Raw genomic sequence first — 69,102 nt, 5'->3', positions numbered from 1 at the left:
TGACCTAGAACTCAGGTGTGGAGCCCAGGCTGGCTTTAAACTTGCAGCAATCCTGCTGCAGTCTCCCAAGTATAAATACATAGCACCACACCAGGCTGAATAGTATACTTTATATGAATGAATGTCATGGTAATAGAATCATCTCTCTTTTTTTTTTTCCTTTGGGGGTGTTGTTTGTTGAGACAGGGTCTGGCTATGTGCTGTGTACTAGCCTGGGCTTGCTATGTGCTATGTGCTAGCCTGGGCTTGCTATGTGCTGTGTACTAGCCTGGAGCTGGCTATGTGCTGTGTGCTGGCCTAGGCTTGCTATGTGCTGTGTACTAGCTTGGGCTTGCTATGTGCTGTGTACTAGCCTGGAGCTGCCTATGTGCTGTGTACTAGCCAGACACTTACTATGCAAGTCAGGCCTTGACTTTTGGAACTCTTGCTTCAGCCTTCCCAGTGCTGGCATTATAGACATGTGTAACCACACCCAGCTAGAATTATATCTCAATGAAACTGTTTTCATGTCACATTAAAAATAAATTAGAAACAAGGACAGCCAGGACTGTTAGAGAGACCCTGTCTCAAAACGATAAAATAACATAAATTGAATTAGGGATAGTGAGATGATTCAACAGGTACAAATACTTGCAATCAACCCTAATAACCTAAGTCCAATTTCCAGGATCCATATTGTGGAAGGAAAAAGCAGATTCCTGCAGGTTATCCTCTCTCTCTCTCTCTCTCTCTCTCTCTCTCTCTCTCTCTCTCTCTCTCTCTCCCTCTCTCTCTCTGTCTCTCTCCCTCTCTCTCTCTATCTCTCTCTCTCACACATACACACACACACACACACACACACACACACACACACACACACACACCTGTAGACAGACGTTTCTGTCTTACCAGCAACTCCCAATACTCAGCAGCTGTTTCCCAAATAATTGACTTGGAGGCTTAATATTACTTATAAATGCTCAGCCAGTAGCTCAGGCTTATTACTAACTAGCTCTTACACTTAAATTAACCCATAATTCTTATCTATGTTTAGACATGTGGCTTGATGCCTTTATCAGTATGACATTCTCATCTTGCTTCTTCTGCATCTGGCTGGCGACTCCTGGCTCTACTCTGCCTCTTCCCAGCATTCTTAGTTTGGTTGCCCTGCATATACTTCCTGCCTGGCTACTGGCCAATCAGGATTTTATTAAACCAATTCAAGTGATAAATCTGTACACTGTACAATAGAATTATTCCACAGCACACATCCAAAAAAAAAACCCACAAATAAATAAATATTTTTTAAAAGGGGTTGGAGAGATGACTCTCCATTAAGAGTGTCCGCTGCCTGGGCATAGTGTTGCACACCTTTAATCCCAGCACTCAGGAGGTAGGCAGATCTCTGAGTTCAAGGCCAGCCTGGTCTACAGAATGAGTTGCAGGACAGCCAGAGTTACACAATGAGACCCTGTCTCAAAGCAAAAGAAGAGTGTGTGCAGTTCTTGAAAAGGATTTGAGTTCCAGTACCCACACCAGGTAATTAATAACCTGTAACTCCAGCTCTAGGGGGATCTGATAGCTGTGTCCTCAGCATTAGCATGTGTCCATAGACCACACACAAACACATTCTTAAAATTAAATCTTTTGAAAAAGAATAAAAACAAATTACACGTGCAGCTGTACATGCAGTGGTCATTAAAGCCATCTCTAGGGACAGGCAGCTGTGTGACTTGGGCACAACATTTAACCTTTCCAACACATTTTCGTGTCCCAAAATGGGGTAATGAGTCTCTTTGGAAGGCTGTATGTGGAAGCTGCCTTCACTTGCCCCTTCCTCTGGCCCAGCATTCTAAACTCTAAAGGGAATGAATGGTCATCTAAATGGTTACCATGTAACTGCCAGGGCTGCCTAGATATGACTAGATGGTTATGAGCACCTGGTTGCTCTGCCAAAGGACCTGATTCTCTTCCAGAGCACATGAATTCAATTCCCAGCACCCATGTGGTGGCTCACAACCATCTGGAGTGACTCCAGTCCCAGGGGAACTGCTGTGCTCTTCTGGCTTCCTTGGTTAATGCACACACATGTGAACAAAATACCCAGACACATAAAATAAACCCAATCTTAAAAAACAGAAGATGCAACTGCTAATTAATCTTCTTTTGGATATAGCAATAAGAATCCAGAATACCTGATGACCTTTGTGACACGTCCTTAAGCCTTTAGTTCTGTCTGAAGAGAACCATAAGAAGTAGCTGAAGAAGGCTGGGATCCATTACCATAGCCATTTCCTGCCACAGTAAAAGTAGGCCACAGGCTGAGCGTTGGTGGCGCACGCCTTTAATCCCAGCACTCGGGAGGCAGAGGCAGGCGGATCTCTGTGAGTTTGAGGCCAGCCTGGGCTACCAAGTGAGCTCCAGGAAAGGCACAAAACTACGCAGAGAAACCCTGTCTCGAAAAACTAAAAAAAAAAAAAAAAAAAAAGAAGACTGAATCTTTAAAATGTGTAATTAATCTTTTGCAGCTTTTAAGCTTAGTAAAAGTTTTAAATAGCAAAGTCAAATGTATTGGTACACACTTGTAATCTCAACACTTGGGAGGTGGAGACAAGCAGATCAGGAGTTCAAAGTCAGGCTGGGCTGTGGTGGCATATGCCTTTAATCCCAGCACTCAGGAGGCAGAGACAGGCGGTCTCTGTGAGTTCAAGGCCAGCCTGGTCTACAAAGCGAGGTCCAGGACAGCCAGGGCTACACAAAGAAACCCTGTCTTGGGGGGAAAAAAAGTTCAAAGTCATCCTAGGTTAAACAGTTGAAGCCAGCCTGAACTATATGAGACCCTATTTCAAACAAACTGCACAAAAACTTTAAATAGCAATATAAAATTAGGCAGAATGGTATCGCTTTTCAAAAAAGAACAAATACCAAAGACCATTTTGTAATACATATTGGTAGCAGGAAGTGCCCACAGGAAATAGCACTTGCCACTCCCTCCCCCCCCAAAAAAATCTTTTCTTTTTTATTTTTTGGGGGTGGGTTTTTTGAGACAGGGTTTCTCTACATAGCCCTGGTTGTTCTAGAACTCACTCCTGTAGCCCAGGCTAGCCTCAAACTCAAGCAATTCACCTGCCTCTGCCTCCTGAAAGCTAGAATTAAAAGGGCTAGGCTGGAAATGTAGTTCAGTTGCTACAAATGAAAGAATTCCTGGATCCAATTTCCTGTACCACATAGACCAGGTATGGTGATGCTTAGTCTGTAATCCCAGTACTCAGGTGGATAAGAAATATCCAAGGTTCAAGGTCATCCCCAGTAACATATGGAATTAAGGACAGCCTGGAACACTTGAGACCTTGTCATTTAAAAAAAGAATACATTTTTGGAAATTATTCTACATCAATGCACATAGGTAGGAGGCTGGGGAAATGACTCAGTGGGTAAGAGCACCTGCTATACAAACATGAGACCTGAATTTGAATCTCCAGCAACCAAGTGAAATATCTGGGCATGAATAAACTGTAACCCCTGGTGCCGGTGTTACCAGGGGTTGGGATCTAGGCCTGGGTATTTCCATGTTCCTGGTCTCTGATTCAAAGGATTAAAATAAAGGCTCACACAGATTCCAAAATAGCAAAAATTGTTTATTCATAGTAAAGCGATAGGGCATTCAGATATACTGTCAAGAGTGACAGACGACAATACAAGTCAGGGTGACTGGTTAGTGTTTAAGGCTTCTTTTTACAGGGCTCAAGAAAAAGAGCTTAGTTAATCAAAGTGCAGTTCGGATGGTTCTCTATTTTGACTGACAGATTAAATTACATAACCATTTCTCTATTGCATATGTCCCTTCCCATAATGTATCTGATTTTAATCATATGCATGACCAATTATGTATACACATAAGATGGTAAATACACGATTTCCCCCTAAAAATTTACTAAAGGGAATAGTTTGCCTGATTGCACATGCCCCCCAAATTAGTTCGAGCCAGATCATCTCTCCTACCTTTGTGTGATTGAGTAGAATCTAAGTTTGATGGTTGTTATGGAAAGGAGAAACTTATTCCATTTTGTTGGAGTGGGGTGTGAATGCAGCTTGGTGCAGACGGCAGGCCCTAGGTCGATAGCAGGTTGGGAGGTGTATTGTCTAGAGAGGACTGTGTGGTCATAGTACATGCAGGTAAGGGTCTGGTACTGCCAATGTTAAGAGAGGTTTGTGCTGTTCCCTGAGCTTGCCAACCTCAATTATTTGGGAGGGCGGGATAGAAACAGGAGGACTGCTGGGGCTTGCAAGCCAGACAGCCTAGACAAAACCTCTGTGCTCCAGATGCAGTGAGAGACCCTGCATCAAGGAAATAATCCACAAAGTAAGGGAGCAGATACCCTCATGTCCTTTGTACTCCAAATGTAAGTGTATGGGTGCATGGAAGGACAGGGACACACACACACACACACACACACACACACACACACACAACCACATAAAGAAAGGTCTCAAGGCTGGGTTATGTGACATGTGCCTGTAATTTCAACACCAGGGCAGCTGAAGCAGGAGGATCACTGACACTCAAGACTTGTCCCACCTAGGGAAATGGTTCAGCAATTAGGAGTACTGTCTGCTATTGAGAAGGCCTGCGCTCCAGACACAGCACGCATCAGGCAATTCACAATTGTCTGTCACTACAGTTCCAGAGGATCTGACACCTCCTAGCTTCCACAGGCACTGCATGTAGTACATATGCATGTGGGCAAACATATATATATATATATATATATATATAGAATACGCAAAAAACAAAACAAAACAAAAAACTAGCCTCACATTCAAAAAGAGAAAGTCTGAAGTTCTCAAAGGATTCTGGAGTTGTTGGAGCTTGGTGAGGACAGGCAGGAAAAAGCTGAGCAAAGACAGAAGCATAAGATCTCAGAATCAATGTGCTTTATGCAACTAGCAGAGGAAAAAGGGGATAATTCGAAGATTAAGGAAGCAAGCAAGTCAGGAACTGTTGAATGAGATGGATGGTGGCACACGCCTTTTATCCCAGCATTTGTGAGGCAACAGCAGACCAACCTTTGTGAGTTTCAGACCAGTCAGGGACCATGGCAACTCTTACAAAGGGAAACATTTCATTGGCTGGCTTACAGTTGCAGAGGTTCAGTCCATCATCGTCATGGCAGGACATGGCAGCCTGCAGGCAGACATGCTGGAGAAAGGAGCCAAGAGTGGAGAAGGAGCTACACCTTGATCCCACAGGAAGTGGTCTGAGACACTGGGCGTGGATTGAGCATGTATGAGACCTCGAAGTGCACCCTCACAGTGACACACTTCCTCCAACAAGGCCACACCTAATCCAACAGCCACACCTCCTAATAATGCCACTCCCTTTTGAGTTTATGGGGACCAATTACATTCAAACTACCACACATAGTGAGACCCTACCTCAAAAAATAAATGTTTAATGAATAGATTCAGAGATTCAGGAGCAGTGAAGATCTAGGATGATGCTGAGATTTTCCATTTTGCTATTGTGTAGGGGTGACAGAGTAGCTTTAAGGGGAAAAACCAAACATTTACTCTGAGAAATGTTTATTTTAGCTGTTATGAATGGTGAAGTGATGGTAGGAAATGAAAGAAGTGCTCAGAGCTGAGAAGTCATGTGATGAACATGTGGGGGGGTAGGAAGAAAACATTGCAGAGTTGTCTCTTGAGAAGAGAAGGGAAATCAAAGGACTCCATTTGAACGTCTATGGCAGTTCTGTGGATTCTTTCAGGGTTTATCTTCTCCCAAATGCCTTCCTTCATTTTCACTCTTAACATTGCCCAACGATTTTCATCAAACACAAACCAGGGGCTGGGGAGATGGTTCCCTTGGTGAAGTGCTTGTGCAAGTATAAGGAACTGAGTTCATCCCCAGCATCCACTTAAAAACGCCTGATGTGCCATGGTGGTGTGTGCTCACAATTCCAGCACCATGGAATTATGGTTATTGGTGAAATTATTAAGGCCACTCCACGTAGTTAAAAGGGAGGTTTATTTAATGGTGTAACTTACAAATGAAGGGATAGGTAGGTTACAGGGTCTGGGAAAGACATAGCGCAGTGCGGTGGTGTTCTCTGGAGAACTCTGCTCAGTCTACCTCCAGCGTCCAGGGTCCAGGAACCAAGAGAGCTGGTGCATCCAGATCTCGGGTCTTCAGGGTCCTCTCTTGGGCCCACCTTGTAGGCGTGACAGTTACCGAAGCCTCAATGGGGGTTGGAACTTCCAGATCAAGGTTAGAATGGCTACCCACTACATCTCCCCCTTTTGTCTAAATAAGATTTCTAACCTAATACAAGACTACATACAAAGGAATGGTTATCAAATATTGTCCAGGAATGATGAGGGATAGTGACCTAGATAAGATGGAACTACAACCAATGCGGACAATATCAAGCAAGAAACACATACTAAAATCCAGAGAAGTCTAGAACGTAGATAAATGGCATGTTACAAAGATCATTCCAAAAGGTGTCCTATCCTAAAGAACCTGAATCTAATACTTAATATGTTCTAAGATATTATATATATATATACTAAGTTGTAACTATAACTGCTAGTCTTCAATCCCATCAAAGACCTGAGAAGAAATATAATGGTACCTGAGAAATGGTAGGGGGCTTGGTGGGACCTGGAGAGAAGCTCTCCAGCACCATGGGTGGGCGTAAAAACATGACCTCTGGGCTTACTAGCCACCCAGGTTGGCCTATGAAGTAAGGTGATTGGGCTGCTGGTTCTAGCAGACGGCCCACACAGTAGCTCTGTCTGCAGAGCTGCTACTGTAGCTGGCCCGAACACCCACAGCAGCTCCACAGCCTGGTAGAAGCAGCTGAAAGAGCAACCTCAAAGGGAAACTATTCAGAGAAGAAAGGTCCCCCACTCCCGTTTTTGTTTTGTTTTCATGCAGCCCACACTGGTCTCAAGGTTTTCTATTTATTAAAGATTCTGGCAGTAGAAATGAAACTGGTCCTTGAAGAGGGAGGAAGCTGTGCATTTGGTGGGCAATGCTAGGGCCTTTTGTTGGTGTAGATCCCAGGTGTCTTCCTGGACTCCTTCTAACCAAAATGTTCCTACCTGCAGATAACTACTCCGTTGTGCTCATGAGTAGACCTTGTTGGTTGTAATGTGGTGGTGGCGCTGTGTTATTCATTCATTAAGCGGTGCTGTCACCGTGCATGAGGCATGACAAACTCACTCTCAGTTTTATTAGGAGGAAGGAGAGATAGGACAGAATGTGGTCTGTTGGAAAGACATGTGTGGAGGAGGCAGAGATGGGGGAGGAGAAGAGAGCAGAGAGAGGGGAGGAGTCTGTGACCGGCTTTTTAAGGATTCCCCTGCATATGCACATATAGGCTTATGGAGCGACGCCACACATGTGTGATCACGCTGCATGCAAATTACAAGATCACAAAGCATACCGATTACGCAGCACATAAGGCCCCTGGGCTACTGAACTGCTCATGTTCGGTCATGTAAATGGAGGAGTGGCCAGGAATCCCAACAGACCTCATCTGAGAAGGAATTTGGGGCTGAGGCCCTACTTGGCTGCTAGAGAACAATGTGACCTTGAAAGGGACTTTTAAAGCTGTGAGCAGTGGCACAAGTCTAAGGAGGTGAAGGCAGGAGGTCTGGAGTTTGAGATCATCTTCTGTATAGCAAACTTGAGATCATTCAGTGGGTGTGGTGGCTTGAATAACAGATGTTCCCCACAGTCTCAGGTATTTGAATACTTGACCTTAGTTGGTGGTACGGTTAGGGGAAGCTGAGGAGATGTGGCCTTGTTGGAGGAAAAATGTCATTTTGAGGTAGGCTTTGTGTCATTTCAGGTTGGCTCTCTCTGTTCAGATGTGAATGCTCAGCTGTTCTGTCACAGTGCGTGTTGGGGTGACAGAGGCTAACCGCTCTGAAACTGCCTTGTCATGAAGCTTCTTCACAGCAACAGAGAAATAACTGGTAAAGTGGGTCAAGGCACTTGCTGGACAAGCCTGACAAACCGAGTTTGATTCCCGGGACCCATGTAATGGGATGGAGAGAACGCTACAAAACTGTCTTCTGACCTCCACAGGTCACACACACACACACAGGTGGTGGTGGTGGCGGTGGCGGTGGTGGTAAAAGTCATATAAAAAAGAGGTGCTGGGGCTGAGGAGATGGCTCAGTTGGTAAAGTGTTTGTTATTCATGTGTTAGGACCTGATTTGTAATCCCCAACACCCATGGAGAAAAAGCCTGGTTTAGCAGTTTCCACCTGTAATCTTAGTACTAACATTGGGAAGGTGGAGACCAGAGGATCGGTCAGTGGGACTTACTAGACAGCCAATGTAGCCCAACTGATAGACTCCTTGTCTCAAAAAACAAGATGGTTGTGAGGCATGATGGCACACACCTTTAGTCCTCGAATTTGGTAGGCAGAAGCACGTGGATCTCTGTGAGTTCAGAGCCATTCAGGGCTACAGAGACATTCCATGTCTCAGAGAAAAAAACAAAAACAAAACAGAATGGCTCAGTAGTTGATGGTCCTGCTGTGCAAGTCTGGCAACTTGGGTTCCATGCCTGGAACCACATAAAGGCAGAAGGAGAAAACTTGGTCCCAGAAATTGTCCTCTGACCTCCATACACACAACATGGCACATGCACACCCCATACACACATCAGGCACATACACATACATACACAGTACAATAGATATACACCAGAACTGTAGGACTGAAGAGGCCCTGGTGAAGTGAAGGGATGTTGCGGGGTATTTGATTACACTGTGAACTCCGAATTATTTACCAGAAAAACCTGCTTCTAGCTGCAATGTGGTTCAGCCACAGCACACACCTTTAATCCAAGACCTTTCTGCTTGAATACTGTAAACAAGATTAAATAAAAATCAACCATGGGTCAAGAGCAAGCAACCAGTTGATAGAAAAAAACCATAGTGACTAAGAGGAAGTCAGAAGGACCAGGAGAGAGACGCACAGGAAATAGAAGGGCGGGACATCTGTCAAAGGAGTTTTTGAGGCGGTGTAGGAGAAAGTTCTCTTTCTGGGACGTCAGCAGAAGAGGAAGCAGCTGGGTGCTTTCTCTGCCTAAGCTAGCAGGGTTTTCACCCAGCATCTGGCTCTGATAAAATAGAATGATACTTAGTTTAAAACAACAAAGGAGTTCAAGAGAACCACCAGGAAAGGAATTACAACTTCTCCCCAACATGCCAAAACCCCAAGAACACACAGCACCATATGGAGCCTCCTAGAACCAGAGGAGAACTGAGAATTTCACCTTTCAAATCTGCGCAAATGTGCCAGCAATTCACTCAATAAGTATTCTCTTTCTTATTTTCTGTTCATTATAATCTCAGCCTGCATGTTTGTCTCTCGGGGCTTTGCCTTTGTTTGTATGTTGCTCAGTTTAGTCTTAGGGCTGCCGTGTGTGTCTCACAGCCAGTTTGCTGTAAGGATTCCTTCCAGACTGTGCTCACCAGGCACCTCTCAGATGCTGCCCTCTCCTTCCTGTGCCATTTCTTCCTTTTCTCATCCTTATCCCCTCCTCTTTTTACTAACTAGCTATAACCTTCCACGGCTTTAAAAAGCTCAAAAGCCTGTGGACCTCAGCGGGACCCATTTTCCCATCCTAACTACTTTACCCACTCTTTTGTACATTTTTAAAGTCAGTCAATCTAGTTTTTAATCCTTCTTCTTCTTTTTTGGGGGTTTGTTGTTGTTGTTGTTGTTTTTGTTTTTTTGGTTTTTTGGTTTTTGAGACAGGGTTTCTCTGTGTAGCTTTGCGCCTTTCCTGGAACTCACTTGGTAGCCCAGGCTGGCCTCGAACTCACAGAGATCCGCCTGCCTCTGCCTCCCGAGTGCTGGTTAGGCGTGCGCCGCCGCCTGGCTAATCCTTCTTCTTAACTACTGTTCTAGTTAGTCAACTTGGCACAAGTCAGGGCCATCTAAGAAGAGGAAGCTTCAACTGAAAAAATGCCTCATTAGATTAGGCTGTAGACAAGTCTGTGGCGACAATTTCTTGATTAGTTATTGGTGTGAAAGGGCCCAACTCACAGCACAGTGCCACCCTGGACAAGTGGTCCTGAGGTGTGTAAGAGCAATTCAGCAGGCCAGTAAGCAGCACTCCTCCATAGCTTCTGCTTCAGTTTCCACCTCCAGGTTTGGGCCCTGCTGGAGCTCCTTCAACAATGGACTGGGATGTAGAACTGCAAGCTGAAATGAACCTTTTCCTCACCAATTTGCTTTTGGTCTTGGTGTTTTTATCACAGCAATGGGAACTTTCACTAAGAAACCTGCCCCACTTCCTCCCACTCCTGATAGTAACTAACCTCTGAGGCTACTCTGTACTGTCCTTAGTTGTTGATCTTCCAACAGTTACTGAGACCAAAGTAACCACTGTTGTACATAATATTAAAATAAATAAATCTTCAAAACAAATGACATCAAATACTGGCAAGGATATGGGGAAAGAAGAAATGTTATTCACTGCTGATGGGGGTGTATGTCAGTGCAGTCACTATGGAAGTCGGTGTGGAGCTAAAATTAAGAGCTGAAGAGATATCTCAGTGGTTAAGAGCACTGACTGCTCTTCCAAAGGATCCAGGTTCAATTCCCAGCACCCACATGGCAGCTTACAACTTTCTGTAACTCCAGTTCCAGGGGATTCAAGACCCTCACACAGGCATACAAGCAAGCAAAATACCAATGCACATGAAATGTAAAAAAGTTGTCTTCTAACATATATGTGTGTGTGTGTGTGTGTAAATGTGTGTATATATGTATATATGTCCATATGTGTATGTATATATTTTTTACTATATAACACACACACACATATGTATATATAGTAACAATAAACCTACCGTGTTTGGTTATACCATTCCTCAGAATATACCCAAAAGACCCCACATTTACAGAGAAATCTGCACATCTGTGTTTATCACTGATCTATTCACAATACCTAGGAAATAGAACCATCCTAGGATCCTAGGTTATCAACTGCTGAATGGATAATGAAAACAGGGGATATATATATATAGTGGAATTTTATTCAGCTTTAAAGAAAAATGAAATTTCCAGGGAAATTGATGAAACTAGAAAATATTTTACTAATTGGGTTAACAAAAAGTGTGCTGATTGAGTTTTGTCAACTCGGCACAAACCTAGACATATCTGAAGAGAATCTTCACTGAAAAAATGGCTCCATGTTGTTGCTCGAGTCCTAAGTGGTCTTATAATAAAAACCCGGAACCAGATATTGGGGTAAATGCTGAAAGATCAGAAAGACAAAGGAACAAACACAGCCACTTCTCACCTCACCAAGTCCTCAACCGATCTCCAGGAATCCTCAGACTGAATGCCTCTGAGTCCTCAGCAAAAAGGTCTCTAGTTCCTGTCTCCTCACACCTTATATGTCTTTCTCTGCCCAGCCATTCCACTTCCTATCTCAACCTTCCTAGTGCTGGGATTAATGGTGTGTATGCTTCCCACATACTGGGGTTAAAGATGTGTGCCACCACTGCTGGCTCTTGTTTTCTCTCCTAGACTGAGTCAATCTCATGTAGTCCAGGGCGGTTTTGAACTCAAAGAGATCCAGATGGAGCTCTGCCTCATGAGTGCTAGGACTAAAGGTGTGTTTAATCCTAGCCTCTGTTTAATCTAGTGGCTGGCTCTGTCCTCTGATCTTCAGGCAAATTTTATTAGAGTACAACAATATCAACAATGTCTAGGAAGAAATAGAGAAAATGCCTCCATAAGATTGACCCCTACAAATCTGCAAGGCGTTTTCTGATTAATAGTCAATGTGGGAGGGCCCAACTCACAGGGGATGATGTCATTCCTGGACAAGGCGGTTCTGAAAGCTATAAGAAAACAGGCTGAGAGCTGGGTGTGGTGTCACACATCTTTAATGTCAGCACTCAGCAGACAGAGGCAGATGTATCTCTGAGTTTAAGGCCACCCTGGTCTATATTGTCATTGTTCTTGGTTGTCCAGAAGTAGGTGGCAAGACCCTATTGCTGAGAACACAACACACTTTGCTTGATGGACAAAGAAATCAACTGAACCTGACCTAAAAATTCCCTTCCGCTGACTAGCTTTCACAGTGCCAGAGGTGCTCTGCAGGCTGCTGGGAGAAAAAGCCATCCGAGGCATCCCTGCAGCTAACACTGCATGTTGTAGGCCAACCTGCCAAGATATGCCCACAGGTGCCATAGTAGTTCATACAGTAACCAAGTGCTTTGGGATCGGATTGAAGGCCTGCTCCCTAGGGAGGAATTCAGGACTGGTGTGGTGAACCTGGAGAAAACCCTGGCTCAGGAAATCACAGCCTCTGGGAGGAACTTATTATTGTTGTTTTCCTTAAATGGTATGTTTGTCAAGCCACATTCTTGACAGGGTTTCTCTGTGTAGTTTTGGTGCCTGTCCTGGATCTCGCTCTGTAGACCAGGCTGGCCTGGAACTCACAGAGATCCACCTGACTCTGCCTCCCAAGTGCTGGGATTAAAGACATGTGCCACTGCCTCCGGCCACATTCTAAATATTTATGTGTATGCCCATGGATCATTGCTTCCCTCAACCTGGCCAGAAAAGCTTCTCTTTGCATCAGTCAACAGTTAATGCAGAAACTAATAACTGGTCAAACTACAGAGAATAAGTGATGCTGAGTGGTCAGTCTTTTTTATTTTTTATTAATTTATTTGGTTCGTTTGGTTTGGTTTGGGTTTTTGAGACAGGATCTCACTATGTAGCCCTGGCTGTCCTGGAACTCTATGTAGACCAGGCTGGCCTCAAACTTACAGAGATCCGCCTGCCTCTGCCTCCTGAGTGCTGGGATAAAAGGTGTGCGTGACCACACCTAGCAGAGTGCTCAGCCTTTAATGAGACTTCTGTATCAGCAACCACCAGGTCTAGGGAACACTGAGGTAGAGGAGGAGAAGGAATGTAAGAACTGGAGGAGGAAGCGCTGTGAAATGAGGTCTTTGGACGTGACATGGCCGCTCACTCACGAACTCACTGCCACATGTTTACCTGCACAAGGTCAAGCCAACAAAACCAGGCAACAATCCAGCAGACCGGACTAACTCAAGAGAGAAGAGGAGGAAGAGGATGAGGAAGAAGAGGAGTGTGAGGATAGGGTTTGGTTGAGTATGACCAAGATACATTGTATGCACGTAAGAAATTGTCAAAGAATAAATAAGACATTCTTAAAAAAATGAATAAGTTCAAGTGTCTTAGTTAGGGTTTCTATTGCTGTGCAGAGACACCATGACCACAGCAACTCTTATAAAGAAAACATTTAATTGAGGAGACTTACACTTTCAGAGGTTTAGTCCGTTATCATCATGGCAGGAAACATGGCAGCGTACAGGCAGACGTGGTGCTAGAGAAGGAACTGAGAGTTCTACATCTTGATCTGAAGGCAGCAGCAGAAGACTGTGTACCACACTGGGCATAGCTTGAGCATGTGAGACCTCAAAGCCCACCTCCCCACACACAGTGACATATTCCTCTCAAAAAAAAAAAAAAAAAAAAAAAGCCACTCCCTATGGGCCAACCATTCAAACACATGAGTCTATGGGGGTCATTCCTATTCAAACCACCACAAAAGCAATAGTAGTCACCAGACATCAATCTGCACAGGTACATGCACACATATGCATACATTGAATACACACACAAATATACAAAAATATCTTGTGCTTGCATCAGCAGCACATATACTAAAATTGAAAACAAAAACAGATTAGCACAGCCCTAAACAAGAATGAAATGTAAATTTGTGAAGTGTTCCATTAAAAAAAAAAATACTTGGGGAAGGTTGACTAGAGATGGATCAGAAGTTAAAAGCACTAGCTGCTCTTCTGAAGGACCTGGGTTTGATTCCCAGCACCCTCATGCCTGCTCATAACTGTCTGTAACTCAAGTTCCAGGGGATCTGACACTCTCTTCTGGCTTCTGTGGGCTCTGGGCACTCTTACGGTGCAGATATGCATGCAGGCAGAACACCCACGCTAACAAAATTAAAAAGAAAATAACTGGGGGGCTGGAGAGATGGCTCAGCAGTTAAGAGCACTGACTGCTCTTCCCGAGGACCTGGGTTCAATTCCCGGCACCCATATGGCAGCTCACAGCTGTCTGTAACTCCAAGATCTGACACCCTCACACAAACATACATGCAGGCAAAACACCAATGCACATAAAACAATAAATAAAAAGACCCTTTAAAAAAAAAAGAAAAAGAAAAGAACTGTTAAACCCCTTAGTAACCTTCCTCTGCCTACCCAAGAGAGACACCCTCAACTCTTGTTCAATGACCTCCTAGAAAGGGACAAGTCTCCCTCACTTGGAAAAGAGCAGAGAGGCCTAGTATCATCCAAAGGTACGTGGTAGGATGAATCTGGCCAGCAGTGGACAAAGCAGGCTAACCTCTGCCTGGCATGTCACTCCCTCTTTTGAGAGGCAGGCAGTTTAGCTTGGCTGGGGACGTTTCTCATTCCTGAAACGAGAAACCTGAATTAGGGTTCCTGAGTCACAAGGTGTCGGTCTAGACAGAGGGTAAGTGAGCCAATGGGTCCCCATCAGACCCAGCCCTCTCCATGAACCCTAGGTCCAAATAAAAGTAATAAAGCTGCCGGTGTCTGTATCTTTACTGTCCCCAAGACACTCCACACAGCCCTGAACCCCCACTGTTGGCACAAGAAGCCAGAACCCTAAACCCCCGGGGCCTTTTTTAACTGTGAGTGTGTGTGTGTGTGTGTGTGTGTGTGTGTGTGTGTGTGTGTGTGTGTTCACAGACAATTTTTTTTTGAGTCAGCTTTCTTGAAGCCCTGTGGGTTTGGAGGCTCAAACTCAGGTTGTCAGTTCTAGTAACAAGCACCTTTACCTGCCGAGCCATCTTTCCAACCCGGGGACTTTCTTTTAGGACCTAGAAAGACTAAGGAAGCCCCTTTTCCTCTGGGGCAGGGACTGAAGCCCAGTAGCCACAGTTCTCCCTTCTCTCATTCCTAAGCTCTAAGTCGCCTGGGACCCAGCACTGGCTCTACCCTGGGTGTGGTAAGTGAGCTGTGTCCTTAAGAGCAGGTGGGGAGGGCTGGCTACAGGAGCATAAGAGGTAGGACTAGTTCCCTCCAGACTGCTGGTGTGTGGCCCAGGGCGGAGCCCCTTGGTTTAAAGAGCAGAACCCATCCAGCTGTCCTCAGACTTGCTCTCTGCATCCCGTACCACTAACCTAGCTTGGGTGAGCTTCAGGGTGAGTAGATATTTGCTAGGACTTGGAAGGGGGTGGCCAAGAGACCATTGAAGAAGGTGGTGGATGCTGATCCCAGGACTCTGAGAAGTAAGCAATTGTTTTGGGGGTTGAAGGTGGTGGATACTGATATCAGGACTCTGAGAAGTAAGCAATTGTTTGGGGGTTGTGAGGACAGAGATGGCCTTCCGGGAACTGGAGACTTCTGACTTTGTGACTGTGTAGCAGAGGATTCAGGGTTAGAGGAAGTAAGAGCCAACCTTTAGCAGAAGTACGTGTGAAATGGAAATGAGACATAATGCAGGAGCTGTGGGTTGAGGGAAGGGACAGGAGAAACTGACGAAAGGGAGAAAACCAGCTTCAGAAACTGGCTGGAGCATAAACTCTCATGTCCATGAGTTTTCAGCCAGTTTTCCATCTTAGAGCAAAAGGTCCTGTAGTTTTCATATATTGTAGAAGGTTTTCAGTGCTGGGCTTATTTTTTGTAGGACTGACATAGCTCACTTAAACTCATCTGCATAATTTACAAGGTTGATAGTATTTATAGACACTGAAAACACATATATGATACCAACTAAATCACAGCTGGCAAGTAAATGAGAGGAGACTGGGCCCAGCCAGTTGGTGTTGGATCTGTGCTTTCATTAGGCCAGAGCTAGGTATAGGAGATAGTAATAGTGGCTTCAGAACTGAACCCTTGACACTAGCCTATAGCTACCATCACAGAGAAGGGGAGGAGGATTTTTCTCTGAAATTCAGCTCAACAAGGTGTGTCACATACAACGTGTAAATCGGGCTCTGGGTAGGACCTACTCATAGGAGAAAGGAGCTATGTTTCACACGCCAGCAGGCATTTTTAGCAGGTGCCCATGCTCTGAGTGCAATCTGGGACTGCCTGGAACAGAGTCCCTAGCTCCAAGAGAGGAGGCCTGGAAATGCGCCTTCCAGCCCTGGCGCTGGAGTTTTAGACAATCTATTAATTCAGCCTGGCTACCCAAGGCCCAGATCTTTTCAAACAGAATAGCCAGGGCCTGGACACCTGGTTAGGAAAGCCTCGCTCCTGCTGACTTGGGAAAGCCATTTGACTTCAGTAGGTTTCTCTTCCTGAATCCCCTTCTGTCGCCATCTCTTATGACACAGATGACAGTATCATTGTAAAGCTCTTCATAAAGCCCTCTGTGGTCACTGCAGGGTGTTCAGTTTTGAACACTTAACCAGAATTAACCAGTCCACAAATTAACCAGTCCACATACCAAGGCTGTCACTTGTGCCCTCCATAGATGTGAGAGTAGAAAGCAGTCATTTTCGTAAGTGCTTGCCTCTTAATTCTCACACAAGTTCTGATCTTAATGGAGTGAGCTGTGGCGGGTCAGGTCAGACCAGACCAGAGCCAGAGCCAATCCCACCTACCTCTACTCTGCATCTCCCCTGCAGCCTGCAGCCTGCAGCCTTACCCTGTATCCTGACATGAAGAGAGTAACCCGTGCCTTTCTCCTGGTGCTAGCAGGTGAGTTCTTAATCACTCCACCCAAGACACTGGACACCAGACAGCCTCTCCCCAGAGGATGACTGCTGCCCAATTAATGTGTTTACATTTAAAATGTCAGCGGCATGAAACATTTGTACAGGTGGAATGAGAACACTGAAAAAAAAACTGCTTAGTTGCTATTGAGACAGTGGACTGTGGAAAATGGACAATGCACATTAAGGTGTGCTGTTTCTTCAAGAGGCAAAGGTTCTATCCAAACCTTTGGCTCTATCCAAAGCTTCTGGAGCAAGGTTAAAAATGAATCTAGCATCCTGTTCAGAGCACAAGAAGGAACAGCAGGGCAGGAAATAGGAAGGGCTGTGAATGGGAGACATGGGCTTCAATATGAGTTGCAAAAGCCAAGGCCTGCTTGGGACTGAAAATATGAGAAAGGCACCTGACAGGCCCAGAGTCACTTCCCAGACCCCTCTAGATAGCTGTCATTTTAGACACCAGAGTGAGACAAACACCCGCTTCTTCCACTTCTCCCACCCAGCTCTGCCTCCCTTGGAAGCCAATGAACCAACTGGTGAGTAACCACCACTGCACCCTGGCAAATGACATCTGCCACATGCCTGCATTTCCCCTCTAAGACACCATATCCTGTTTCCTAATCCTGGTGTTCATTTTATTTACTATTTTTCATTTACTGTAGATGAAGGTGGTCCCTTCTATTATGGTAAGAGCTGGTGCCAACCCCCACCCCTACTCGCCCATCCCATTCAATCCTTGTCTACTTTGGGCCTCTTTGCCAGGACAGCTGAGGAGGGTGGTACATAACTCAATACAAAGTGGGGTGGGACATCGAACCTGTTCTTTGTGAGAGCTCAATGCAGTGAGGAAAGAGGGTGCCCTGGGGCATGGAGCTGGGGTTGGAAACCTGGGACTGAGCTCAATGAACCTTGTCCTCCTCTCTCAAGGTTCTTCCACTTTGCCTCTCATGGCACTTGTCCCCATGAAACAATATTACATGATGTACCTATTGGTCTCTTTTTCACTGCCTGGGATCTAAGTGCCATGTGGGCAAACACTTATTTATAGGGCCAGTGAGTGCTTGTAAAGGCCTCCCACAAAACCACACCCCCAACCCCATAAATACCTTTTGAATGAATGTGTAAGGGTACTGTGAGATATTGTCTCCTCTTTGCACACCTCCTCCCCCAAGACTGGGAGAGCCTACAACTGGGTGGATTGATCTTTGGAGGGCTCCTGTGCATCGCTGGAATAGCCATGGCCCTGAGTAAGTACAGGGATTGGCAAGGTCGGGAAAGGAAGGCTCAAACTCAGTCTGGCTGACTATGTTCTTCCTCTCCCAGGTGGCAAGTGCAAATGTAGGCGAAGTCACGAGCCCAGGTAAGACAGTGACCCAGTTGTATGTACTTTTGGCTGAGCACACCTATGTGGTGATAAACGTTCTAAGACCTACAGAATGACTGACAGCCTGCCTATTCATTGGACTTTAAGTAGGATTTGTTTGAAGATAATAAACCCTCAATGGCCTCAATTCAGGAAAAACCCATTGAAGAAGAGTATTAAGGTGTGCCCCCAAGTGGGCATGGCAGTGCACACCTATATTCCCAGAACTTGGTAAAAGTAGATTAGGTCAAGGTCATTTTTGGTTACATACCAAATTCAAGACTAGCCTGAGCTACATGAGACCCTATCTCAAAAGCTCAAATATATGCCATCTCTTTGTAAGGACAACAGATCTTGATGCTAATCTGAGTGCTTCCTTTCTCTAGTTCCTTACCTGGGAAAGGCACCCCACTCATCACTCCAGGTGAGCTGGACCCCTTCAAGATGCAGGGATGGAGACTGATGGGGTAGCAGAGGGAATAGGTGACTGAAACTGACCCAACTCACCACAGGCTCTGCAGGTACCTGCTGAATTGAACAGCGGACAAACTTGGAAGCTGCTCTTGCCAGTCTCCTGTTCCTACTCTCTGAAGACCTCCCCTTCCACGATGGCCTCTCTAGCGCATACTGCTAAGTCTTCTGTGATAGGGAAGGGTGACCCAAGCTTATTTTGTATTAAATTGGTCTTGCTGCTCCTTTTGTGGTCTTGTGAACCCTCTGTGGATGTGGTGGGGAGGACAGGGGTGTGGAATTGTCTGGGGAGTTGTCTAGGTCCTCTATCTTTTTATCTGGAAGCCCACTCCCAGCAAGACCCTACTAATTGTGTGCCACAAATGTTCAATCCAGTCTAGCAAGACCCACAGAAATAAATGTACCATGGAAGGTGCACAATGTTTTATCCAAAGACTATTCTTCACTCTGTGCCTAGAGAACCCAGCAGTCCTGACACAATCTAGAATGTTCCTCAGTGGCTCAGCTGCTCTAAAACCGCATCCCATTCATCAGGGCTCCATTAACCCATCTGCCCTGGTAAAATCTTGTATAGCCCTCAGACCAGCACATGAGGGAATTTCCAATGTCCTAGGGCACGAGTGTATCCAGTCTCATGACAGTAAGAACAGTTAAATGGCAAAAGCCAGAACCCAAAGGACCTCTTGGTAGCATCCCACCTCTTGACTAGGGTAGAATGCTAGGTGTTTGGAGCAGGAAGTGGGCAGGTAATGCTGGTGGTCCAGAATCAGGTCCAGAAGTACCTGAACTGCGCCCTCAGAGGTAAAAAGTTAGAAAAATTTGCTGCAGAATCGTCCTGAATGAGGAAACGGGGCATGCAAATGTCCAGGGGGGCAAAATGACCTGGGCTGTGCCTCTGTGTGACTGTAATGCAGGTATGATCCAGAGAGGCAGCAGCTTCAGGGGCACCAAAAGAACTTGAGAACGAAACCTGCCGGCGCCCCCTTGAGGCACTTCGCAGTGCTCTTCAGCTCTGGTGGAGGCCTGCTCAAAACCTCCAGTGACAGGTTGAGCTTTTTGTCTCACAAGCTAAGACTTAGGAAGCTCTGCTATACACAACTCTATTGGAGTGAAACTGGCTCTTGCCTAATACACCTTTGATTGGAGATGTAGATCACTTTCCAGCCACACATCTGGGAGAAGCTACCAGACAGATCCCACCTATTTTCAGCTGCTTTTCCTATGTATGCTGCATGGTAGCAGAACTCTCAAGTACTTCCTTTTGCTTTCTGGCTGCCAAACACTGCACTAGCTTGTGACTTGAACTAGCTAGCCTTGAACTTTCTATGAAACACAAGTTCAAATTGAAGCTCTGTTCTGTTCCTCTTGCCTTCATCAACTACAAGGAAATTTAATTGTGGACCATCACATTGGTTTATGTGGTGCTGGGACACAAACCCAGGGCTTCATGAATGGTAGGAAAGGGCTCTGCCAACTGAGCAATATCCCCAGCTTTAAAATGTTTCTCAAAATTTAGATCCCGTCCCCATTAGCAACCATTCCGAGGTTCAAGGCTTCAGTGTCCTGTCTGTGGCTTGTGAGTACCAAATCACAAGCTTATTCTGCAGGAAAAAAATAAGGAAACATGGGATGCTGGCTTTGTAATGGGGGCAAGAGAGAAGAGTAAGCTATGAGCTCCAGAGAGATGTACAAGGTCTGAACAGCAAAATCTCTAGGGAAAAGGCTTTCTTTTCCCCCGAGAAGTGGTTCAGATTAAAAATTGCCTCTCTCCAAGTTTTTCTGTGTAGTTACTGGAAGCACTTCTGAGCACCCGATCACTAGACTATTATGTCTTGGAAGGAGACAAGTTCACAACTCCTTCCCATCCTGTCCACTCAGCTTAATAGCCTAGGAGCTGGGGGTTCTACTATCCCAGCAGTTCTCAACCTGTGGCTTTCAACCCTTTGGGCGTCAACCATCCCTTTCATAGGGGATGCCTAAGACCATCAGGGGAGAAAATATTTGCAGTATGGCTCGTAATAGCAGCCAAGTAAATTATGAAGTAGCAATGAAATAATGTAATGATAGGGGGTCACATGAGAACCTATTAAAGGCTTGCAGCATTAGAGATTAAAAAACACTGTACTTACTACTCTCTGAGGTACACAAAAGTTATCACATGGTGTCAAGTCCACAGCCTCAAAATCAGGAATTCCTCCTGTTCCTGAAGAACCTTGTTTTCTATCCAGACAGCCCAGTGGCTAGGCCTACTTTGATTGTGTCCCTCCTGCTTATCTGCCATATTGAAGATTATCTAGTTTTTGTCTGTTTGTTTTTGAGGCAGGGTCTCATGTAGCCTACCTTGACCTTGAACTGCTAATCTTCCATCTTTGAGACTGCTGAGATTAGTCAGAGACATTGTATCTGGTTTTACTGTTCTGGGCATGAAACTCAACCATGTACATGATGTGCAGGTATTCTACAACTTAAGATATACCCCTATCATTTGAGCATGCTGTTCAGGTATTCTGTAAGATATACCCCTACCTGATACTTAAAACTAGAATAACATAGAACAAATTAATACAAGTATGATGGGCAAGCGTCTTTAATTTCAGGACCTGGGAAGTAGACAATCACAGCAAGTTTGAGACTAGTGTGGCCTAGTGAGTTTCAGGTCTGCCAGAACTCCACATAAGATATTCCCAAAAACAAGAGGCTGGGAGAAATGGCTCATTTGGTAATGACAAGAGTTTGGATCTTATCTAAAAGCCAGGCACAGCAATGCATACCTGTAACCCTATGGAAGGATGTGGGGTTGAGTAGGTGGATCCTTACAGCTCATTGGCTGGTCAGCCTAGCTGAACTGATGAGCTCCAGGTTCTGCTCCCAAAAAATTAGGTATAAAGTGACCAAAAGACACCAACTTCTGATATACATGTGAACATGCATGCACCTGTCCTCACATGTACACCACACACACACACAATGTACTGGGCAGAAGAAATGTCTCAGCAAGATGCCACCAAGTTTGCCATAATTTTTTGATCTCCAGGACCAAAGGGTATAAGGGAAATATGACCTCAAGCTGTTATCTGACCATAACTGTAACAAGGCCTAGTAAGGATCTGAGTTTGATAGGAGTATCAAGAGCTGCATAGCAACTCTTAGAAACACCCCCTCCAAGAAGGTACAGGCTCAGGAGAGAAAACTAACTTCACATGAATGGAAAAGCTGAAAAGCGCTCTGCAGGGTTATAGACAAGTAAACAACTGCTGGGGAGATTCACCAGCCAAATTCTCCACCAACCTGCAGGTCATGCAGGGACTCCAGGTTTCAAATCCTTCATGGAGTCATTACCCAAGCTGGGGTGGGTTGCATTGGAGTCATCCCTATTCCTAGGTAACCCCCAACTTGTACTTAAGAAAAGGATCACGAACTTTGCCTGGTAGTGGCTTCCTTATCTGGGGTAAAGAGATATTTTGTACGTGTCTTTCCTCTGCCCGAGTCCTGGTCCAAAGCTGACAAGCCAACTCTCATTGGCTCATCATTGGTACAAAGGACTCATTGGTACAAAGGACTCATCATTTGGTTTACTAAACCTCCAATCTTCATTATTTCTAGATAATGGGTCAGACACATTAAACCATTATGGAACTCTTCGTAGGAACTGCTCACATAAAACCCTTGTAAGCCTTCTAGTAACTCAGTCTTATTTCTAAGTGTAAAATCAGCTTTCCCCAAAACTCAATATATGATAGAATAAACTTACGTGAAGAGCTGTACAATCAGTGTTTTTTCCTCAGTTCGAGATGAACACAGGACCTCATACATATACGTCAAGCACACATGCAGTATTTTTAGCTCTATACCTTGAAAAATACCCATTGTGTTCTGACCACAGACTGACGTATTTCCATCAGACAACCACGATTTTAGGTTTTTGTTGAGCAAATGCTGTGCTACACTACTAAGCTCCCTGCTTTTGTGACAGAAGTAACTGTGGCCAATGAATGACCATGGGTATTTGAATAGAATTACAAACAGGGCAGGATGCCAGATGAGACACTACCAACTCCTCTCCACGCTACAGAATGGACTTTCTTGTCTAACAGATCTGTTTGTTCCGGCGGAGGAATCCTTACTTCCTCCCTAAATCCAGTCAATCCATCAATAACAGTACACCTTGTGCCGAGTGTAAAATATTTGAATGCATCTGCCAAGGATCTTGAGTTGAATGATTTGGACATTGAAGACATACTTCAGCTTCTCCTTTCCCCTCCTTATACCACCTCCCTGCTTGCTGTGTCAGGGATCTCTTTGGGCAACATGCTCTTACCCTTTAGTAGTTCTTCCTAGCTCCAAGAGGAAACACTCATAGTGGATCTTCTGAAAGCAAGGGCCAAGTATCTTTAAGCAGTACTGAAGCCCTGGATAATGAATGAATTGTTTCATGCCCACATTGTAGACACCTCTCCAGTTGGTGAGACTGTTCAGGAGGCAAACATTTATTACCAACCAAAGTTGTTCAGTACTTGGGACCCAACAAATAGATCCAACTTGTGTCCCTCTACACTTGCAACCAGACACACATGAGCCCACAAACAGAAATATAAATGAAGGGGCTAGAGAGTTAGCTCAGTGTTTAAGAGCACTTCTTGAAAATGGACAAAGTTGAGTCCACGCACCCACATGGAGGGTCACCACTTCCTCAGGCTATGCAGACATACACGAATGACCATACATGCCAAAAAACTTTTTTCAGAATTTAAACACACACACACACACACAAAATTTAAACACGGGGGGCTAGATATATGGCTCAGCCGTTTAGAGCACTCACTGGCTGTTCTGCTAGAGGTCCAGAGTTCAATTCCCAGCAACCACATGGTGGCGCACAACCATCTGTAATGAGACCTGGCGCCCTCTTGGGGCCCGCAGGCATACGTGCAGACAGAACATTAAAGAAACCTTATTTAAAAAAAAAAAAAAAAACAATGAAATGCATGTAATTTTAAGGGTTAATATGCTATACTTAGGAGATAATTCAGATTTGCGTCTACAAGGTACATATAGCTTCCTCAAGAAATGAGCTATTTATACCAATAATTAGGAATATCAACAAGACTTCAAAATGTAGTCTTGGCTAGCCTTAGGTATCTGCCTGCCCTGTCTCCAGGTTTACCACAGCCAGCATCTTTTACGTTTTTCTGGTGTCGGCTTCTTCTTTCCCCGAGTACATACAGGTTGCTTTCTGCCTCTACACACAGCCTTGCCTTAACTCGGTTTACAAACAAGTAACTTCGTGATTTCCCATCTTGGCAGACAGTGGACTAAGATAGTGGGTTTCCCATTACTGCAGCTCAGACCACAAATGAGGGACCCACAGCCATTAAAACATGGTTAAATGTATTATGCATACCTTGAGACCACTGGTAAACTCAACCCAGGTAACTCTCCTCCCTAGTTGAAACTCCAGGCTAGCACAAAGGGAACCAGGGCACTACGAGTCCCATTACATCCATCTCAATGGAGACTCGCTCTAACCAATTTGTATAGTCTGGTATTCAGACTGCCAGGATTCCTCCACAATACTCGGCTTCAGGTTAGAGAACTGGTTCTTTTCTAAAAACAGAACAAGACTATGACCTCTAAAATAGGATACACCATTCAGTAGAGATTATGCTCAACACCCAAGATGTCTGCCAAGGATTTGGGTTCCTGTGTCCATTCCTCTTTGGCTAGTTTTTTTGTGTTGTAGACACCCAATAGCTGTACTTTCTCATAACCCCTAAAACCAGTAGCCTACCAGTAGCCTTTGCCAGTAACTGGCCAATCACTTCAGACGGGCCAAAAGGGGGGGGAAAAAAACTTTTACACTGAACATTTAAATTGTTGAGACTCCAGCAAAGTCAACTGCTTTAAAAAAAAAAAAAAAAAAGGTAAATATGATGGCTCGACTTTCAAGAGCACTTACGACTCTTACACTCTGAGAACTCAGGAGTGGTCCCAGTAACTACATGGCACTGCAGTTCTGGGGGTCTAATGCCCTCTTCTGGCCATTTCAGACACCAGGCATGCATGCAGTCCATTTACACATGGAGGCAGAACACACAAACATGCCAAAAATAGTACATAACACATGTAATCACAGGTGGCAGGGCCTATTGCTTCCTTATGTATATTGGACTGCTTATAGTCATTGTCTCTACAACACACACACCACTTTTCATCTTAAAAGACAGTGCTGAACTATGTCTCTCTGCCCTGCCTTACACTATTCAAGCAAGATGGTCTTGAGCTCATGGCAATCTGCATGATTGGACTCCTAAGTGCTAAGATTATAGGCCTGAGACACCCCACCCAGCTAACACCACTATTTTCAAATTCCCTCTGGAAATTAAGGGGTTACAAATCCTTTTTCAACCACCCAGTTTGCTGCCTTTTGCTGAGTAGATAAGCTGTGCCAGTCATTGTGAAAAAGTCTTTATTTTAAGAAAAAAATTTAGTTAACAAAAAATTTAACAAGTTTCACTTAGCAAAATACACCCAAAAGGAAATCACAGTACAAAGAAAGCTTTAAGTCAAGGCCTCACCAATTCCTACAGTATTAGTATTGTGTCTCAATTCTCAAAACTAACTTTTAAAAAGCTTAAACTTAACCTAAAGATTTAAATGAAAATATAAACTAGAATGAACATGAGAAATGCTTCTCTTTGCATCAGGGATCTAGCACCTTTGAGTTCTCCAGAAAAGTACATGTCCCCAGTGTGTTCACTGTGGTGTGCTTTAAGATCCACTCAACATACTTAAAACTACTCAACTCAGATAACATCACTCCTTAAGTATACTACCAAAAATGTTAATTGAGAAAAGCGGAAGAAAATAGTTTTAGTTTACTCAATATTACATGCTAGAAGAAAAGTTTGCATGAGAAACACTGAAGAGGTAATTTTTTAATCCAGATTTCACAAACTCATGGTGCAATGTGGGTCCCCCAGCTTCCTCTAGAGTTATAAACTGCTCTTGACTGCTTATTGGCTGCCTGTGAAATTTTGATTGAAATAACTCAAATGCTCCTACAATACTAGTCATATCCACCCATGCTGTTTTGACCGCTGTAGCCGGCCCCATAACAGCCACTCACTGACTGGCTCTCCAGGCCACTGTAAGTCGCCTGGGCAGCTGACACTCCCATGCCCTGCATCACCTGGCTGCTATAAGCCCCATTGCTAGCCCCTGTTGTTGAATTCAGGAAGAGTTCTATGTATCTGTGCTGCATGTTGGCCCTGTCCTTCGACATAGCTGCCACTGCTTCTTCATGGGTGGCAAACTCAACATCAGCTTCTCCCGTCACTCTTCCATCAGGACCAATCTCAATATGAACTCTCACGGGGTTGAGTGGAGAGAAGAAGTTGTAAATGTCGTTCTCCGTTGCTTTGTAGGGCAGCCCTCTCATGTGGACGCAGTGGCCGGTGGTGCTCTGCACTGTGAACTCGCTGTCTCCGTATCTGTGGTCATACATTCCTGAGAGACAGTAGCTGAGGTCTCTCCCGAACAGATCAGTGGTGAAGCCATAGCCATCACTGAGGCCACTGTATTCTTCATAGCCCCCATAGCCTGCACTATAGGCACCAGACCTCATCCTATCCAAGCCTGCCTGTTTCACAATGCCAATGTACCTCCGGGCTGTGCCAGGCCGGTCATAGGGCCCAGGCCTCTGCACAGACATAAACTTCAGAGGTGGATCTGAGTATGACCTAACTTCCTCCTGGCTGCTCTTGAACACTTCGATATACCTGTGTCCTATTCTCTCCTTGTGCTTCCCCAGAGCTTTCTCAGCTAACTCTTGTGAGGCAAACTGAACGAAGGCCTCCCCTGTAATCTTGCCCTCCGGGTCCACAGGTAATGTGATCCCGTTTGGCACAATTTCCAACCCTGAGAAGAACTGAACAATTTCTTCCTTTGTGCATCCAAACGGGAGTCCCCGAAGCCTCACAAAGCCATCATTGGCACTGTCAGCGCTGTTTGGACCACTGTGCTTCAACACCCAATCCATCTCGGTTCTGTGTGACTTGAACACCTCAATATATCGGTGTCCCATGCTTTCCCTGTCTTTTTTCAGAGCCAATTTTACATCATCTTCTGACTCAAGTTCAACAAAAGCCTCACCACTCTGCCTGCCTTCTCTAGTATAAATGAAATGAACACCTGCGACCCCATCATGAATTGTGCAGTCGGAGAGGAAGTTTTGTACGTCCTCAATTGAGCAGGACCAGGGTAGGCCACGGAGTTTGACCACATAGCCTTCACCTCCCTCAGGGCCCAGCATCATGGACACTTGACAAGGCTGATGTCACACAAGCTTGGGCAATTTTTTGTAGCTGAAAAGGAAAAAAAAAAAACCTACTTTATACAACTTTCACTTAATAAGCATAGTAAGATATTCATTAAATGCTATTTTCCCCATTTCACAGATGGAAGGTAAGAATGAGTGAAAATAAAATAGCTGGTTACCAGCCATGGTAGTGTTCTGGGTTCCAGGTCAGTCTGGTTTACATAACAAGACTCCCATCCAAAAACAAAACTGGACCAGGATTCTGCATTCTAAGCCAGATTGGGCTGGTCTAAGTCCCCATCTTTAAAAAATAAACTCCAAAGGTGACCTGTTTGATGTACAGGGTAGGCCCTAGAACATTAAAAAGAGAAAACAAAAAGTACCCCTACCCCACAAGACACAGTTATCCCTTTTGTGTTATCAATGATTATAGAGATACCCGGGTGGCGGTGGCCTATGCCTTTTAATCCCAGCACTCAAGAGGCAGAGCCAGGCAGATCTCTGTAGACTAGGCAGATGCCAGCCTACTCGTCTACAGAACAGATCCAGGACAGGCACCAAAACTACAGAGAAACCCTGTCTGGGGAGTGGGGTGTGGTGATGGAATTAGAGATAAAGCAAGTCAACAAAAGACCAAGCATAGCTCTGTAAGCCCTTGGCTAGATATAGATGTCAGGTTTAACTCAAAGACCCATCACCAAAGTCAAGCTCTTGGTATGGAGAAATCAAAAGATTGATAAGTAGTTCCAGGTCATCTTCAACTATTAAATTACATGCCTACATGAGACTGTCTCAAAAATAAAACTAAGGGACATTAAGATGATAGTGTATAAATTCCTTGCCACCAAACCTGATCACCTGGAGTTGATCCCTGAGATGCCCCCCCTCAACAGTGGAAAGATTTGCTTCTTCTTCTCACCTCCACATACATACTCACTTACACACTTGCAAATATAACACATTGAAGAAGTAAGTAAATAAATGGATAAGTAAGAGAGCCAGGCTCAGGGTGACAGCACACAAGTCGATCTCTATATAGCCAATCCCAGGCCACCCAGGGTTACATAGCCATACCCTGTCTCCAAACAAGGCAAGGTAGTACACATCTGTAACCAACATTTAAAGTGGAGACAAGGAAGATCTATTTCATGGTCACCTCTGGCTACCTAGTTATGAGCAACCTAGACTACAGAAACATCTCATTTTTTAATAAGAAAAATTTTAGCATCACACATACTCAAATGTGAGTTAATAAGGAAACATGACACCATTTTGACCCATTTTATCATTTAACTTTAAAATACTGACAAAAATTCTACTTACCTGTGTCTACAGCAGATTCGAGATGACAAGAATGCCATCCTGTCTCAACAGTTTAGTGGTACTAATGGCACTACTACTACATTGGGAAAATTTACTAATATAGTCACTTTGCCTATGGCATAAAGATGAAGACAGGGCAAGCTCAAAGGGAGAACTAAGTGGGGAATAGCCTATATATTCCTCATATGCATAATTATATATAAAATAAACATGCAAGTTGAATAAAGTTGCAGGCACCTGTAAGTTACCACACCCTAAGCTTGACCTAAATACCTGCAGCAATATAACTAATCTCGTTGTAGTGTGCTATAAATGAAGTTCTAGCAGACTTTCCTTGTTCACTAAGAATCATGTGTGTATTTTGGAGTAACTAATTCAATTTCCAAAGCCAGGACAAATATCCTGTCATCAGGGACCCACACCTGGTCATACTATTATGGAAGATTGTGTTGTTCCCAGATTTAGGTTTTCACCCTCCCTACTGGAGTAGATCCATGCACCTACTATTTGCTCTTTGATTCCGTGATTTCCCAATGACTTCCAATGCCATCCCTAGACCCTACTGCTACCAATAACTTATAAATACCAAAGTGAAATTTCACACTGTGGAAATCCCAAATCCCCTCCTGCAGACCGGAGTTTCCTTCTCTTCATTCCACATAACCCAGCTTCGATTCTGTTATCATTTTAGCCCCTTCCAATAAACAATTTACATAGTTCTTTACTACACAGCTCTATTGATTCTACTGTACTGTACCTTAGCTGTGGTGAGTGGTTCACTCAGCTACAAAGACAAAAAAAGTGTCTTTAGACTATTTTCTTATGGACGTCAGACATTTTGAACCAGTCCATTTATTTTCAAAACCTGACCTGTGCCTTGTATATTTGGCTGCAACCCTAGTCTCTACCCACTAGAGGGCAGGAGCACTCCTCAATCCACCACCTTCCTTAATCTACCAGCCAGTCTCTGTAGTAAAACTGCCCCCAGGTTATCCATCAGGCCTCAAATACTATCTAAACAGTCTGAATTGGTGGCGTAGTGCCTGTGATATAACCCAGAGTCTAGGACAGGAAGACCCCAAATTCAATGTCAGTTCATGTGAGATGATTTAACTTAGGGAAACTCAGCCTCTTCATGGGGGAGGGCTCTCTAGGAGTCCAATGCCTATAATCCCAGAATATGGGGAGGAGTTGGATGAGAAGCTCCAAGCCCAGCTTTATCTACACTAAACTAGGCTGTCTCAAAACCGGAAAAAGAAAAAATTAGGTATGGAAAACCACATCTACAAAACTACTCTACCTGCCTGCTCTTGAGACAACTCTTCAGATACGTGGGCAGCTTCAGACTCTTCTCTACTTCTCTAGGGACCATGAAATCAACTGAAGCAAAACCACAAATAACTTATAATCAAGGAACTGTCTCTAATTATAACAGCTCTGCTTGGGGTCCAACCTAGAGAAGGTCCTTTATATTCACTTAGCACCATTTCCTTGCAACCAATGTTAATAGTACTAAGCCATCATCATATAATAAGGTCTTCTCTGGCTCACTTTGCCTCTAGCTACTTGCTGATTTCCCCTTTTCTTTCTGTAGACTCATAAGAGGCTTCCTCAACTGTCTCTTCTCCTCCCAGCCATTAAAATAGCTGGGTTCTTACCAGGCCAAGCCTACCTCTAAAACAAATGTCCTATCTTCATCTCCACAAAATGTAACCATTCCTTCCTAGAAATCCTCTTTAGGTGTTCTAATCAGCTCCCCTCGTATTCATGTCACACATGGCTGGGCTCATTGATCTTTAAATGGCCTTTCATTCTACAGCTCCAAGGCATGAATTTCTACAGACTAAAAAGAAACAAATCTTTATATAAAGATATTCTCAGATCCAATCAGCTATCTTGAGTACCCAATTCTCACACAGGACCCCTGCCCTCAACCTTAAATCCTATTCTTGTTTTCAGACAAGTTTTCTAGGATCTTACACCCAACTCAGGCTAACCTTCTCACCTCTGCTTAAGACTCCCAAGTGGTAAGTATAGTAAGTTCACTGTGCTCGACCCTATCCTTTGATCAAGTATACAGATGACCTTATAAAAATATTTACATTCAGGGCTGGAGAGATGGCTCAGTGGTCAAGAGCACTGGTGGCTCTTCCAGGCCCCAGGTTCAATTCCAATCAACCATCAGGCACCTCACAACTGTCTATAACTCCTGTTCCAGGGGACCTGTCACCCTCACAGGGACATACATGCAGGAAAACACCAATGCACATAAAATACAAATAAAATAAATTTAGCTAGGCAGCAGTGGCACACGCCTTTAGTCCCCAGCATTCGGGAGACAAAGTCAGGTGGATCTCTTTAAGTTCGAGGGCAGCCTGGTCTACAGAGCGAGATCCAGACAGGCACCAAAACTACAGAGAAATCCTGTCTCGAAAGAAAAAAAAAACAGAAAAATAGATAAAATTTTAAAATGTTTACATTCTAGTAAGCCTACTAAAAACTGAAACTATCTGAAGCAAAATATTCATAGATATACAACCTAGAAGGGTGCACATCTTTAATCTCACCACTTGGGAGATAAGAGATTTTTGTATCTTGGAGTTCCAAGACCAGCCTGATCTTCAGAACTAGTTCCAGGATAGCCAGGGCTGAAACCCCATCTCCCCCCTCACCAAAAAAAAAAGATAGAGAGAGAAAAAAGAAAACTGCACAACCTACCCAAAATCATAGCCTGGACTAGGGTCTCTTAAATGTGATCAGAACATTTCCATTAGCTACAGTTGGGCAAAGTCATAATAAAGCTTTCTTATGAGGAGCTAAATGGGTGCCTTTTCACATCATAAAGCTAAAAAATACTAAATTTAATCATAGTTAACCTTGAGTACCTGTCCAAAAGTTTGCCATAGCTCTATACTCAAAGTGTTTCCTTTTCTGTGGTATTGGTGACTGAACCAGGGTCTTTGCACAATAAGCAAATACCCAACTACTGAGCTATACCTATCTCCAAACTCTTTTAAACCTTTCAAATTTGAGACAATGTCTAAGTTGTCCAGGCTGACCATAAATTTACAGTCCTTTCTTTTGCCTCACACCCCCCCCCCAGTAGCTGGAATTATAGTCCTGTACGATCACAACATGGCCTGGTTCAAACATGTTGTCTTGCTGCATTCTTCTCAAACACATCAACAAATTCCCATATTCCTAGTTCCTCATAACTCTAATAAGTACCCATTTTCTGCTACCCTAACACAATTCTTAAATTTCTCTAAGCACAACTGCAACCCAATTATGTCAATGCCCCACTTCTAAGCCCTATTTCCCAATGGTTACTAGAACAAAGATTATGAACTAATGGAATCTTCGGGTCCTACAGACATTCAGAGCTACATTCTTACCTAGCTTGTATCATTTCTTTTTTCCTTCTTGGTACCTATAATTTCCCCACTCTGTTCCTTGGATGATTTGACACACATAGTAATTAATTCTCCCTCCAAATATCCTCTGCCCAACCTTGTCTAGCTAAATCCCGATAATCCTCCGAGGTCTAAGCTCCAATACCTTTCCAAACATCTTCCTATTCTCCACAACCTATCTAATTGGTCCTACCCTTTCCTAACACCCTTTACAGTGGCATAAAAGGTGTCTTCAAAACAACAGGGGACCCCACTTAGGCTAGACTTTTTGTAGCCAGGTGTCCTCATCCTTAGCAGACTGCACAAACCACAGCAGGCCAAAGATTAGCAAGGGATTAACAGGCCAATTGGGGTCAACACTCTCCTTCAGACTATAGCAGCTTAGCCAAGGCTGAAGACATGCAGGAAGCAGGAAGCAACAAGAACCCCACAGAAGAATTTCTTTAGATGCCTGTAACTTTTTAAGTAGTTTAGGCCCAAATCATTCTTCCCTAGAAACCCCTAACTACACCTACTCCTTTCTTTTACTCAGAAAATTTTCTTCTCTATCACTTCTTTTCCAAGTCAAGGTTTCTCTGTATAGCCCTGGCTGGCCTGGAACTCAGATCTCAAGAGATCTCCCCTGGCTCTGGCTCCCAATTACTGGGATTAAAGGTGATAAAACTCACTAGATTTAAATCGATTATGACTTACATTGACTTAATAGCTTACCTTAAAGAACCACCACAGGTGCCTTCTGTAGGAAACACTTATGGAAGGTACAAGTTTTCCTTTAAAAAACAAAACAAAAACACAAAACCCAAGATTGGTCTCATGGCCTCAGAATCCATGCATTATCATTATAGAGGGGAGCTCCTGGAGCTGGGTACAGAGCAAGCTAATCATCACAAACCCAAGACGACATTTATTATAGTCCCAGGACCACAAGATTTCCTTGTTACTGTTTTCTCTTTTCATGGGGAGAGGACATCAGCAAACAACCCATTTGCTTAGCAGAGAACTAGTTATACATTATCTGCAGAATTTAAATGTAGGGAGAGAACTCTGTGGGGAAGGCAGCAAACATCTTTGCCAGCAGCCCTTGCACCCAGGCAAGGCTGTTGGATTGGACTCGTTTGAGAATTTCTTCTGGGGGCAGTTTGAGACACCCCAAGACCCTCCTTAATAGTATTGATAAATTTACATCAACTATATTTGATGTCTAATCTACTTATTGTGATGGAAAATATGTAATAATGTGCTCTTGACATAACACCCATCTGACAAAGTTGTCCCCAAAAGATAAAGACATGAGCTGAATCCCATAATGTCTTTTTCTTTCTTTTTTTTTTTTGTTGTTTTTTGTTTTTTTTTTTTGTATTCTAATTTTTTCCAGACAGGGTTTCTCTGTAGCTTTGGAGCCTGTCCTGGACTAGCTCTGTAGACCAGGCTGGCCTCGAACTCACAGAGATCCACCTGCCTCTTCCTCCCAAGTGCTGGGATTACAGGCTTGGGCCACCACCGCCCGGCTCATAAAATGTCTTATAACTAAGCTGCATCTTTTATTTTGGAAATGTGGTAGTTCATCTTGCCTGTTGTCTTCAATTAGAGGCTATTACAATCACCTCCTCATACTTCCTGTGATTATAACCTCAGACACTGGGGATAACTGTTAGAAACTTATTTAAAAGCAATAGCTTTCAACACTCTAAAACTAAGTTTTCATTTCATTTCATCCATATTCCTTTCCGTGAAATCTTAGACTGTACAACCTTCTTCCACCATTTTACTCCAATCTTCTGATACTTGAGGCCTCCGCAGAAACATCATAGGGCAAGAAGCTGGCAGCCTACATTAACCCATTGGCACAAGACTGTGAATATGTGAACTGCGGAGACATGCCCAGTGAAAAGTGCTGTGCACTCACCCAGAGATTCAGATGTAATTGTAGGACACACTACTGGAACCGTTTGCACTGTTCCAGGTGACTAGCTCGTAGTACGGTGGCCAGCAAAGGCTTACTTTCGCTCTTAAACATACTTCGCAACTTGAGAACTAGTGAAAACGCACTCCTAAGTTTAAATATCCAGGCTGAGACTCTGCTTTTCTTTTCTAACAAGCTACCCACTCGGTGATACTGGTTAGACTGGATTTCCACTGCCTTCAGGTAGATCCAGGGAAGATAAATGAGGTGCGCCCTTTGAATCCTGGACTAGTTAAGTTTATCGGCCGAACAAACAGGGCGGTTCAAGCACCACCCACCTAGTTCTTTTGTTCAGGGCCCGCTTGGTGGGAGCCCTGCTGCACCCTCCTCCTTACGCATCTTTGTGTTCCAGGAAGTCGCCGAGTTTTCACTGCGAGCCCGCCCTCACCCTCCCTCCATTTTGTAAATGAGTTTTAACCTCCGGAACGCCGGGAGAGCGTCCTGGCAGGTTCTAACTCAAAGTTCTACTCTTAAGACCACGAGAGTCGCGGCTAAAGTACCACGCTGCTGCCTTTTCTGCTCTAAAACTTACCACCGAGGCAGAAGTGACTTCTACTTTCAATAAGCAACGCGGCTTACGAACCCCAACTCCACCCGACGCTTTAAAAACGCAGAGAGCTCCGGGGAAAGTCCAGGTGCATCTTCTTTTTGTTCTCAACCTGAAATGGAAGTTCAAGTGACCAGGGGCAAGCGCTTTCTGCCGAAGCGGAGCCCCTAGAGACGCGGTTTTGGCGGGAAGCAGGGCCGAGGGCAAGGTGACGCTGCTCCGCGGCCTGTACCCGGTAGTCGACCGCGCCGCGCTGAGAGCGCCGGCCGGGCAGGAAGGTCCGCCCCGGGGCCTGCGCGGGCTCGGGCGGGAGCTTCCGGGCGGGGGCGGGGGGATGGGAGGCACCCGAGCCTCCGGGGGTGGGGTGGGTGGGGGAGGGGAAGGAGGCTGAAGCAGGAACTCGCGCAGGCCCAGGAATGGAGAGGCTGGAAGCGGGAAAAGTTCCAGGTGGCCAGGCCGAGTAAGCGACCGGGAATGTGAAGGCTCGGGCGCCGAGCGGGCTCACCACGCCGAGGACGGGAGCTCAGGTCCGGAGTCCGGGAAGCAGAAACCGCGTGATCTACAGCGGCAGTCGGACTCGGGTCACGGGGTGCAGAGAAGGAAGTGCCCTGCCGGCCCGCCAATATGTCACCAATGAGGAAAGCGTGCCTGCAGGTGTGGCCCGCGAACCGTGCGATTGGCCAGCGCCGGAAATGGGGGAAGGAGGGAAAGGGAAGGGGAAGACTTCTCGCCGAGTTCTCGGTAAAGGAGAGAAGGAGCCACCTGGGCAAAGTCCATATTACCCGCGGGGGGGGGGAGAAGACGCAACCAAGTAAAACCGAATCACCTCGGAGTGGGATACAGAATGGAAACCTGCCGACACACAATACTTTGTTTTGTTCACTTGACCAAGAAAACTCATGGTTATTTTCCATGCTGAACCATAACTTTGAAAACCAATTCCCGCTGGGCGGTGGTGGCGCATGCCTTTAATCCCAGCACTGGTGAGGCAAAGGCAGGCGGATCTCTGGGAGCCTGGTCTACAGAGTAAGTTCCGCCACAGCCAGGGATACACAGAAACCGTATCATCGCCCCCTCCCCCAAGTGCCCTTGCACCTAGAGGCTGACATCTCAAGTTTGAGTCCCCAGTACTCACATGTTTGTCCCTTGAATCTTAGTGCACAATTTTTAAAAATCAATTCCTAAAACCTGTACCCAACAAGCAATCACAAAATGCATTCTAATTCAAAGCAACTGGATTCAGCAATGACTGGATATTTCAAGGGCTTTTTTTCCCCCTGAGATAGGGTTTCTCTGTAACAGCCATGGCTGTCCTGGAACTCGCTCTGTAGATCAGGCTGGCCTGGATCTCTCTGGCCTGCTAGGATTAAAGGAGTGTGCCACCACGACCCAGCGGCCATATATTTGAGAGCCCAGTGAGATGGAGAAAGTACTACTAGCCTTCCAAGCCTGACACCTGAGTTCCATCCACAGGACCCATGTCATACAGTAAAAGGAGAAAGGAATTGAAGTTGTCATCTGACCTACCCTTAGCGTCAACCCCTCCAATTGCATACACACAAATAATACGCTTTAAAATGCTATTACTACCAAGATTATTTCTTGTGGAGACTGGAGAAACTTACAGAAATGTTCCAAAAGGAAAGAGAAACATGAAACAAGGAGGGCCATTATTAACTGAAGCTGGTGATGGCTGCAAATTCTTATGCTTTTTTTTTTACTCTTGATAACTTGAATTAACTTTTTTATTTTTATTTTCCCCCGAGACAGGGTTTCTCTGTGTAGCTTGGTGCCTTTCCTGGAACTCAGTCTGTAGCCCAGGCTGGCCTTGAACTCAGAGATCCGCCTGCCTCTGCCTCCTGAGTGCTGGGATTAAAGGTGTGGAATTTACAGAAGAAAGTTTTACAGAAATACCACAGTTCAAGACTAAAAGGACAAGGTACAATAAGAAATCTTTCTGCCAGCCTGGGCTACAGAGTGAGTTTCAGGAAAGGTGCAAAGCCACACCGAGAAACCCTGTCTCAAAAAAAAAAAAAAATTTAAAAAATCTGTAACAGCTCCAATAAAAACTAAGTAAGACTTTAAAAAATGTGTGGATGGGGGCATATTTGATTGATTGGGGGGGGGGGGAGACTGGACTCTTCATGCAGAAGAGACTTCCAACGCAACATGGGGCTTAAGCTCAATTTGAACTTCAGATTTTTTTGCTGAGCTTTTGGGCAATCGTCCTGCCCCAGCCTCTTCAATGCTGGGATTACATGGTCCACCATGACTAGTTTTATGGGATGCTGTTCATTAACTCCATGACTGCATGCTAAGTGCCAGATCAACTCAGCTAATTTCTCCCACCTCCAGTTTTGATTCGTGATACAAATGAACACTGACCACGAATTTCTATTAATATGTATCTGGATGCTCCAAAATAAGAATTGGGGTCATAGGTGGTAGCACTGCATATACCTGTTACCCCAACATTTGGGCAGCTGAGGAAAAATGATTTTTATGGAAACTCCAAGTCAGCTGGGGGACCCTGTCTCAAAGACCCCCCCAAAAAAAATCCCATATCCACCTTCCTGTTCTTCCAGAAGGCTGGGTGGGGTTTGGCTCCTATACACAGGTCAGGCAGCTTTTCTGGTCTCTGTGGGCACTGACAAAACATTTCATACATTGAAACATCACACATGAATAAATAAGCAGTTGTTTTCAACAGACAACCAAAAATATTTGTAAATGAGATGGTAAGACACTAGGGTTTTGTCTGGAAATTACCTACAATGTAGGAAAAAATGTCTATCATTCTATTCAGTTCTATTATAGATGAATGAATTTTTGTTTCAAAACAGTCCATTATAAGAATGCTACCAACCCCAAATCCTTACTTATAATTCCTCAAATTTTGTTTGTTTGTTTGTTTCTTGAGACAGGGTTTCTTTGTTTAGCTTTTGTGCCTTTCCTGGAACTCACTTGGTAGTCCAGGCTGGCCTCGAACTCACAGAGATCTGCCTGGCTCTGCGTGCGCCACCACCGCCCAGCTTAATTCCTCAAATTTAATTTGAGTATGTCAGTTAAGTGGTGGCATAGTTCTAAAAAGCCCCAAATGCTATGTTCCACCCATCCCCACCATCAAATAAATCCAGAATGGTGACTGAGGCAGCCTGCCTGTATATGCCAAAGCACTTGGGAAGGCTGAAGATCAGAAAACAAGGCTGTAAATAAAAGGCTCTGCAGGTAAAGATGACAGCTGTCAAGCCTGTCCACCTTAGTTCTATCCCCAAAAACGTGGATAAAATTGACTTCTTTTTCTTTTTCTTTTTTTTCACCAGAGACAGGGTTTCTCTATGTAGTTTTGGTACCTGTCCTGGACCTCACTCTGTAGACCAGGCTGGCCTTGAATTTACAGGGATTTATAAGTTCTGCCTCCCAAGTGGTGGGATTAAAGGCATGTGCCATCCCCACCCCCAGCTAAAATTGACTTCCACAAGTTATCCTCTAAAGTGAAAAAGAAAAAATAGTAGGGGTTTGGGGGTGACCAACACCTTCAATTCCAGTAGTCAGGGGCACTGGCCAGCCTTGTCTACATAGCAAGACTGTCTCAATAAATATATATAAGCTCAAATCCAATCCTCTGGAATATATTGAGTTCCAGGCCAGCCAGGGGTTACATGAGACCATACCTATTAAAAAGCACATAATCTAAATTCTAAATCTGAATTCCTTTAATCCCAGCATTTGGGAGGCAGAGGCAGGCAGATCTGAGTTTGGGGCCAGCATGGTCTAACAAAGGGAATTCTAAGACCGCTGTCCTGTCCTAGAAAACCTGTCTCAACCAACCCCACCAACACTGACACTGCCCACCCAAGACAATTCATACCACAGAACTGAACAATACTAAATAAAAACTCAGCCACCAAATTTGTTTGTTCAGGACTGGTAAAATAGCTCAGATGTTTCCATGAATGAGGCCCTCCTGTAAGGTCCCCGAGCTGAGAAAGAGAAATTTGGGTTGTCTCTAGTAAGAGTATTACACTCAAGTCTCAACTGCCTTGAAAAAAAAAATATTGCTGCATTCAGAGTAGCATGCATTTTATCACTCACTTGACCAAATTCATGTGGCACTTAAGTAGATGAATATAATACCTTCTTCAATGAACTGGCTTGTGACGTAAGGCAAATCCTACTACATATCAGTCATGATACATTTTGTCCTGTAATGAAACACTGCAGAAGGAAGGAGTGGTACACTGACAGAAAAGGAAGAAATGGAAGTTTAAGGCCTGATGACAGGGGCCTGTAATCTCATCACAGAATCAAGCAGGATGAGTTCATCAAGTCTGCCTCAGCTACACAGAAGTCTAAGGTTGAGAACTACATGAGACTACATACTATATATTTATATACTAGTATGGCATTTTGTATCCTAAAGCCAATTGGGGAGTCAATTGCTTCCATGAGGCTGTTACCATTTGACTTGTTTTTCTTTTGGTGGGTTTTGTTTTTTTGAGACATGTCTGTAGCACAGAATGGCCTTAAAACTCCTGCTTCTTATACTGCCACCTCTGTAAGGGTACAGATCTATAATCCCAATTTTCACAAGGCTGATGCATGAGAGGACTTCAAAGCCACCCTGGAACTTGAAACCAGTCTGAGCTACAGACACTGTCACAAGGCAAAGAACAAGAAGAAGGAAGAAAGCATATACTGGGGACAAGATGGAAAGTAAAAGACTTATTAGGGCTAGAGAATGGAAAATGATAAGTATATATATATGTAGAATTCACGTAACTGGTCAGAGTCCCATTAAACAAAAAATACAGTATACAGGCAGTATAAATGCAGACAATAGCCAGGAACAGTGGCTCACACCTGTAATTCTAGCACCTGCAAAGTAGTTATCACTGGGATAAGGAGATCCAGGTCATCCACCATACAACTTGGTCAGCCTGAGCTACATGAAACCGTCTTAAAATTTTTTTTGAAGAGATGATGTGGTGGCACATTTTTAATCCCAGCAGTTGGAGGTCAGCTTGGCTTATATATCAAATTCCTGGTCATCCAGGACCCCGACTTAAAAACTAATTTTTGGCAATGATGCCAAAAATTTTACAAAATGGGAAATACTGGCATTGTTCTTCTGCCTGCCTGGGATGACACAGGAAATCAACTAAAAGATGCATAAATAAATGTAAGCAGTAACAAATTAATTTTAATCAGTCCTAAAAATGTTACATTTAAGGAGGCATGGTAGCACAGGCCTTTAATCCCAACACTCAGGAGGCAAACCCTGTCTGGAAAACTTTAAAAATAAAATTAAAACAGAAAAAGGATATTATGTAGCCCAGGTTAGCCTCAAACTTTCCAGGTAGCAGAGTTAGTCTTAACTTTTTTGTTTGGTTTGAGACAGGATCTCCCTTGAGTAGCCTAGGCTTGCCTATAAGTTGTGGCAGTCCTGGCTCTGCTCTGAGTCCCAAATGCTGTGATTACAGGCATGCAACACCATCACATAGCAGATCCAGTTATCTTTTTAGCTTTATTTTCTGGTGCTAGGGATCACACCCAATGCCTGGCACATATTAGGTGAGTGCTCTCAATCACTGAAGAAAACTCGCAGTCCTAAATTAGCTATTTTTGTTCAATTCAGCAACTCTTAATTATTTCTTCCTGTTATGAACTTACTTAAGAACTATGGGAGAAAAAAATCTTATGGTGTTAGGACATATACCAACAATGTGTATTACATGCCAAGTTCAATACACTAAACTACTCTAAAACTAACCAAAAGGATAAATTTATACTAAGTGTAAAACAATTACACTGACACTAACTACTGACAACAGGTCTCATGTGTTACAGGCAAACTTGTTATGTAGCTAATGCTTACCTGGAGAAACTCATCCTCCAAGGCTCCATCCCCAAATGATGGTATTACAGGCATGCACAACTGGCCTATTGATTGTTATTCTTCCTATGTCAAGAATTAAGATATCTAAGGTAACAATGGAAAACTAGACAAATGTAAAATTATGAATTTTAGTTATGTTTATGAAAAAGTATTGCTATTAGACTTTCTGTCATCAGTGAATAGAAAATGCCATCATTTGGATTAGCTGGTAACCCTCTCCCCATAGTTAAGTGAGAAATGAGTATGTGTTATGTAAATTCTGCTAAAGAAATTACAACTGAAAAGATGGTAGATTTACCAGCCCTGTTAACAACTTCCTGTAACTCTTTCCAAAGTGGTCAGTCACAAAGAACTCACGATGCCTGTGGCTTGGGCCCCCGGGTCTCCAAGAGACCTCCACATTATGTTAGAAAAGAATGGGTGGTTCTTCAGGAGGCCACAGAAAGACAAACACTTCACCAGATCTAAAGTAACTGGTTACAGGAGCCCAAAACTGCTACTGTAAACTCAACCACAATCCACTGCTCTGGAAGGGAAAATGGAGAACAGATGCAAGAGCAGAATGAAGCTAAGAAACATGACAGTGGCTGGCTCTACCACCCAGGGACAAATTGCCACACTTCAAAGGTAGGCAGTTTCACAGAACAAATGCCTTACATATTTTAAGAAGCATTCCCTGAAACAAACACCACAAATATTTTATCAAGGGGAAAATACAAAACACAAGCGCTTAAAGATGCTCCTACCATTTAAACATCATTTAAATATTTTTTATTTTTTGGTTTTTCGAGACAAGAGTGTTTTCTGTGTAGCCCCAGCTGTCCTGGAACGTACTCTGTAGACCAGGTTGGCCTCAAACTGAGAGATCCACCTACCTCTGCCTCCCAGTGCTGGAATTAAAGGCATTTGCCACCACCGCCTGGACAAATTTTTATTTTTTTTAAACAGGAGGCAGAGGCAGGCTGATCTTTTTTGAGTTCCAGGACAGCCAGGGCTACACAGAGAAACTGTCTTGAAAAACTAAGAAAAAACTTATTTCATGTCTAAGTGTTTTGTCTGCATATATTTATATGCACACCACATACATTCCTACATATGGCTGTTAGCCATTATATGGGTGTTGTGAATTGAACCAGGGTCCTCCCTAAGAACACCAAATTCTTACATCCGTCTTTAAAAAGCCCCCTTTTTAAAGACTTTTAGTCTGAGTACTGAATCCAGGCTCTGGGCAAAGAGCAACAAATGCACCATTTTTCTAGCTCTTGAATTTTTATTCTTAAATCAAGGTAATCTGGATTTACTAAGAGTGTCTTAAGTGCTAGGGTTCTAGGCAAGCTACTCCTACCTCCACTTGAATTATGAATTAATACCAAAGTAAAACACTGGAACTTTAAAAGATTCTTTTAAAAAGAAGAAAAAAAAAGGCTTCTCTGGCTGTCCCAGAACTTGTTCTGTAAGCCAGTATCCACCTGCCCTGCCTCCCTAGTGCTGAAATTAAAGGTGCACGATACCATGCCTGGCAATAAAACAAGGTTTTACTGTATATAACCTGGCTGGCCTAGGACTTGATGTGCCTCTGCCTCAAGAATGCTGGGACGCCGGGCGGTGGTGGCACATGCCTTTAATCCTAGCACTCGGGAGGCAGAGCCAGGCGGATCTCTGTGATTTTGAGGCCAGCCTGGGCTACCAAGTGAGTTCCAGGAAAGGAGCAAAGCTACACAGAGAAACCCTGTCTCGAAAAACCAAAAAAAAAAAAAAAAAATGCTGGGACTATGACTGCTCAAAAATGGAAGATTTGCTCTTTCCAGGTCATTTTTCTTAGGTCTTAACATTATGCCTAAGTTGTTTTTGTTTAAGTATCCTAGACACCACAGAATCCAATCTATGTTAAACCAAGAAAATCTCCTTCCATTCTCTACCTCAAGATGTCTCTTGCCACCACTTGTGTCTTTTTTCCTTCCGAGATCTCAATTTTTGTCTGTCTGGTCTAAGAATTACACTGGCTACAACTTCATCTCAAAAGACTTCTAGCCACCAGAAGACAAACTTCCGTTAAGCCACCACTATTTTAGTTTTTGTCCATCTTCCCTGCTTTCAAATTTAAGAGATTCACCTACCTCTGCCTCCCAAGTACAAAGATTAAATAAAGGCTAGAACACATCTGGCTTTTTAAGACTGGCTCAAGAGAATCTCTTGTAACCTACGCTGACCTTAAACTCCAGTCCCTGTCCCCCTCCAAGCCCCACCTAAGTGTTAGGGTCATAGATAGGCATGGGACACTTTACACCTTTGTTTTAAAAAAAAAAAAAAAAAAAAAAAAAAAAAAAAAAAAAACAGCCGGGCAGTGGTGGCACATGCCTTTAATCCCAGCACTGGGAGGCAGAGGCAGGTGGATCTTTGTGAGTTCAAGGACCACCTGGGCTACAGAGTGAGTTCCAGGAAAGGTGCAAAGCTACACAGAGAAACCCTGTCTCCAAAAAAACAAAAAACAAAAAACCTCCTAACCCAAGGCTATCCACTTTATAGTTCAAGTACATTTTAATCAACTGAAGCTACTTTTCCATTTTCAGAATTTAGCTTCACAAACTAATTTCAATTAGGAAGGCAGATTCCAAAGTCCTAAAATGTGAGATTTGGAACCCAGCAGCACATAAAGCAGTTAATATCTTGACCAAGCTAGAGTAATCAATCCCTTACAAGTTTAACCATTAATCCCAGCCCCCTAGGGGGAAATCATTACAACTTAGCACATATCAATGGAGACAAAGTATGCAATGAGATCATTTCTTAAATGTTTTTTGTAGGTAATGGTATGCTTGCTGTTCCTTCACTCAGGACCTGTCAACAACCTAGTAACTCAGTGGGACATCAAAAATATACAAGTACACATGCAAAACAGAAGAGAGAATAGGTGGAAAAGGGAAAAGGATCAGAGGAGAAGAGTCTAGAGAGTAAGAAGGGAATATCAAAATATAGACATGTCTATAAAAATATACAAGTCTGTATATAAGACTCCCACTAATGTGAGTATCCAATACCAACACTGTAATGATAATCTCACTACATTTTAATACCAGCACCTGACAGGATTACTGGGCTACACAGGAGTGTATCTCTCAACCCTGTCCTAGCAGGGAGGCACATTCAGTACTCATGAAGAAGCAGCAGTTTTACCTAACAAACACTACCAGCAGTGTGCCTATTAGGACCACAGTCCCAATAAAAAGACTTGCAAAGGTAACCACCAATTTGTAGGAAAAACGAAGAGCTAAGATTAAAAACAAAAGAAAAACCACTTGTGCGTTTGCAGTGTACTTCTATTAGTGCCCGATTTGGAGTAAAAAGTAACTTGTAAGATTGCCAAGACACTTTCTGCCTACTAAATGAAGCAGAACCTTGCTTGGCTCATGACTCCAACTTGTCAGCTGTATGTACAGTATTTGAGGCTGCATGTGGTGGCCTATACATGTAATCCTGCTCTCAATCTCAGCACTGGAAGGGGAGTCCTCAGTTTGAAGTCAGCCTAGAATATAGGGCAACACTTGTTGGGGAATATTATTTTAAGGTGTGTTATTTTGTTTATGATGCATTTGTTTAAAACTGTGAAGCTGTGTTACTGTGCCTGTCTAAAACACCCGATGGTCTAATAAAGAACTGAACAGCCAATGGCGAGGCAGGAGAAAAAAACAGGCAGGGCTGGCAGGCAGAAAATATAGAAAGAGAAATCTGGGAAAAGGAAGGAGCCAGCCACCAAGCAAGCCATGGAGTAAAAAACAAAAAAGATACACAGGAATAGAGAAAGATAAAGCTCAGAGACAAAAGATAGACAGAATAATTTAAGGAAAGCTGGCTAGAAACAAGCCAAGCTAAGGCCAGGCACTTATAATTTCAGAGTAAGTCTCCATGGGTGTTTTATTTGGGAGCCAGGTGGTAGGTCCCCCAAAAGAGCAAAAACATCCAACAACAAATACTGCACTTTTAAAATTGAAAAAGGAGCCAAGGCATGATGGCACACACCTTTAATCCCAACAGTCAAGAGGCAGAGGCAGGAGGATCTGAGTTTGAGGCCAGCCTAGTCTATAGAGCCAGCTACAGAACAAACAGAGCTACAAAACAGACCCTGTCTCAAAAAAAGTGAAAAGCATTACAGGATGAAAAGCATCTGCTAAAAGCCAGATGACCTCAGTTTTATCTATCACAGAACCCACCAGTAACAAAGGGAAACAAAAGCTGTTGTCCTCTGACCTTGGCATTTTCCTGGTAGCATCTGCCCACACCCCTTCACCCACGTCTGTCATATACGTTAAAAAATTTTTTATGGAAAATTAATGCTGCTCAGTTCGAGCACCTGCCTAGCATTTAAAGGGTCCCAGTTGCGATCTCTGGCAACAAATCTTTGTAGGTTTATTTCCTGCAAAATAAAGAATGGTGGTCTTAAATTGAGTTACGGTCTTCCTCTGCTGTGAACTCTGAAGAACAGTGGAGAAAGAAACCCTAAGTAATGGAAGGCAAGGCAGTCCCTGTCAGACCTAAACCCTAATTTCCAATTGTGTTGTGTCCCTGGTGTGTGTTTCTTCCAGTCTCCATTTTCTATTCTGTACCATGGGATTAAGAATGCCACTGGGACTCTCTTCAGTCTTCAGATTCTCAATAGCCTATGGCAAAATGGCAGAGACTTCTACTTAGCTAATATTTTCTTTTAAGCCATTTCTATTTTAAACAATGGTGAGGGATTTTGTTTGTTTCATTTGTTTTTGGTTGGTTTTGGTTTTAAGACAGTGTTTCTCTGTGTAGACCAGGCTGTCCTCAGATCTCTAGAGATCTGCCTCTCTCTGCCTCAAGTGCCTGGTTTAAATGTGTGCACCAGCACCACTCAGCCTTAGCCAAAGCTATTGCTAAAATTTTTGTTAACACCACATTTTTTTTTTTGGTTTTTTTCTCGAGACAGGGTTTCTCTGTGTAGCTTTGCGCCTTTCCTGGGACTCATTTGGTAGCCCAGGCTGGCCTCGAACTCAGAGATCCGCCTGGCTCTGCCTCCCGAGTGCTGGGATTAAAGGCGTGCGCCACTACCACCCGGCCAACACCACCTTTAATCACAGCAATCCACAACACTCTGGAGGCAGAAGCAGGTGGATTTCTGTTTGAGGCCAGCCTCATTTATACAGTGAGTTCCATGCCAGCCAAGCTGAATAGTGAGACCCTATCTCAAAAAAAGTTAACCATTTTCCATTTTATTTTAGAGTCAAGGAGCCCAAGTTTTTCCTTCAACTCACTATGTAACCCAGCCTTGCCTTGAACATTGCCCACCAAGAGACATACACACATATATAATGAAAATAATAAATCTTAAAACAGAAGCTGGTTAACTACAAAAATGGACACGATGCCTGACAGATGTGCTTCAGTGAGTATGGAGTGCTTGCCAACCATGCCAATAATGTTCCTGTAATCCAAAGCAATCTAGGGGAGCTTGGTGTTCAGGAATTCAAGGTCATCTTCAGTGATTATATGATGCCTTGGAGGCCCAGCCTGGGCTACATGAGCCTACTCCCCCCCCCCCAATACTTAACAGCAAAAACAAAAAAAATTTTAGGTCTATGGAGGCAGTGGTGGTGGTGCTTGCCTGTAATGGCACCAATGAGGAGACAGATAAAAGGCAGGAAGATCAAACAGACTGAAAGACAGGAAAAGTAGTCTAGGAGTCGGCCATGGTGCTGCAAGCTTTTAATCCCAGCACTCGGGAGGCAAAGGCAGGCAGATCTCTGAGGTCAGCCTGGTCTACAGCCAGGGCTGTTAAACCCCGGGGGAGGAGGGGGTGGAGGTAGCATCTAAACCGAGTAATCCCAGCACTCAGAGACAAATGCAGGCAATCTCTTGAGTTCCAGGCTAGCCTGGTCTACATAGTCCCAAAACAGCCAGGGACAGAGAAATGTCTACTTAAAAGTCTAGGTATACAACAAAATAAACTACAAATCTCAACATTCACTGGAAATATAAACTTTCTACTTTAAAATTAAAATGTCAAAAAACCACCAAAACACTTCACTGACCTATTTTTGTCTACCCGACAAATCTGATATTTCTATTTTTACTAAAAATTCATAAGCACAATTCTTAAAAAAGTACTTCGAGATTGTTCAGTGGGTAAAGACGTTTTTGCAATAAAGACGGACCTGAGCTCACAATCTCTGAACACAATATGGAAGAACTGACTGGCCCCACGTTTTTCCCTGACCTCTACTTGGAAACTGTGTCCAAACATTTTTTAAAAAAAGATTTCACTAAAGTAGTACCTATTTCAAGATATCTTACGGCTTGATCAATCAAATAATTATTTAAAAACGCCGGGCATGGTGCCGCACATCTTTAATCCCAACATTCGGGAGGCAGAGGCAGAAGGATCTGAGTTCGAGGCTAGCCTCATCTACCAAGTGAGTTCCACGACAACCAAAACTACAAAGAAACCGCCTGGGGGGGGGGCACGCTTGAGAGGGACTCTTGTAGCCAAGCATAATGATCAGTTCGATCCTCGGGACCCACTCTGGAAGAGCCGTCTTCTCAAGTTGTCCTCTTACCTCTAACACCCCTGGCCCACACATATACACAAATAAACGTAACCAAGAGAAAGGAAGGGGGGAAAAGAGCCCTCTGTGTCCTACGAGATTTCGGCAGTCCAAGCCACACTGCCCAGGCTCCCGACTGATCCTGCACAGCCGCATGGCGGCCTCCCGCGCTGGGCGCTCGCCCAACCACTCAGCAGGCCCCGTCGCAGACGACAGCACGCAAGTAGTTGCGGCCGGTAGGAAAGAGGATCATTCGTTTGGGGCCCGGCTGCCAGGGACAGGAAAAGCCGCGGAGGACGCTCCGAGGAGTGGTTGTCTTAGGGCACGTGGGGCTGCCTCGCGGGGACGCTCAGGGCGGCTGGGGCCAGCGTCCCGCCACCTCGGGGACGCTCCGGAGAGCGCGCGCCAGGGAAGGCCGGGCAGGCCCACCTCAAGTTTCACCAGAACCGTAAAGATCCACAAACACACCCGAAAGTCCTTGGAACTGAAGCACACAGCCGACGGGCCTCCCTGGGAAGAGGTTCCACCACCCCTACACGCACACCGCCCCCCAACGCAACCACGATACCTCCAGGGGCCCGGGCCGACACAGACACAGACGGAGGCTCCTGCCTCCCGGGCCGCCACGAGGAGGAAGAGGCCGGAGGCTCGGGCCAGGCGTGGGAGGAGGGCGGGCTCGTCCCTCCCAGTCTTGTGAAACTCCGGGCGCCTCCGGCCACGTGAGCGACTGCTTGCCTTGCTCAAAACTGCAACTGGCGCCCCGGCCCGCCCGGAGAGACGGTCGAGCCTGTCCCTCCCCGGGGGGGGGGGACGCTCCGCCCTGCCCCCCCCCAACTCCCAAATATCCGGCATGGGGCGCGCCGCGTGCGAGCACTGCTGGCGGGCATGGCCGGCCCGCAGCGAAAGCCGCCCTATCTCTGCGGCGTGATTGGACCTCGGGGACGGGGTCCGGGGCCCCTCACCTCGGTCCCCGCGGCCGGACCCCTAGCGGAGGGACTCCCGACTTCGGATCCCGTCCACCCACCCACCCCACCTCTCCCGCCCGAAAACCCCAGCCCCAAGAGTCCCGGCTCCGTCCGTCGGGCTCACTCTCCGCTTCGGGTATCCACCCCGGCCCCCGGACCTCGGCCACGCGGGCCCGGGCCCCGGGGGCGGTCTCCGCACGGCCGCGGGTGTGCGGCCGCCGCCTCGGACCCGTCCTTCCTGCAGCCCCATCCCGCGCCCGCGGCCCGACGGCCCAAGGGCCCAGGCGCCAGCCCACCCGGTTGGCGGCCCTCACCTCGGGCTCCTTGTCTCCACGCTCCCACTCACATCCGGAACCTCGCCGGCCCTCAGAGCACCTAGAGGAGGGTGGAACCCCGGGGACTTGGCAGTTGTAGCTGAGGCAGTTGAGGCTTGTTTACTGTCACCATGGAAACCCCCAGACGCGCGCTCGCGGCGGGGGCCTCCGCGGGGCGAGTCAGCCGCGCGGCCGGCCTGCAGCTCAACTCCCGCCTGGGGAGCGCCCACGGCGCTTCCGGAAGCCCTCCGGGTCCCCGGTCCGACCCCCGCTCGACCCACGCCCCGAGCACCCGGAAACAGTAGCCCGGGGAGCCCACTTTCCCTTCCCACAGCCGGCGTGACCGCGGGCTGGCCTTCCCCGAACCCCACCTTCAGGAAGACGAGGCGCAGTCCTCCTTCCACGACGAAGCCGGAAGGATGCAAGACCGTGGCGGGGCGGAGCCTCAGGCAGCGGACATCCGGGCACCGGGCCGCCACGGCGCCATTCTGACGAGCCCAGATCCGAGCCCAGGATTGGCCAGGCAGGCGAGGGGCGGGGCCGGGGTGTGGCCCCGCCTCTGAATCCAGGAAAGGGCAGCGGCCGCGCAGGCGCACACCTTCATGGAGCCGGGCGGGAGAGCGGGAGGAGGGGGAGAGGGGGAGGGGGAGGGGGAATGGGACGGATGGAGAGGAGGACATGGTGGAGGGGGGGGGTCCATGGAGAGCCTCACGACTTGTGGGCCCCGGGAGGACGCTGAGTGCTGCACGCGCGTCTCCGCACCCCGAAACATGAGCCCACAGGGTTCAATCACCGCGTGTGAGCCGAAAACTAGTGTGGTGTCTTACGTAAAAAGAAAGACCGCCTAAGGGCGTCTCAGAGGGACAGTCTGGAGAGATTTGTCTCAAGTTGTTGAAAGCCCCCAGCCACAGGGTTTTAAGTTTCACACTCGGCACTTCCTGGAGTGCAGGGACAGATTTTCTTGATGTGTAATAATTTGGGAGGACTTTTCGTGAGATGTCAAGGTCCAGGCTAAGCTGAAGATTATTTTTAAAACCTCCAGAGCCTCCTAGGCGCGCGTGGGACACGCGCTGGTAATCTCGGCTTGGAGGGGGCTGAGGCTGCATGGGCGCGAGCCGCTGCCTCTAAGGAAACACTGGAGACATTACGGTGCTCTTCAGAATAGTCCCAGGTTATAAGTGAACGATAATGATGAAGGAAAAGTTCATAAAACACACCAGACTGCCATCAGGAAAGAGAAAACTGACTTTCAGGGGGAGAAACAGTCCAAGAAGAAAAATAGAGGCCAAAAGATAGAAAACAGATCCTACAAAGGTTAAATACATATTCTTGTGTGTGTGTTGAGCTTTAAACCTAGGACCTTGCACAAGTTTTAACAAACTGTCCCCCACCTCTGATGCTTTTTTGCACTGGGGAAAAAAATCAAATATATCACCTTGCTGGAGTGGAGGTAGAGCATCCTGGGTAGTCTGTCTCTTTCTTTATATGGGGTCCGGGAACAAACTCGGGTTGGCAGGCTGGTGCAGCAAGCACCTTTATCCGCTGAGACATCTCACCCTGCCTTTTGGGTTGTTTTGTTACTGATTTATAAAGTATATTACTATTGGTAGAGGAAGGTCCAAGTGTCTTCCACCCTTGTGGAGGCCAGAGGGCAACTTTTCGTGTGTTGGTTTTGTATTTACCTTTGTATGAGCTCCAGGGATTGAACTTAGGTTGTCAGACTTCCACAGCCAGAGATTTCATTTGCCAGCTCCCTCTCCTGTCCAGGCTGTCTTCCAACTCGTAAGCAATCCTATTGTTTTAGTATTAGCTTAGTGTGTTTATTATTTTTGCTTGTTGTTGCATCATGATGTATATATGGATATCAGAGGACAACCTTCAAGTTTTCATTCTCTCCTTTCACCATGTGGGTCCCAGACGTTGAACTTAGGTGGTTAGGGGTGTGGCAGCAGCAAGTACCTTTGCCCTCTCAGCCATCCCACTACATACCCCTTTCGATTTTCTTTTTTCTCTTTCTTTTCTTTTTTTTTGTTTTTTTTTTTTTTTTGTTGTTTTTTTTTTTTGTTTTTTCGAGACAAGGTTTCTCTGTGTTGTCCTGGAACTCTTTGTAGACCAGGCGGGCCTTGAACTCACTGAGATCCATTTTCCTCTGCCTCCCAAGTGCTGGGATTAAAGGGGTGTGCCACTACTGCCTGGCTCCTTTCTATTTTTTTGTTTTGTCTTGTTTTTTGAGACAGGGTTTCACTGTGTAGCTTTGCACCTTTCCTGGAACTTGCTTTATACACCAGGCTGACCTTGAACTCAGGAGATCTGCCTACCTCTGCCTCCGGCATGCTGGGATCAAAGGCATGCCTGGCTAAGATTTATTTTTATTAATGTGTGTGTATGCATGTCCATGTGAGTGTTCACCATATGTGGGTGTCTATGGAGACCAGAAAAAGGTGGGAATCTCCTGGAGCAGGAGTTATAGGCAGTTAGTTGTCTGTTGCCAGATGTGGGTGGTGGGTACGGAATTTGGGTCGTCTACTAGAGCAACAAGCCTCTTCACTGCTGAGCCATCTCTCCAGTGCACACACCACCACCACCACCACCACCACCACCACCATCACCACCACCACCACCATCACCACCACCACCTTCAACTTTCTGAGACAGGTTCTTACTCTGTAGCCCAGTCTAGCTTGGAACTATCATGTAGTCCACCCTAGCCCCAAACTTGTGGCAATCCCCCGTCTCAGCCTCCTGTTGGGAGGTGGGAGTTAATAGTCACACATCACCCATCACCTCCAGATGGTCTGTGTTTTGGGGAGGAGGAATCTGTACTCTGTGTTTGTTTTGTTTTAGAATGGAGGTAGGAGTCTTGTTTTTAACCACTGTATTCTCCATCCTATAGTGAAACAGAGCTTCTAGCCAGATATCAAAAAACCTTCACCATCTCCTCTTCCCATTTGAGAAGGAAAAGGAAGAAAGCCCTTCAAAGAGTCCAGCAGTAGTATAAGAGGGCTCTTATCCAAATGTCACGTTATTCCTAGAAATCAGGATCTCTGATGGCAGATGAGCAGTAAGATAACCCAAGCTGTTGTGGGGTGGGCAGGATGGTGAAGAAATGACTTGGTGGTTAGGAGTGTCCATCCTCCTTTGAGAACAAAGTCACACATATCTCAGGTAGACCTTAAGGTCACTCAGTAGTCCAAGTTGCCCTTGAACTGATAACAGCGCAAAGGAGGCACAAGGCCTTGAGTTCAATCCACAGCAAGAAAAAATAAATAAATAAATAAATAAATAAATAAGGCTTTATGTGCCAGTAATCCTGCCTATGGTAGGATTATTGTGAGTTCAAGGCAGGACTGGACCACAGAATTCCAGGCAATCTGGGCTACCAGGTGAGAAACCCTGTCTGAAAAGAGGAGAAAAGAAGAAAAAATAATTATGTAGTTTGATGGCTTAGGCAAAGTCAGAAAACCTTTTTTTTTTTTTTTTTTTTTTTTTTGGTTTTTCGAGACAGGGTTTCTCTGCGTAGTTTTGCGCCTTTCCTGGAGCTCACTTGGTAGCCCAGGCTGGCCTCGAACTCACAGAGATCCGCCTGGCTCTGCCTCCCGAGTGCTGGGATTAAAGGCGTGCGCCACCACCGCCCGGCTCAGAAAACCTTTTTATGTTGTCCATTTTTATTTATTTCAGTCAGGATCTCTCTAGGCTGTCATGAAACTCAGTATGTAGACCAGACTGGCTTCAACTCACAGAGATCCACTTGCCTCTGTATCCTGAGACTGGGATTAAAGGTGTGTGCCGATAGATACAACTGATAAATAAAATAAATAAATAAATAAATAAATAAATAAATAATAAAATAAAGGTGTGTGCCATCAGGCCAGCTGAGTCTGGAAACTTTAAATGAGTTTAAGATGTACTAGGGAACAGGACAGATTGTAACTTCTCTTTTTCTTGACAGTTCTCTTCATTTTGTTTATTTTTCTAAAATTTTAGAAACAAGCTAGGTGTGGCTGGACACACATAAAATCCCAGCAGTCTTGAGGCAGAGGCAGGAGGATCTCTGTAGTTCTTGTGAGTTTGAGGCCAGCCTGGTCTACAGAACGAGATCCAGGACAGGTACCAAAACTACACAGAGAAACCCTGCCTCAAAAAAAAAACAAAACAAAACAAAACAAAACAAAAAAACAAAAAAAACCAGCACTTTAATCCCAGCACTCAGGGAGGCAGAGCCAGGCAGATCTCTGTGAGTTCGAGGCCAGCCTGGTCTACAAAGCAAGTTCCAGGAAAGGCACAAAGCTACACAGAGAAACCCTGTCTTAAAAAAACAAACAAACAAAAACAAACAAACAAAAAAACCCATGTACTTGGGAGGCAGAAGCAGAAAGATCTTCTTGTGCTGAAGGCCAGTCTTGTTCTACATGCAGAGTTCCAGGACAGATAGTTACATGGTGAGACAAAATAACAGGGTTGGGGATTTAGCTCAGTGGTAGAGCAAGGCCCTGGGTTGGATCCTCACCTAAAAAAAAAAAAAAAAACACACACACACACACATAAATAAATTTAAAAAGAAAAGTTTGAACATAGCATACAGCAATACAGCAAATGGAGAAGATACAGTTTTAGGTCTGAGTTATCCCCATGCGTCCATGGATAAAAACACTTGCCACACAACTCTGATACCATGAGTTCCAAACCCCAGAATCCACATTTTTAGAAAGCCAGGTTTGGTGATTAACATTTGTATTCTGTATCAAGATAGAAAGTGAAGATAGAATTGCCTGGAAGCCCAGAGGACTGGAATATGCACCATGTCAAACAATATCCACCATCTCAAAAAACTGGGAGGAGAGACCCACCTCCTGAAAGTGGTCTTCTGTCTCCACATAGGTCCTTGGTGCATGCATACCTGCACACACATATCCAACATCCATGTCACACATACTACTAATAAAAAAATTTTAGGATCAGAGAACTGACAAAATTGTTCTCCATTTACAGTTCTTCAGAATTCTGCTTCTGATAATAGAGTTTGTGTGTGGCTGTAAGCCGCCTTGACCCAGTTTTTATGCCCTGGCTAGATGCCACTCAATTCCGCTTGTTACCACTGATTAATTCCACACACCCCAACCACCTCCTTTATCAGGGCTCCTATACTATGGGCAATTGTGCTCCCTGGCCCTAACGGTGTGAGAGCCAGGTACCAGACAACAAGAGACAGCCTCAAAGCCTCCAGAGTTTACTGAAATCAGCCAATCCTCAAGCTGTGCCCTAACTAACCTTCATTTTTTCCCCAGCAACAATAAGAAATCATGCCCAGAGCTCCTCCTTGCTCCTTCTGCCTTTTTTTTTTTTTTTTTTTTTTCCAGTTAGTGTCTTGACTATGTACCCAGGCTGTCCTTGGCCTAGAAATCTCCCTGCCTTCTGAGTGCTGGGATTACACATACTACCATGTGTAAAGGCATGCCTGGTTTTCTCAGTACTTCTTGAATTACCCAAGTAGCCCTGCAAGAGGGGGCTGTGTTCACCCCAAATAACTAAGTACATTAGTCTCTCTTTCTTAATCCCTGATTTTGCTGCATGCAGTTTCAGTTACCTGTGACAAGCCATGGTCCAGAACTGGAAAATTCTAGAGCTAACTCAAATTTTATATTGAACCTTGTTTGAGAACAGTGAAATCTCACATCATCCTTCTCCTTCTACTCAGGTCCTAAGTTATCCTTTTTTTTTTTTTTTTTCTTTTTTGTTTTGTTTTGTTTTTGAGACAGGTTTTCTCTCTGTGTAGTCCTGGCCCTGGCTGTCCTGGAACTCACTTTGTAGATCAGACTGGTCTTTTTTTTTTTCTTTTCTTTTCTTTTTTTGGTTTTTTGAGACAGGGTTTCTCTGTGTAGCTTTGTGCTGGAACTCGCTTTGTAGACCAGACTGGCCTTGAACTCACAGAGATCCGCCTGACTCTGCCTCCCCAGTGCTGGGATTAAAGGCATGTGCTACCAGTGCCCGGCAATCAGACTGGTCTTGAACTCACAGAGATCCACCTGCCTCCCAAATGCTGGGCTCAAAAGGGTGACAGCCACCACCTGGCCCCAAATCATTCATTTGTCCAACATGTTTGCCGGATATTCTAATTCCCTATTAGTAAATGCAGCATAAACAAATAAATACATATTTTTTTCAAGACAGGGTTTCTCTGTGTAGTTTTGGTGCCTTTCCTGGATCTCCCTCTTTAGACTAGGCTGGCCTTGAACTCACAGAGATCCACCTGCCTCTGCCTCCCTAGTGCTGGGATTAAAGGCATGTGCCACCACCGCCTGACATAAACAAATATTTTAAACTGACATTGTGGCTCACACTTGTAATCTAATATTCAGGAGACTGAGACAAGGAGGATTGGTAAATTGAAGGCCAGTTGGTCTGCATAGTAAGTTCCAGGCCAGCCTGGGATACAAAAAGAAACCCTATCAAAATACAGGCCGGGCAGTGGTTTCGTACACCTTTAATCCCAGCACTCTGGAGGCAGAGGCAGGCAGATCTCTGTGACTTCGAGCCCAGCCTGGTCTCCAAAGCGAGTTACAGGAAAGGTGCAAAGCTACACAGAGAAACCCTGTCTCGAAAATCCAAAAACAAAAAAAAAAAACAAAAAAAAAACAACCAAAGGGTTGGAGCGATGTCTCAGTGGTTAAGAGTACTAGCTGTTCTTCAAGAGGACCTGACCTGATTTGATTCTCAGCGCCCAGGTCAGGTGGCTCCCAACTGCCTGTAACTCCAACTGGTAGGGTGGAAGTGAGGGGTTCAACTCCTTCATCCAGCCTCCACCACCACTCAAACACAAATAATAAAAGTTTACAAACTGGGTGGTGGAGGTGCACACCTTTAATCCCAGCACTCGGGAGGCAGAGGCAGGTGGATCTGAGTTCGAGACCAGCCTGGTCTACAGAGCGAGTTCCAGGGCAGCCAGAGCTACAGACAAACCCTGTCTTGGAAAACAGAACAAAAAGCAAACAAACAAAGGTGACGGAAGAGAAAGTGAGCAGCTTTCTGATCTGATTCTGAGTCACAGACTTAGTGTAAGCATCTGCCTCATATGCCTGCTGCCAGAACTGACAGGCACTCTTACCACATCTATGTAGCCTGAAACTCAGCCAAAATAAACTATTTCTTCCTCCTTTTTCTTTTGGTTTGTGTGTTCGTTTTTTTTTGTTGTTGTTGTTTGTTGTTTGTTTTGTTTGTTGTTGGTGGTGGTGGTGGTGATCATGGTGGTAGTGGTTTTTTTTGTTTTGTTTTTTTGAGACAAGGTTTCTCTGTGTAGCCCTGGCTGTCCTGGAACTCACTTTGTAGACCAGGCTGGCTTCCAGATCCACCTGCCTCTGCCCTAAGTGCTGGGATCAAAGGCATGTGCCACCATAACCTGGAAGGACAGGATCTCTTTATGTAGACCCCAGAAGGCCTTGAATTCAGTATTTAGCCAAGTATGGCCTTCAATTCTGGATTCTGCTCCTACACGAGCTTTCGGAGCACTGGGATTGGAGGAATGTGCCACTACACTCAGCTGTTGTTACAATTTTATATTCTTACTTATCGGTAAGCTTTATTGTAACTCGTTGATAAATGCTGTCATAGCTGTATATCGATAAGAAAAAAAGCATAAAGTCAGGCCTAGTGGTACACCACAGACTACGATTCTCGCTACTCTCAAGAATGGGGCAGGAAAAAAAAGGAATGGGGCAAGAAGATTGCACGGTCAAGATCTGCCTAGGCAAATGTCTCAAAACCAAATAAAAGGGTGAGGCCTGTGGTGCATGCCTTTAATCCCAGCATTTAGGAATAGAGGCAGGAGGATCTCTGAGGTGTACATAGTAAATTCTAGGCCAGCCAGAACTACTTAATGAGAGCCTGTCTCACAAAAAAAAAAAAAGGAAAGAAAAGAAAGAAAAAACAGAAACAAAACTTTAATTCTCTTTTACTGCAGCTTTTCCCCCCTATGATCTATGCATGTGCCAGCACAGAAACATTAGATCCCTTGGAGCTGGAGTTCCAGCCAGTTGTGAGCCATCTGATATGGGCACTCTTATCATTGACCCACCCTAATGTAGCTTCTTTTGTTTTTATTTTTGTTTTTGTTTTTTTAAACACGACTTCAGCAGCCCCTAGGCTGATCTCAAACTCACTAAGTGACAGAGAAGGACCTTCACCTGATTCTGGTGGGGCCTCCCTAGACACACCCAGCTCTGGTGGGTGGTTTTGTTTGGAACTAGGTCTTCCTCTGCATCACCTATTTCCCTCATCCTACGAGCCAGAATTACGGTGTCTGTCATTGTGTCCATCTCCACCGCAGCATCTGTTTTACCACCAGCACAGCTGGAGAGGGGGAAAGGTCACTGACCTTGGAGTCCTTCATTAGCCCTACATTTCTGCCTGAGCACCTGGCAGGGGTAGCGGGCAATGATTGAGACAGCCAAGGCTGGTTAATGGTTCTTGAGTATTACTCCTCTGGGAAAGCGGGCCAGAGGCCAGAGCCAGGCCTGGAGGTAAACTCCAGGGCTCCCTTGCTCCACCCTTTGGTACTCATACTGGAACAAAGAACTATGCCCAGGAAAGACAGATGCTCCACCACTGAGCTCAGCCCTCAGCCCTTGAATTTTTGAGATCTTGTCTATCTCGGCATCAATACCTCATGATCCTCTTGCCTCTTAGACTCTCCTGTTAAGTTTTTTTGTTTTGTTTGTTTGTTTTGTTTTTTTTTTCAAAACAGGGTTTCTCTGTGTAGCCCTGGCTGTCCTAGTGCAGGCTGGTCTCGAACTCAGAGATCTGCCTCTCGCCTCCTGAATGCTGGGATTAAAGGTGTGTGCCACCCCCTCCTGCAGACTCCAGTGTTAGGATCATAAGCCTGAGCCCTCATGGCTGCTTTACTTACGTTACTTACGCCTTTGATGGGAAACATTCTTTCTCCTTTTTTTTTTTTTTTTTTTGGTTTTTCGAGGCAGGGTTTCTCTGTGTAGTTTGTGCCTTTCCTGGAATTCACTTATCTTTCTCCTTTTTAATGACTTGATGTTTATTCAGCAATATGTCCTTGCTAATAACTTTTTTTTTAAACAACTTCAGAGAAGAAAACCACATTTGGCCAGACGGTATGGAAGTGGTGGTAGAGGAGTCACTTTTGAGTGGAAAAAAAAAGAAAGAAAGAAAAAGGAAGGCCATGCCTGCTCCTAGATATGGAGGCGAAGGTTTACTGTAGATACGAGGGAAAGCATAGCCGGAGGCATCCGGAAGGGTCCATCCAGCGTGAACAGGTCCCTGAGCCGGTCATGTGAGGTGAGGGGGTGGGGAGAGGAGAGAGCCCGGAGATTAAAGGGTAGATAAGAGGGGCGGGTAACCAAAATGGCTGGATTGTATAGAGAAAGGCCAGTGGGGGAAGGGCAGCCAGGCTCTCGGCTGGAGAAGTTTTGGGTAGGGGGTCTGGTATGCCGGCCATGCCCTGTAACAGGAAGGGACTCAGGAATGCCAGGAGAACCTGGTGGCCACTTCATATTTAGTATGTTAAATAGGCACCAATCCGGTTTGAGACCTAACATTTTATTCTGGAAAAGAGGTGAAATTTTTAGATCCATACAATAATGCTTTTTTTTTTTTTCTATTTTTTTTTTAATATTGCTTTTTATAACACTGACCTCGGAGTTTCCTGAGCCATGGCAGAGGAAGAACATAAAGGTAGTTTTTGAGTTAAAGGTTAGTTGAACAATTAGTTTGGTATGTGTGACAACTAGACAGGGCTGATCACAGGACTTGGGAGGCTGATACAGGAGAATGCCAAGAACAAAAAATATTTGGACCTGGGCCAAATGGTGGTGGCGCACGCCTTTAATCCCAGAACTTGGGAGGCAGGCAGATCTCTGTGAGTTCGAGGCCAGCCTGGTCTACAGAGTGAGTTCCAGAACAGGCACCAAAACTACACAGAGAAACCCTGTCTCGAAAACACCAACCCCCCCCCCCCCAAAAAAAAGCAGGTAGATCTCTGTTAGTTTGAGGACAGCCAGGTCTACATCGCAAGTTCCAGGTCATCAGAGCTATATAGGGAGACTTTGTCTCAAAATAATATTAATAACTTTTTAAGGTAAAAAGATGGTTGGGGACAGTAAAAAATTCACCTAGCAAATGGAAGGCCATGTTCAATCCTCAAGACCGGGGCTAATGAGATGGGTCAATATGTGAAATGTTTTTGCTCAATCATGAGGCTCTCAGTCTGGATCCCCAGCACCCACTTAAGAAGAGAGGCCCAGTGAGTAGTTATATCCCAGACCAGGGGCTCTGGAGACAGGAGGACACCTGGGACTGGCTGGCCAACCAGTCTAGCAGAATTCGTGAGCTCCAAGCTCAGTGAGAGGCCATCTCAGGGAATAAGCTGCAGAGTCCCTGAGGAGCTTAGCTGACATTGATCTACACACAAATATATGGGCACACAGAGACACATGCATGTACACCTGCACACACACACACACACACACACACACACACACACACACGAGGAAAAAAAATAGGAAGGACTGTTGCCTCCTGTGGACAAAAAAAACATTCCTCATGCCAGGCGGTGGTGGCGCACGCCTTTAATCCCAGCTCTTGGGAGGCAGAGCCAAGTGGATCTCTGTGAGTTCGAGGCCAGCCTGGGCTACCAAGTGAGCTCCAGGAAAGGCGCAAAGCTACGCAGAAAAACCCTGTCTCAAAAAAACAAAACAAAACAAAACAAAACAAAAAAAACATTCCTCAGAAGCAAAATGCCTGCAGTCAGGAGTCACCAAGCCTTCCCACTTGCCAGCTGCCCACAGGCCATATCTAGATGGAACACCCTGGATGTTTCAAAGTCACCAGGCTGCTTTCTAAATAGCCCTTCCTGAACCACAACAGCCAGCCTCCCCTGTTGCAAAGACTGGGCAAGATTTGGAGGATGGGCACATTGTTCCTCACTCTCCGTGGCCTCAAGCGGTTGCCACCCTCTAACTGTGGTTTTGGCTCCCAGTGCCCCCCTTTCCACACCCCCTCCTTGGAAACGCAGGGCAGGGGAGTGAGTCACTCGGTGTAGGAGGATCGTCTTCTACACCCCACTACCAAAATCAGAAAACATCGTCTGTGTGCTGCTGTGTCAGGCCGAATCACTATAACAACCCATTACATACATTTCCCGCGGGTGTTTCTCCCGCTGAACCCTAACAGATAAACAAAAGCTCAGTACCCGGGTTGAGAAGTGGACACACTACAGGATTCAGCAGCTGGGGCTCACTGCGGAGCTGGGGCGCCTCGTCCTCATCCTGTCTCCACTTCCTTTCCTCCCTTCTTTCTTCTACAGGCTCTAGCGGACATAGCCGAAGGTGGCCGCAAACTCACGATTCCCTGCTTAAACTTCCTCAGCGGAAGCACAGGAACTTAAGGGGGGCAGCACCACCATCTCCCCAGAGTTCTTCCAGCCATGCTGTGAGAGGGAAATGTGGCCATCCGACAAGTGTTGATTCTGTGCCTTTCCTGAAGCATGGAAGCCTTCTGAGTGGGTGAGGTGCTGTAGGTTTGTCTTTGTTGGAGACAGGTTTCCTGTAGCCCAGGCTGGCCTCCCACTAGCCATGTAGATGAGGGTCACCATGACATCTTGAGCCTCCCACTTCTACCTCTCAAATGCTGGGATGACAGAACTGTATCAATACACTCTGCTAACTTTTTTTCTTTTTGAGATAGAATTTCTCTATGTAGCCCTGCTAATCTTGAAACTAGCTCTGTAGACCAGGCTGGCCTTGAACTCAGAGAGCCACCTGCTTTTGCCTCCCAAGTGCTAGGCTTGGATTCAACTCTGCTAACTTTTGTTTTGGATTTTATTTATTTATTTATTTATTTATTTATTTATTTATTTATTTTGGTTTTTCAAGACAGGGTTTCTCTGTGTAGCTTTGCGCCTTTCTTGGAACTCACTTGGTAGTTCAGGCTGGCCTGGAACTCACGGAGATCCGCCGGGCTCTGCCTCCCGAGTGCTGGGATTAAAGGCATGTGCTATCACCGCCTGGCTCTTTTTAAAAAAAAAAAAAAAAAAAAAAAGATTTATTTATTTATTTATTTATTATGTATACAGAAGAGGGTGCCAGAGCTCATTGCAGATGGTTGTGAGCCACCATGTGGGTGCTGGGAATTGAACTCGGGACCTCTGGAAGAGCATTCAGTGCTCTTAACCTCTGAGCCATCTCTCCAGGCCCCCCCCCCTTGTTTTTTTCTGTCTTTTTTTTTTTTCCAGAGCTTAGGACCGAACCAATGATTTGTGCTTGCTAGGCAAGCACTCTACCACTGAGCTAAATCCCCAACCCCTCTGCTAACTTTTAAAAAGAGTATTTCAAGTGTGTGTTTTTCTAGGGTAGTGTGTCTTGTGGCTAAGTTGTGTGTCTGTGTTCTGGAGGGGGATTAGAGTAAGAGTAGAGTGAAGAGTAGGGATTAAGAGAACTTGCTGTGTTGCAGAGGACCTGAGTTCAGTTCCCCAGCCCATGGCGTCGCTCACCACCATCTGCAATTCTAGTTCCAGAGGATGGGAGAACCTTTTCTGGCCTCTGTGGTTACCAGGCATGCACACGTGGTGCACAAACATACATGCAGGCAAAACACTCATATGCACAAAATAAAGTAAATAAATCTTTTTAAGCTCTAGAGGCTGTAGCTGAACATGTTAACAGTGGTTTAAGCTCTACTCTTTCTGTTTGGAATCCTTGGAAGAATGACACGTTTTGTTTGTTTTTCCCTTCCTTTTTTTTTTTTTTTTTTTTTTTTTTTTAATTAAGAAATTTTCTGCCGGGCAGTGGTGGCCCACGTCTGCCCAACACTCAGGAGGCAGAGGCAGGCAGATCTCTGTGAGTTCGAGGCCAGCCTGGTACCAAGTGATTTCCAAGAAAGGCCCAAAGCTACAGAGAAACCCTGTCTCAGAAAAAAACAAAAAAAAAAACAAAAAAAAAAAAAAGAAGGAAAGAAAGAAAAGAAATTTTCTATTCTCTTTACATACCATCCACAGAAGAGCGACACATCATTACAGCTCTTTCTCCTTGACGTGTTCTCTAAGCTCTAAGCTCGGATGCCTCATTGCAGCAAACTCATTTCAGACCATTTGCATACACTGCAGGAATAAACTGCCTCTCCTGACTCTTAGAGGTCTCCAGTGGCCCTCAGCAAACAGCGCTCCTGGCTACCAGCAGAGTCTGCAGAGCAACGGATTCTTCAGAGAAGTTCTTCATCTCCTCTGAAGAACTGGGAAAGGTTACCAAGGCCCCGAGCCATGGACTTTTGCTATCCTTTTGTGTGTGACTGTTCAGGGTGTCTGTGCTTCCATATAGAGCACTCTTAGAAAACAATGAGGAGGCCGGGTGATGGTGTCGGCGACACACGCCTTTAATCCCAGTACTTGGGGGCAGAAGCAGGCAGATCTCTGAGTTAGAGGCCAGCCTGGTCTACAAAACAAGTTCCGGGACTGTCAGGGCTATTACACAGACAAACCCTGTCTCAAAAAACAAAAACAAAAACAAACAAACAAACAAAAGACAAAACAAAACAAAAAAGCAACAAAAGAAAAAAAAAATGAGCCAGGCGGTGGTGGCACACGCCTTTAATCCCAACACTCAGGAGGCAGAGCCAGGAGGATCTCTGTGAGTTCGAGGCCGGCCTGGGCTACCAAGCGAGTTCCAGGAAAGGCGCAAAGCTACACAGAGAAACCCTGTCTTGAAAAACAAACAAACAAAAAAAAAAAAAAAAAAAAAAAAAAAATGCAGGTACAGAAAAGGAAAATCATTCCAGCTGCTTCGGAGTCTGAGACAGTAGGACTCCAAGTGTGAGGACAGTCTGGCAAACGCTGAGAGGTCATCTTGAGGGGAAAGAGAAAACAGGAAGTAAAGAAGCTTAAATCAGACACACACACACACACACACACACACACACACACACACACACACACAAGCGCCCAGGTGCTACAGGCACAGCTCAGAGCAGGCCCCGCCCTGCAGGCCTTCCCCGTCTCCAGCACAGCATCCGCACCACCTTGAGCAATGAACAATAAATATCATCTCAAATATGTTACTTGCTCCCAGAATTCGTTTATTCTGACACATGGGAATGAACTGCCTGATGTTCTAGATGTTATTGCAAACTAAATGAAGCTTTCTTGTAGATTTTAATCACGAAAGTGCCTCTGTCCCTTCCCTCCCTGGAAACAAGGCCAAGGTCCTTTGAGGGAGTTCAGCAGTCCCTTGCCCAGTCAGGGGGGTGAAGTGAAGCACACTTCCCATAGTGTCAAAAGGTTTCGGGCAAGAAGACGGTGAATGTGTGAACAGGCGGATTTACATAAAGTCTCTTGTGTCCCTCTGTTCCAGTCGATCTCAACCTGTAGGTTGAAACCCCTTTGGCAAACCTCAATCTCCAAAAATATTTACATTACAATTCATAACAGTAGTAAAGTTACAAAAATAATGTTATGATCGGAGGTCACCACAACACGAGAAGCTGTATTAAAGGGTCGCCGTGTTAGGAAAGTTGAGAACCACCGCTCTGTTCAATGTCAGTACGAATCTAAAAGCATTTGGAAGTTGTCTGCCAGTTAGCTTTTTGCCAAGGACACAGCCAGTCATCTGGGAAGAGGGAACCTCAACTGGGAAAATGTGCTCACCAGACTGGCCTGTGGGCAAATTCTTGATTAATGATTGATGTGGGAGGGCGCAGCCCACTAGGGGAGTGGCCACCTCTGAGCTGGCAGTTGCATAACAAAGCAAGTTGAGAAAGCCAGGAGAGCAAGCTAGAAAGCAGCATTCCACAATGGCTTCCTTTGCCTTCGGTTCCTGCCTGACTTCCTTCAATGATCAATTGTAACTGGGACTTGTGAGCCAAATAAACCCTCTTCTCTCCAAACTGCTTTTGATGTTCTATCATAGCATAGAAATAGCAGAAGTACGCCGGGCGGCGGTGGCACACGCCTGTAATCCCAGCACTCGGAAGGCAGAGGCAGGCAGATCTCTATGAATTTGAGGCCAACCTGCGCTACTAAGTGAGTTCCAGGACAGCACCAAAGCTACACAGAGAAACCCTGTCTCGAAAAACCAAAAAATAGTAGAAATACATTATCTATGGGAAATTTAGATTTGCTGGGTATGTCGGCACACACCTTTAATCCCAGCACTTGGAAGGCAGAGACAGGTGATGGATCTCTTGAGTTTGAGGCCAGCCCGGTCTACAGAGTAAGTTCCAGGATAGTCAGGGCTACACAGTGGAACTCTCTCTCAAAAAAACAAAACAAAACCCCCAAACCAGAGAAACGAAAGAAAGAAATGGAATGAACCCATGAGTAGAAACTGTGCACAGTGAATTGTTTTGTTTGTTTGATTGCTTTTTGAGACAGGGTTTCTCTGTGCAGCCCTGGCTGTCCTGGAACCCTGGTGAGTGTAAATATCACTTTCTCCTTATCGATTCCTCTACTATTGGGCACCTAAAATGATTCTGTAATTTCGATACTGTGAATTGAGCTACAATAAACATGGATGTGCAAGACTCTGTGTTGTGTGTTGACTTTGATTCCTTCAGGTGTGTTCTACATAGGAAGCATAGGAAGACCTCAGTGACTGAAGTCCTGAGTGACTGTACCATAGACATGGGCACAGCCACGACAAGGCCCACAGCATGGGACCCATGGAAAAATGGAACAGCCTTCTTTGGGTGAGGCTCAGAGGAATGGCAAAGCCTTCTTCCTGAATCCAAGTTCCATGGATTGACCAGCATATACAACTAGCAACTGCAGCTTCCTCCTCCAGGATGTTCACAGCCTGAGATTTCGGGCCTGTAGAGACCTAGTGCTAATACTAGCTAACCCCTCCATCTGAGCTGAAGGTAATAACAGGCTGAGGTTCCAGTTCCAGAGGCAGTAGGTGCCATTCCATCAGATTCACACTCTCACCTGACTCCAGCTTTTCTTTTCTTTTCTTTCTTTTTTTTTTTTTTTTAAATTTTCCGGAGCTGAGGACTGAACCCAGGGCCTTGTGCTTGCTAGGCAAACGCTCTACCACTGAGCTAAATCCCCAACCCCTTTTTTTAGTTTTTCAAGACAGGGTTTCTCTGTGTAGCTTTGGTGCCTGTCCTGGATCTCACTCTGTAGCCCAGGCTGGCCTCGAACTCACAGAGATCCGCCTGGCTCTGCCTCCCAAGTGCTGGGATTAAAGGCGCGCGCACCTCCCCCCCCAACACCTCTTCTATACATATGCCTGCATGCCTTCCTTTCTTCATTCCCTCGACACCCCTAGCCACATGGGTTTCAGCAATTATTCCCAGGAATTATGTAGCCTGGGCATAGAGCAGTTTCAAAGTTAGTGTTTCAGGGACCTCCATACTGATTTCTATAGTAGGTGAGCTAACTTATATTCCCACCACTAGCATGTGATGTTTTTCTTGATAACTTTCTTAGGATTACTATTGCTGTGATGAAACACCATGATCAAAGCAGCTTGGGGAGGGATAAGGGTTTATTTGGCTTATGCTTCCACATTGCTGCTCATCACTGAAGGAGGTCAGGAATTCAAGCAGGGCAGGAGCCTGGAGGCAGAAGCTGATGCAGAGGCCATGGAGGAATCTTGTTTTCTGGCTTGCTCCTCATGGCTTGCTCACTCTACTTTCTTATAGAACCCAGGCCCACCAGTCCAGCGGTGGCACCAGACACAATGGGGTGGACTCTCCCCCATCAATCACTAATGAGAAATGTCCTACAGCCGGATCTTATGGAGGCATTTTTTTCAATTAAGGTTCCCTCCTTTCAGATGACTCTAGCTTGTGTCAAGTTGACATAAGTCTAATAGACAGCACAATACCAAACATTTCTGACTTGCTCAATTTGGTTTACATTTCCCTAATGGCTAAAGGAATATTTTTTCTACATAGTCTTTTTTTCCTTTAAAAATGTTTTTAACTGGGTGGTGGTGACTAGCACTAGGGAGGCAGAGGAAGATGGCCAGTCTGGTCTACAAAGAGAGTTCCAGGACAGCCAAAGCTACAGAGAAATCCTATCTTGAAAAACCAAAAAGAAAGAAAGGAAAGGAGAAAAAACAAAACAAAACAAAACAAAAAAGAATGCTAGCACATACTCCACCATTGAGTCTCCCCTTATTTTATTTACTTAATAGACAGAGCCTTACTGGCTAGAAGAGCCCATGGTAGCCTATAATTTCTGATGCCCCTGCCTCACCTCTCGCTATGTTCCTATCCTACTACTTTGATGGGGCACAATGGTAGCCTTTGGTCCAGCAAAACCCAGCCGATCCACTCTCCTGTTTCCGGAAGCTTTGGGGCGTGGGCTGAGCTGGGGGTTGGGCCCGGGGATCACCAGGGGCTTCCCGAGGCTCCGTACACGCAGGGAATTGAGGACCAAGTCCTACCGGGAGCGGGCTCCTGGGGGTTTCCACTGTGGCCGTAAACAAGCCTCAACAGCCTCAGCCTCAACTGCCAAGTTCCTCCTCTAGGTTCTCTGAGAGAGGGCGAGGTTCCGGGTGTGAGTGGGAGCACGGAGGAGACAAGGAGCCCGAGGTGAGGACCGCCAATAGGTGGGCTGCGTACTGTACCCACGGGACGTAGGACCGCAGGCGTGGGATTTGTAGTCCCGCCGAGTCCTGGCCGAGGGAGAGGTAATTGGCCCCAGCGAGACGGCGGTGGGTTTGCCCCGGAGAAAAGAGAGGAGAGAAGCCAGGAGGGACCTATCCCGAGGAAGCCCCGCCTAGCAGCGAGACTGTGGCCTTGGGAGGACTCGGAGGGCGAGGGGGCTGCACTCATCCCGCAGGATACCTTCAGGGGCGTTGAGCGGCAGTGGTGGGAACAGGCTTTTTAGGTTCTTTGCTTGCGTGGTGTGTGTTTGCACGGCTGCTAAAGTGGGCGGCCCCAAGAGAATGTCGGGTACTCTGGCTCTGCCTTACTCCCTTGAGACCCAGTCTCACTGAACCTGAAGCTTGCAGTTTTGCCAGCGAGCACTGCTAGGATCTGCCCCCAAAGCTGAGGTTACAAACGTGCGCGGCTTTTAAATGGGTGCCTAGGATTGGAACTCAGGTCCTCTTGCTTGCATAATGAGCATTCTTGTGAGTCATCCCCAGTCCATAGGTTTTTTTTGTTGTTGTTTTGCGGTGTTCAGTTCCGTTTTATTTTAGACAACACATTCACAGTACTCAGTCTCTCTCTCTGTCTCTCTGTCTCTCTGTCTCTCTCTCTCCTCCAGACAGGGTTTCTCTGTGTAGCCCTGACTTTCTGGAACTAGCTCTGTAGACCAGGCTGGCCTCAAACTCACAGAGATCCATCTGCCTCTGCCTCCCAACTGCTGGGATCAAAGATGTTGGCCAGCACCGCCTGGCCTGTTTCTCTTTTTAATATCCTTTGGGAGCCTGGTGAGATGGCTCAGTGGTGAAGAGTTTACCGTGTTCCTCCAGAGGATCTGAGTTCAATTCCCAGCAGCATGTGGATGTCTGTAACTCTAGCTCTAGGCCAGAACCTCCGCATGTACTTATGCATAATTAAAAAAAAAAATCCTCTGGATGCCGGCGGCGGTCCTGGTGCACACCTTTAATCCCAGCACTCTGGATGTGAGTTCAAGGCGAGCATGGGGTCTACAAAGTGAGTTCCAGGACAGGTCCAAAGTTACACAGAGAAACCCTGTATGGGGGTTGGGGTGGGGGATCCTCTGTCTATGCTTTACTGAATACTTGATTTTTGAGGGCCTCTGTATCCTGAATGTCAGGATTATAGGCATACATGAGTATGCCTGGCCTGCTAAATTTGTATGCAGTATTTTGGGCTTATTAATTGCCTTGGCTTCCTGATCTTTTCTGTTGTGTGCATGCAGTGTGGCACGAAATGAGTTGGCTGGGAGAAATTCTTCTGTCTCCCTGATGTTGCAGGCCTGATAAGGGCTGCTCCTCAGCGGCCTTCCTGTGCCTGTGTTCAGTAGTGTGGGCTGAACTGATAACATTTAGAAAGAGGCAGCAAAGAGCCACAACGGTACCGGTACCGCAAGGACAGTGGAGGCAGAGGCGCTGTGGTGGCTTGACAGCTTGAGAGAGGTGGGGGTGGCAGTCGGATAGCTAAAGAGAGCCACTGTTCCTGCTACACAGCTGAGGAGGCCCTGGCAACCTCAGAGGCAGACCCAGCAATTCATGCCTGTTTTCCCACCCGTGTCTGGGGCAACGACAAAGCTCAGTTTGGTAAGCCTCTGTGCGGCAGTTCCCAGAGTGGAGCATGGGCAGCCATTGCTTCTAACTGGAGAGATTCTGGTGCTCCTCCCAGGCTTCTGATGGCTGTGGCTAGGCTCTCAAGTAGCCCAGCTTGTCTCCAGTACCCAGTTGGAAAGCTCAGGTCCTGGCATCCAAGGTCACTGAGTAGGCATTTTTTTGGTTTTTTGAGACAAGGTTTCTCTGGGTAATTTTGCGCCTTTCCTGGATCTGCAGACCAGGCTGGTCTCGAACTCACAAAGATCTGCCTGCCTCTGCCTCCCAAGTGCTGGGATTAAAGGCGTGTGCCACCACCGGTGGCAACTGTCATTTAATTGTTGAAGCAGCTGAGGAGGCCTGGGACCCTCCCAAAGCAGTGTCCATGGTAGGTAGGTGGTCGTGCCCCACCACTTCCAGGCCCACTAGGTCCTGAGTGGTTTGCGGCCCAAAGGCTCACATCCTTGCTCTGGAATGGAGTCCTGGCAGATATCGGTACCCTGAGTTGTTACCACTGAGTTATGGAGTCAGGCACAAGTTGTTAGTCAACTAAAGTAGCTAAACAATTCAAAAGAGGCCAGGGAGGAAGAAAAAAGGAAACAGATGGACGAGAAAACTGAGAGGTGATAAAAAGACTAAGTGGCCAAGTGAGAACCTGCAGGTCCTGGTCCCAACAAGAGTTCCAGAGAGCTTGTGTCTCTTTAGGGCCAAGGATCAAGGGTCCCAATAATGATGGCCCTCATAGCGGTGGTAACTCTAGAAGACTGCCTCTACCTGCCTGCTGTTCCTTCCTATCTGCCGCCGCCAAACACTGAGGAAAGCGGAAGTTGCTGCATGCTAGCATTTACAGAACCTCCTATGCCCTTTCTTTTTTTTTTTTCCCCCCCAGACAGGGTTTCTCTGTGTTGTTTTGTTGTCTGTCCTGGATCTCGCTCTGTAGACCAGGCTGGCCTCCAACTCACAGTGATTTGCCTGCCTCTGCCTCCAGAGTGTTGAGATTAAAGGCCTGTGCCACCACCACCCAGCTCCTATGCCCTTTATACCTACCATTTCTGCTCAGATGGAGCAGAACAACACATGTGTAATCCCAGCATTTAAAAGGCTAAGGCAGGGTTTCAAATTTGAGAGCAGTCTCGGCTATATAATGAGAGCTTACCTCCACTCTCAACCAAAATAAAGAAGGAAAAACTTCCAGTTAAGACTATATGGAGCCGGGCGGTGGTGGCGCACGCCTGTAATCCCAGCACTCAGGAGGCAGAGGCAGGTGGATCTCTGTGAGTTTGAGGCCAGCCTAGTCTACAGAGTTCCAGGACAGGCTCCAAAGCTACAGAGAAACCTTGTCTCAACCCCCCCCCCCCGAAAAAAAAAAAACTATATGGAGTAGCCTGGTGGTGGTAGGGTACACCTTTAATCCAGCACTTGGGGTAGTGGGTGGGGCAGAGGCAGGTGGTCGTTCAAGGTCAGCCTCGTCTTGGACAGAGCTAGTTCTAGGACAGCCAAGGCTACACAAAGAAATCATGTCTCAAACAACTAAAAGCAACAACAACAAAACCCAATGGATGAAGTAGACACCACTTCATGTTCCTCCTGCTTATGCAGCACAATGTACATACACATCTTCTCTCTCTCTCCTTTATTATTTTATTTCATGTGTATGAGTGTTTTATCTGCACATATGTTTATATGCCATGCATGTACCCAGTACCATGCAGAGGTTGTCAGAGGGCATCATATCCCCAGGATCTGGAGTTACACATGGTTGTGAGCTGTCATGTGGGTTTTGGGAACCAAACTCAGGTCCTCTGCAAGAACATCAAATACTTTAACTGTTAAGCCATCTCTCTCCAGCCGTCTCTGTATCTGTTTGCGTCTGTCTGTCTATGTGAGTGTCTGTGAGCGTGCCACATGGTCTTCTCTGTGTGGAGACTGGAAGAGGGTGTCCTCTACCGCTCTTCTCACCAGGTCTTTGCATCAGGGTCTTTACCAG

At 45.5% G+C, this 69,102-nt stretch overlaps 2 protein-coding genes across 9 annotated transcripts; one reads left to right on the top strand and one right to left on the bottom strand.

Moving 5' to 3' along the window:
• Positions 1 to 15,102: 15,102 nt before the first annotated feature.
• Positions 15,103 to 19,252, top strand: Fxyd4 (FXYD domain containing ion transport regulator 4). Of its 5 annotated transcripts, none has more exons than XM_076567712.1 (8): positions 15,108 to 15,338; positions 16,690 to 16,755; positions 17,273 to 17,305; positions 17,432 to 17,455; positions 17,942 to 18,016; positions 18,093 to 18,129; positions 18,519 to 18,556; positions 18,645 to 19,041. In XM_076567712.1, exons 2-8 carry the CDS (start codon positions 16,716 to 16,718, stop codon positions 18,662 to 18,664), a joined length of 267 nt encoding a protein of 88 aa, XP_076423827.1. In that variant the 5' UTR covers positions 15,108 to 15,338; positions 16,690 to 16,715; the 3' UTR covers positions 18,665 to 19,041. The 5 variants fall into 5 exon arrangements, with proteins under 5 accessions (XP_076423828.1, XP_076423827.1, XP_076423826.1 ...); XM_076567711.1 differs by having other exon boundaries at positions 15,109 to 15,251; XM_076567710.1 differs by having other exon boundaries at positions 15,109 to 15,307; positions 15,365 to 16,755; positions 18,645 to 19,040.
• Positions 19,253 to 25,523: 6,271 nt separating this feature from the next.
• Hnrnpf (heterogeneous nuclear ribonucleoprotein F) lies at positions 25,524 to 48,707 on the bottom strand. 4 transcript variants are annotated; one of them, XM_006994920.4, is made up of 4 exons: positions 48,279 to 48,707; positions 34,152 to 34,278; positions 32,368 to 32,426; positions 25,524 to 26,966 (listed from the first exon to the last, which is right to left on the bottom strand). In XM_006994920.4, exon 4 carries the CDS (start codon positions 26,915 to 26,917, stop codon positions 25,670 to 25,672), a length of 1,248 nt encoding a protein of 415 aa, XP_006994982.1. In that variant the 5' UTR covers positions 26,918 to 26,966; positions 32,368 to 32,426; positions 34,152 to 34,278; positions 48,279 to 48,707; the 3' UTR covers positions 25,524 to 25,669. The 4 variants fall into 4 exon arrangements, with proteins under 4 accessions (XP_006994982.1, XP_006994983.1, XP_015843948.1 ...); XM_006994921.4 differs by lacking the exon at positions 48,279 to 48,707 and adding an exon at positions 47,908 to 48,044; XM_015988462.3 differs by lacking the exon at positions 48,279 to 48,707 and adding an exon at positions 47,197 to 47,542.
• Positions 48,708 to 69,102: the final 20,395 nt, after the last annotated feature.

This window comes from Peromyscus maniculatus, chromosome 3, assembly GCF_049852395.1.
Source record: "Peromyscus maniculatus bairdii isolate BWxNUB_F1_BW_parent chromosome 3, HU_Pman_BW_mat_3.1, whole genome shotgun sequence".
NCBI classification, from domain to species: Eukaryota; Metazoa; Chordata; class Mammalia; order Rodentia; family Cricetidae; genus Peromyscus; species Peromyscus maniculatus.
This window is presented reverse-complemented; position numbering and strand designations above follow the sequence as displayed.

What these genes read in the sequence shown, in the direction of transcription:
- Fxyd4 (XM_076567712.1), top strand. Translation starts at nt 16,716, where the DNA reads ATGAAGAGAGTAACCCGTGCCTTTCTCCTGGTGCTAGCAG. An exon ending in GGAAGCCAATGAACCAACTG is followed by an intron (nt 17,306 to 17,431) that starts GTGAGTAACCAC and finishes CATTTACTGTAG; the next exon opens with ATGAAGGTGGTCCCTTCTAT. An exon ending in CACCCCACTCATCACTCCAG is followed by an intron (nt 18,557 to 18,644) that starts GTGAGCTGGACC and finishes AACTCACCACAG; the next exon opens with GCTCTGCAGGTACCTGCTGA.
- Hnrnpf (XM_006994920.4), bottom strand. Translation starts at nt 26,917, where the DNA reads ATGATGCTGGGCCCTGAGGGAGGTGAAGGCTATGTGGTCAAACTCCGT.